Here is a 72,089-nt window from a genome sequence, read left to right on the forward strand (position 1 = left end):
TTACACTACAGTTATAAAACTTTAACATTAACACCCCTCCTTCAGAGCGCAGACACTGTACTTCCCATCTCCAGGACTTAAGTCCGGCCTGCCGGTTTCCCTGAATCCCTTCATAAATGTTACTTTGCTCACACTCCAACAGAACGTCAAGTATTAAAAACCACTTGTCTCCATTCACTCCTATCAAACACGCTCACGCATGCTTGCTGGAAGTCTAAGCCCATCGCAATCAAAACCTCCTTTATCCCCTCCCTCCAACCTTTCCTAAGCTGACCCCTACCCCACCTTCCCTCCTCTGCAGAATTACACTACCGAAGTCATTCTGTTTTGTTCCATTCCCTCTACATGTCCGAACCACCTCAACAACCCCTCCTCAGCCCTCTGGATAATAGTTTTGGTAATCCCGCACCTCCTCCTAATTTCCAAACTACGAATTCTCTGCATTATATTCACACCACACATTGCCCTCAGCCATGACATCTCCACTGTCTCCAGCCTTAACCTCGTTGCAACATTCATCACCTATGCTTCACACCCATATAAGAGTGTTGGTACAACTATACTCTCATTCATTGCCCTCTTTGCATCCACGGACAAAGTTCTTTGTTTCCACAGATTCCTAAGTGCACCACTCACCCTTTTCCCTTCATCAATTCTGTGATTCACCTCATCCTTCATAGACCCCTCTGCTGACACGTCCATTCCAAAATATCTGAATACACTCACTTCCTCCATACTCTCTCCCTCCAATCTGATATCCAACCTTTCGTCACCTAATCTTTCTTGTTATCCTCATCACCTTACTGTTTCCTATATTCACTTTTAATTTTCTACTTTTACATACCCTATCAAATTCATCCACCACGGTGACAATACACATACTTGTCTAAGGCCTACTTTTACTGGGAAATAATCTCCCTCTCTCCTACATACTCTAACCTGAGCCTCACTATCCTTGTAAAAACTCGTCACTGCTTTCAGTAACCTACCTCATATACCATACACCTGCAACATCTGCCACAATGCCCCCCTATCCACCCTGTCATACGCCTCTTTCAAATTCATAAATGCCACAAAAACTTCTTTACCCTTATCCAAATACTGTTCACCTACATGTTTCACTGTAAACACTTGGTCTACACACCCCCTACCTTTCATCTGCTATCCTACTCTCCGTGTTACTCTTAATTCTTTCAATAATAACTCTACCATAAACGTTACCAGGTATACTCACCAGGTATATATATATATATATACATTATATATATATATATATATATATATATATATATATATATATATATATATATATATATATATATATACACACACACACACACATAAGAACATAATACCATAACACAGAAGGAAAACTGCAGCAGGCCTACTGACCCATGCGAAGCAGATCAATGACCCACCTAGTCAGGTCACTTCCACTTAAGGAAGGAGCAAGGCATCAGACCCAGTAGCACAACCCAGTCTGGTCCAACTCACACCCACCCACACCCACTCATGTATTTATCTAACCTATTTTTCAAACTACACAACATTTTAGCATCAATAACTGTACTCGGGAGTTTGTTCCACTCATCCACAACTCTATTACCAAACCAGTGCTTTCCTATATCCTTCCTGAATCTGAATTTTTCCAAATTGAAACCACTGCTGCGAGTCCTGTCTTGGCTGGAAATTTTCAGCACGCTATTTACAGCCCCATTTTTTATTCTTGTTTTCCATTTATACACCCCGATCATATCCTCCCCTAATTTTACGCCTTTCGAGAGAGTGCAGATTCAGGGCCCTCAGTCTATCCTCATAGGGAAGATTTCTGATATATGGAATCAACTTTGTCATCCTCCTTTGCATGTTTTCAGGTGCATTTATATCCATTCTATAATACGGTGACCAGAACTGTGCAGCATAATCTAAATGAGGCCTAACCAAGGATATAAAGAGTTGAAGAACAACCTGAGGACTTCTATTATTTATACTTCTACATATGAAGCCAAAGATTCTGTTAGCTTTATTGTGAACACTAATACACTGTTGTCTTGGTTTTAGATTACTGCTAACCAGAACTCCTAAATCCTTTTCGCAATCAGTAGTATTAATATCTACATTTAGTTTATAAGTGGCCTGGTTATTTTCCTGTCCAACATTTAGAACTTTGCATTTGTCTATATTAAACTGCATCTGCCACTTCTCCGACCATTGCATCAATCTATTCAAATCATCCTGGAGTGCTTTAGTGTCCTCATTAGAATGAACTGGACCACCTATTTTGGTGTCATCAGCAAATTTGCTTATGTCGCTATTTATTCTTTCATTTATGTCGTTTATGTAAATTGTGAACAACAACGGACCCAACGCTGACCCCTGCGGAACACTGCTTGTGACGTATCCCCGTTTTGATTTCTCCCCATTTATGCAAACTCTCTGCTGCCTATTTGTCAACCATGCCTCTACCCAGGAAAAAAATTCTCCTCCTATTCCGTGTGCCTTAAGTTTCCTCAATAGCCTGATGTGGAATTCTATCGAAAGCCTTACTGAAGTCCATATACACAATATCATATTCATTACCATGATCTACCTCCTCGAACACCTTAGTGAAAAAAGTTAGTAAATTCATAAGACAGGAACGCCCCTTTGTAAAACCGTGTTAAGATTCATTAATCAATTTCTGCCTATCAAGATGGCTACAGATTGCTTCGGCAATTATTGATTCCATAAATTTTCCCACTATGGAGTTAAGGCTTACTGGTCTTTAGTTCGAAGCTAAGGACTTGTCACCTGCCTTGTAAATAGATATTACATTTGCCATTTTCCACTTATCAGGTACTATGCCAGTTTGTAGTGATATGTTGAAAAGATTAGCCAAAGGTTTGCGAAGTTCCTCTTTACATTCCTTTAACATCCTTGCAAACAGTTCATCAGGGACTGGGGATTTATTAGGTTTTAATTTCTCTATTTGTCTGAGGACCATGTCACTAGTTACTGCAATCGTGCATAGTTTATTATCGTCCTGTTCTACATAATCTATTTCAAGAATTTCGCTAGTATTTTCCTGGGTACAAACTGAGAGGAAGTTTTGAAAATTTCACACATATCCTTATCACTGTCAATGATGTGACCTGAGTTACTCTTAAGTGGGCCTATCTTTTCCCTAATTTTATTTCTGTATACCTGAAAGAACCCTTTTGGGTTAGTCTTCGAATCCCCTGCAACCTTACCCTCATAATCCCTTTCTGCTTTTCTTATTCCTTTTTTTTCTCTCTTTAAGTGAATATATTGATTTCTTAACCGCCCACCCCCTCTTTTGAAACGCCTATATATGCCTCTCTTTTGACCAGTGAGACGTTTTAATCTATTGCTCATCCATTTGGGATCATTTTTGTTAGATCTATTTTCCCTTCTCCGAACAAAAGTTGTCTGGGCTGCTAGAACTATGCTATGAAAAACGTCATATTGGCAACCAAGATCACCTCCTTCACCCAGTCAGGTCATCTCAATTTGGCCCACCCAGGTAATTTCTTAGTTCCATGAAATCGGCCAAGTAAAAGTCTGGGACATAGATTTTATTGCAGTTATCTGGGTAATTCCATGATATATTGAAACTAAGTGATTTGTGATCACTTTCCCCAAGCTCATCATTAACCTCAAGATTATTAATTAGTGATTCTTTGTTGGCAAGAACCAAGTCAAACAGATTGTTTCCTCTAGTTGGTTCTGTCATAAACTGTTCTAAAAAGCAATCCTGGACCATATCAAGAAAGTCACTAGACCCAAGATTTACTGTCATATTGTTCTAATCAATTTGTCTAAAGTTAAAATCTCCCATTAACACAAGATTTTCATATCTAGATGAGTTATGAATTTTGTCCCATAACAGCTTACTGCACTCCCTATCAAGGTTTGGGGGCCTATAAATCACACAAACAATTAATCTGTCACGACCCTCGAGATACTGTAGCCAAACAGGTTCTGTGTCCAATGTTCCTAATCTTATATCATGTCTAAGACAATTTAAATTATCTCTGAAATACATCGCCACTCTACCACCCTTCCTGTTGACCCTATCAGTGTGGAATAGTTTATAACCCTGTATGTTGCATTCAGAAGGCATTTATTTCTCTATCTTTCAGGTTGAACCAGGTCTCTGTTATACCAATAATATCTATATTACCTGCACTTGCAAGTAATCTTAGCTCTTTTCTTAGACTCCTACTATTTGTATAGTAAACCTTAAGGGAGCTAGTCACCCTTTGCCCTCTACTTTCTCTCTTTGTTGATCAATTGATTTGCATTTACTAACAACCTTATTCTGAATATTGTCTTTCAAACATATCCCTGAGGTATCCCGGTAATATCTGCTGTTTTTAACCCTAATACTGCAGCCTGATTGTTTCCTACAAACACCCATACCTCTATAATCTATCAGTTTAAAGTCCTAGACAAGTCATCAATTACCCACTCAATCAAGTTGGCTAATGCAACCACTCCAGCCCCAGCGAGATGAACCCCATCCCTTTCATACATGTCACGTTTGCCATAGAATTTGTCCCAGTTATCAATGAATGGGATTGCAAGTTCCTTGCAGTACCAGTTTAGCCAGCAATTTACACCAATTGCCCTAGACATCCATTCATTGCCCACTCCCCTTCTAGGCAAGATGCTACATATGACTGGGATCCCTTCCTTAGACCTGACTACTATGGCTGACCTATACTTATCCAGCAGCTCCTGTCTCCTGCCCTTCTCAATATCATTACCCCCAGCACTAAGACAAATAATGGGCTTGTTCCAATTACCTGACATAATATTATCCAACCTCCTGACTATGTCAACAACACCAGCTCCTGGGAGGCACACCCTCTGTCTGATCTTTCTATCTCTGTTACAAAAAGAATTGTCCATATATCTTGCTTGAGACTCTCCCACAATCAGAATATTCTTACCTTGATAAGCAGGGGAGTCAGTGGTACCTTTAATCTCACTAACCACTGAAGTACACTCGTCCTGGAGAACAGAGAATCGATTTCCTACCTTCACATCTTCTCTATTAACTCTCCTTATCTTCCTTCTTCCTGAACTGTGAACCACTTGCCACTTAAAGCAGCTGCCACTCTCACTGCTGGTGACCATTTCCTCCTTACCAGATAAATCCATCTCACACTCACTCCCAAACCCACCTAGGCGAAGCTTCAGCCTCCTATTTTTCTCCTGGAGAAGTAGAACCTCCTTCAACACTTGAACCTGAGATTCTAAAACACTACAACAAGCCATGGTGCTCAGTAACATCCCACGCTAACTCCCAGAGAGCTTAGGCAGGTATGACACACACACATACAAACATGCACAAATAACGAGAAACAGCGTTTTATGTGATGATATTCCCAGTGCATTAATAAACAATGAAAATTAAATTTCTAAATATTATTTTATTATTCACGTAACCCACGTTACAGATATTGTGAAATTCCTCGACCACAACAGCATCACTATTTCATCATTGTGCAATAGTAAACAAACAGCCTTTGATGCCTCCCCATACAGCGTTTGTAATATCACGAGCAGATATCCAGTGGAAACTCCAATAACGCTGCCGTCATAAGTCTGAGCCACAATCCTGTTATATGACAGCAAAACCACAAACTATACCGCGTGTTGACAGCAGAATTCCAGTAGTTAGTGAAGTTAGCTGAATGCTGTTGAATTTGTACCTATGGGTGTTCTTAAGGTTGTGTTTAATGCATATAGAATCCTAAACAATCGTAATTGTATTTTTACGGAGAGGTATACTAAACATCTCTCTCTCTCTACATGTACAATAATTTCACTTTAAACCATGTATTGGGGATTAAAGTAACCATGGTTAGTGATGTGCTAGTGAAAAGTCGCTTTATTGATCAAGTATTCGATAAGATCTAATACTAATAATCATCCTCTTCCTGTTGTAGTACCTCGAAAGACACGACATTTCATGCAGTATTTATTGTTTAATTCGGGTAAAAGCACAATATTTAATTACGATCCAGAATTCATGAGCGTGCTATGAATTACACACACACACGCACACACACACACACACACACACACACACACACACACACACACACACACATACACATACACACGCACACACATACACATACACATACACATACACATACACACGCACACGCACACGCACACGCACACACACACACAAGCAGGGATAACAGGGAAGGCACTACAATGGATCAGGGAATACTTGTCAAGAAGACAGCAGCGAGTCATGGTACGTGGCGAGGTGTCAGAGTGGGCACCTGTGACCAGCGGGGTCCCGCAGGGGTCAGTCCTAGGACCAGCGCTGTTTCTGGTATTTGTGAACGACATGACGGAAGGAATAGACTCTGAGGTGTCCCTGTTTGCAGATGACGTGAAGTTGATGAGAAGAATACACTCGATCGAAGACCAGGCAGAACTACAAAGGGATCTGGACAGGCTGCAGACCTGGTCCAGCAATTGGCTCCTGGAGTTCAATCCCACCAAGTGCAAAGTCATGAAGATTGGGGAAGGGCAAAGAAGGCCGCAGACGGAGTACAGTCTAGGGGGTCAGAGACTACAAACCTCACTCAAGGAAAAAGATCTTGGGGTGAGTATAACACCAGGCACATCTCCTGAAGCGCACATCAACCAAATAACTGCTGCAGCATATGGGCGCCTAGCAAACCTCAGAACAGCATTCCGACATCTTAATAAGGAATCATTCAGGACCCTGTACACCGTATACGTTAGGCCCATATTGGAGTATGCGGCACCAGTTTGGAACCCACACCTAGCCAAGCACGTAAAGAAACTAGAGAAAGTGCAAAGGTTTGCAACAAGACTAGTCCCAGAGCTAAGAGGTATGTCCTACGAGGAGAGGTTAAGGGAAATCAACCTGACGACACTGGAGGACAGGAGAGATAGGGGGGACATGATAACGACATACAAAATACTGAGAGGAATTGACAAGGTGGACAAAGACAGGATGTTCCAGAGATTGGACACAGTAACAAGGGGACACAGTTGGAAGCTGAAGACACAGATGAATCACAGGGATGTTAGGAAGTATTTCTTCAGCCACAGAGTAGTCAGTAAGTGGAATAGTTTGGGAAGCGATGTAGTGGAGGCAGGATCCATACATAGCTTTAAGCAGAGGTATGATAAAGCTCACGGCTCAGGGAGAGTGACCTAGTAGCGATCAGTGAAGAGGCGGGGCCAGGAGCTCGGACTCGAACCCCGCAACCTCAACTAGGTGAGTACAACTAGGTGAGTACACACACACACACACACGAGGCGAGGTGTCAGAGTGGGCACCTGTGACCAGCGGGGTCCCGCAGGGGTGTAGACAGCCTGTACTGTCAGAGCACACAGCCTAGCCGTCTGCTCTGACTAGTTCATATTTCGCAGCATTCAGTGCTGCCCTCTGTAGGCTTACCTAGGTCAGTGGGAAGCACAGCCCACCCTCTCTCACTGCTAAGCCGACCGACTTGACAGACACAAGTGCTCCCCCTCCACGGACTGGCTTGAGGTTACTCCCTCACGCTGCCCGTTGTGTACTCACTCCTATCCAATTAAAGCCAAACTAGTCCACGGCCGCATCATTGCTACCTACGCTACCTTCATCGGCACTAAACCGCTGTTCAGCAGTAAGAACAGCAATAACAGTGGTGGCAGCGGTAGCCTGTATTACGGTCAGGGCAGTGCTGCCCTCTGAGTTACATGTCACACCTTAGGAAATGCTACTGTCAGTCATTGTTTGCAGATGTGAGGGTGCAACAACGTTAGTAGACGAGTGGTCAACTGATGTTCAGCCCTGCGGACAACCTGTATATAGAAGATTTTAGTTCCAGTGCTGACGTCTCCGGGCTCTCTACTCGATGAAACAGCGCGGGCAAACCAGTTTTCTCTTCCCCTGGATGGGAGAGTTTTTTTTTTGCCTGTTGCATTTTTTTGTCCTTTTTTGATTTACTAGTGAGTGAAAGCCAGCCCCTCTCTGGGGTAGCTAGTGTAATTCCTTTATACCTATGGGCCCACCAGTATTGTCGCGTCGGGACGACGCGAGGTGCGTGGGTGAGCAAATGTAGACAGCCTGTACTGTCAGAGCACACAGCCTAGCCGTCTGCTCTGACTAGTTCATATTTCGCAGCATTCAGTGCTGCCCTCTGTAGGCTTACCTAGGTCAGTGGGAAGCACAGCCCACCCTCTCTCACTGCTAGGCCGACCGACTTGACAGACACAAGTGCTCCCCCTCCACGGACTGGCTTGCGGTCACTCCCTCACGCTGCCCGTTGTGTACTCACTCCTACCCAATTAAAGCCAAACTAGTCCACGGCCGTATCATTGCTACCTACGCTACCTTCATCGGCACTAAACCGCTGTTCAGCAGTAAGAACAGCAATAACAGGGGTCAGTCCTAGGACCAGTGCTGTTTCTGGTATTTGTGAACGACATGACGGAAGGAATAGACTCTGAGGTGTCCCTGTTTGCAGATGATGTGAAGTTGATGAGAAGAATTCACTCGATCGAAGACCAGGCAGAACTACAAAGGGATCTGGACAGGCTGCAGACCTGGTCCAGCAATTGTCTCCTGGAGTTCAATCCCACCAAGTGCAAAGTCATGAAGATTGGGGAAGGGCAAAGAAGGCCGCAGACGGAGTACAGTCTAGGGGGTCAGAGACTACAAACCTCACTCAAGGAAAAAGATCTTGGGGTGAGTATAACACCAGGCACATCTCCTGAAGCGCACATCAACCAAATAACTGCTGCAGCATATGGGCGCCTAGCAAACCTCAGAACAGCATTCCGACATCTTAATAAGGAATCATTCAGGACCCTGTACACCGTATACGTTAGGCCCATATTGGAGTATGCGGCACCAGTTTGGAACCCACACCTAGCCAAGCACGTGAAGAAACTAGAGAAAGTGCAAAGGTTTGCAACAAGACTAGTCCCAGAGCTAAGAGGTATGTCCTACGAGGAGAGGTTAAGGGAAATCAACCTGACGACACTGGAGGACAGGAGAGATAGGGGGGACATGATAACGACATACAAAATACTGAGAGGAATTGACAAGGTGGACAAAGACAGGATGTTCCAGAGATTGGACACAGTAACAAGGGGGCACAGTTGGAAGCTGAAGACACAGATGAATCACAGGGATGTTAGGAAGTATTTCTTCAGCCACAGAGTAGTCAGTAAGTGGAATAGTTTGGGAAGCGATGTAGTGGAGGCAGGATCCATACATAGCTTTAAGCAGAGGTATGATAAAGCTCACGGCTCAGGGAGAGTGACCTAGTAGCGATCAGTGAAGAGGCGGGGCCAGGAGCTCGGACTCGACCCCCGCAACCTCAACTAGGTGAGTACAAATAGGTGAGTACATGTTTCAACATCTAAGTAAGGAGTAATTCAAGATACTGTAAACTGTATACATCAGGCCCACATTGGGGTATGCAGCATTATGATGGAGCCCACACCTATTCAAGCACGTTAAGAAATTAGAGAGTAGAGAAGTTTACAGAAAGTCTAGTCCCGGAGTTAAGGGGTATGTCCTACGAGGAGAGGTTAAGTGAAATCAACCTGATGACACTGGACAATGGGAGGGATAGAGGGGACATGATAACGACATATAAAATTCTGAGAGGAACTGACAAGTTGGTTATGGAGAGGATGTTTCAGAGATGGGACACAGCAACAAAGGGTCACAGCTGGAAGATGAGATCTCAGACGAGTCATAGGGATGTTAGGAAGTATTTCTTGTCATAGGGTTGTCAGGAAGTGGAACAATCTGGAGAGTGATGTAGCGGAAGGATCCATACATAGCTTTAAGAAGAGGTACGATGAAGCTCATGGAGCAAGGAGAGTGACCCAGTAAGGACGAGCGAACAGGCAGTGTCAGGAGCTGTAACTCGACCCCTGCAACCGCAAATTGGCGAGTACGCCCAAACATACGTAGGCTGCTCCGTAAACCACACACACTTCAATCACATAACGGGTAAGGTTCAAACCCATGGCACGCGAGTCTTATAACTCACAGGTTAGTGCACTAACCACTCATTCAGGTGGATCTAATAATTTTCATCTAGCTACAGAGGAATCCCACACTAGGGTGGCTGCGACTTGCTCAAGTTCCTTCAAAGCCCCTCCCGTTCTGTCATTTGTCTGCAATCGTGTTATTACGATTTAGCGAGTCAACACATACACACACACAAAGATTACAAAAGTTTAGCTGTGCCCTTCACAAGTAAGACAGATTAAGGCGGAGGCAACGACAAAAACTGTTGACTGATCATAAAACAGATGCAGCTATAAACATGACAACTGCAATTCTTTTTTCAAACATAATTTTGTATATCTCTCTTGTTCTGGGCGATCACCAACGGCCTAAGCTCAGTGTCTCTTGTCCTCCTCAAGCACAGTGTGTCTCATCTTCCCCAGGCACCGTGTCCCATTCTTCCCAAGCTCAAGGTATCGTGGCCTTCCTTAGATCACCGCACCTGTCCTCACCAATATCACAGTACCTTGTGCTCACAAGATCACTGTACCTCATCATTCCGAAGATTAAAGCTCCTCTTCCTCCTCACAACCAACTATCATCGTCTTCCCAAAGTAACCTCACCAGCACCTCCCTCAAATATCTCCTTGCAAACAATACTTGGTGCTTTCTCCAGGATCCTACCAGGTGTTTCTTCATCATCTTACGTCATATTATTCGCCCCCTTTCCCTTACTCTCTTTTTTCTCTGTCGTCCCCTCGCGCTCTTCTCCGTCATCCCTTCACTCTTTCCCCCCATCTTCCCCACACCATTTTCCTTCAGTCTTCCTTCATTGTTCCACCTCCGTCTTCGCCTCACTCGTCCTCTCATTCAGTCTTCACCTATTCTAAAGTTTAATGTTTAATTAACGAGGGATTCCACTATACACAGTCACACGATCACTGCTTCATGCCAGTGTCACAGTCACACAACCGACTGTTTAAAGTCACAGAAATATATTAACTTTGCTTCGAGAGGAAGGTGTGGCTGACAACACCGCCGCTGTAGGTTCAAATACATTTGTATTTTCGTTAATTTATGCTATAAAAGAATAATGATATCCAATATTAAAAAAGCTGAATCACATTTAAAAATCAAAAATCCCAAATATAATAAGATGCAGTTGAAAATAACGGTTTCTAAATGTTCAGCTATGAATTAATGTTATAAATAGATAAGCGTAGCACAATTACAGCTGCTTAATTTCATACTATGTGATATTTGAAGCTGCAGTTTTGTAGAAACCGACATTAAGACCAACAATCGTGACGTTAGTATTATAATTTTCTTACAAATGTTCATTATCAAGTCTTGACTGAAGATATGACTTCTCATCCTCGAAAGAGTTTATTAACAAATGTATGTGCAGCGAAGAACTCGTAATTCACATGCTGCAAACTTCTTTGGGCTTACTAACAAGTTAGGATGGTTGCGTACTTGTCAGACAACAGTTTTAATTTACTTTGCAACCTCTAATTATTATTTATCAAATGATTAGTAACATCAATCAATGAAGCCAAATCCTATATCACTTGAGAGTCTGAAAATTCTTCTTGACCTCTTCCTTCCTTAGTGAGAAAGATGAATTTATATAAAGCAGAGAAAAAACCGTTAATTAGACAATAACATTGTTTAATTTTTCTAATAGGTTCAGAGGTTTTGGCCCCGTCCCGGGGTCCGCGGGTAGGTGACCTTCCAACCAAGATCTGATTTCGGTACGTATCCGAGACAAACATTAACCAGTGCATTACAAACTGCAATAGGAATGATATGTGATTATCCATAAACTGGAACAAATAAGACACTATGACGCAATATAGAAAACTTTACAAATGACAACTTTCTCGTCAAGATCATCTCATTTACTGACCAACTTAGGGATGAGGAAATACTTCTTAACTTCCGTGGCTCATCTGTCTTTAACTTCCAACTTTGTCCTTAAGTACCCGTTTCCCGTCTCTAAAGCATCCCATCCATGCCCCCCTATCCCTTCGCCTAAGTATTTTGAATGTTATGTCTTCCCTGACGTGCCTGACAAATTTACTGACGTTCTTCAATAGATCATTTGAGGCAGTGATAAAGAATATAATATTGTTTATTTGGATTTTAGTAAAGTCTTCGATAGAGAACCTCACAAGAGACTCTTAAGAGAAGTGGCAGCTCATGGTACAGGAAGTAAAGTTCTAGCATGGATAGAGGCATGGTTTACCAACAGAAAGCAGAGAGTTTCCATTAATGGTGTCAAATCTGAATGGGGATTAGTCACTAGTGGCATTCCACAAGGATAAGTTTTGGGCCCTCTCTTGTTCATAATTTACATTAATGACCTTGATGAAGGAATTACAAGTGACATGAGCAAATTTGCTGATGATACAAAGATAGGCAGTACGATTCATTCTGAGGAGGATAGCAATGAACTCCAATAACCCTCGAAGATATAAACTAGGTGAAGTAGAAGTTGATTATACAGAATGTGAAAAAGACTTGGGAGTCATGGCAAGCAGAAATCTACAGCCAAGACAGTAGTGCCTAAGTGTGAGCAACAAGGCTAACAGATTACTAGGATGTATTTCAAGAAGTATAAGTAACAGAAGTCCGAAAGTTATTTTACAGTTCTATACATCACTAGTGAGGCCTCATTTAGATTATGCCGCCCAGTTTGGTCTCCTTACTACAGGATGGATATAGTCTCATTGGAGAACATACAAAGAAGAATGACTAAAATGGTTTACTGTGTAAGGAATCTCCCGTATGAAGACAGACTTAGAGCTTTGAATCTCCACTCTCTGGAGAGACGTAGAATGAGGGGAGATATCATTGAAGTGTATAAGTGGATGATGGGAATAAACAAACGTGATATTAATAAAGTACTGAGGGTGTCGAACCAGGTAAGAACCAGAAATAATGGATTTAAGTTGAATAAATTTATATTTAGAAAAGACATAGGTAAGTACTGGTTTTCTAACAGAGTTGGGGATGCGTAGAACAATCTCCAGAGTAGGGTGATCGAGGCTAGGACCTTGGGTGACTTTAAAAAGAGATTGGACAGATATATGAGTGGGAGGGGCTGGGTTTGATTGGTGTCATTGGGTACGGGAGAATATTCTTGGGAAGCTTTGAGTAGGGGTCATTATGATAAGGACCTGCCTTGTATGGGTCAGTAGGACTTCTGCAGTGTTCCTCCATTCTTATGTTCTAATGTTTTTTTCCATTTTCTATTGTTGCTTGGATTGATTCCATTAGCATTTATTCGTAACTCATACCCTATAACTCTAGAATTAGCCTCGTTACATACCATTACATTTTATCGAGGTTTCTTAAAGTACTTTCTCAAGTGTGAGTTCCATGCTGGTGTTTCATACTTCAAGATGGACCTGACATACAATGTACAAAGTGACCAGTATAATTCTTTGTTTAGATTTCTGAATGCTACTGCTAAATTTGCCAGATGAGCATTAGCTGCATAGGTTAATTGGTTTATTTGAGCCTCCTGTGATATAACACGCTTTATGTTCAGCCCTAAGTCTTTCTCTCTGAATAAGATCTGCAGCCGCTTTCTCTTGAGTCTGTAATCCGTATATGGTCTTCTTGCCCCCTTCCCCAATTTTTATGACCTTGCATTTGCTGGGGTTGAATTCAAGGAACCACTTATTTGACCCGTCCTTCAGTTTGTTCAACTCCATTTAGAACCTTTCTCTGTCCGCATGTTTTTTTTTCTTTTATCATTAGGTTTGCATCAGCAATCAGGGATCCATCTGATTCAGTCCCATTTGGTATGTCATTCACATAAACTAGAAATAGTATTGGTCCTAATATCGATCCCTGTAGCGCTCTGCTTGTTACTCTTCTCTATTCTGACGTCTCTTCCCTGACAATAACTCTTCTTCCTTACACCAAGATATCCTTGAATCCACCAGATTATGTTTCCTGTAGTCCTACCTGAACCTCAAATTCTTATACCCCAGTCTCGTGTAGGATATGAAATGCCTTCTTGTCGTCTAAGAAAATGCAATCCACCCAACTCTCTTTCTCTCCTGTTTTACATCTGATTTTCTGTCATAGAACTTCAACAGGTTGGTAAGACAAGATCTGTCATCTCTGAACCTGTGCTGGTTTTGTTTATGTAACCATTTCTTTCCAAGTGTCTTACAACTACATTCGCGATCATATAGATCTCTGTCAACAGTCTTGTGTCAATTTAGTTCTCATAGGTCCTAGCTAGTGATCTGAATAGAGATTTGCTCCTCGCAGAATCCCTGGCGATATCAATTCACATTCCTGTGGCGTTGATGTATATAGTTTAGGAAGCACTGAAATTTTGGTCCAAGCTGCATTCTTCAGGCATTGTTCCATATATACATCTTAGATTAAGTGCCAAATATGAAGTTAATTGGTTGAGGTTTAGCCTACAGCATTTGCGACTGAAATTTTGGAATATGTCTGTATTACTGAGCAGCGCAGCGCAGTGTTTTATGTACTATATCTATGTAATCTGCAGTATTTACAAACATTAACTAACTTTCTCTCTTTTCAGATACTCTGATTACTTATATACTTTACTACTGAGATGGCTACAATGTCAACGAGGAAAACCACAGAACAAGCATTGTTTGGTTATGCCAGTGTTCTTCCAATGAACGAACTTCCGTCCAAAGGCGATATGCTGGCGATAAAAATGTGATGAAGTAAATTTTACTTATGTTTCAGTGATTATCAAGATAGCAGCTAAGGATTGTTCTGAACTATGGGAGAAATCAATTGGAGGCAGAAAGACTGTTCCTATTCTCAGCCAAAAAAACTATTGAGGAAAGATTGAGAAAATTGTACAAGAGGAACAGAACTTAATATGAACAAAAATGTCTCCAAAAAAGCTACATTTCAGGAAGAAATGAATGAGTTGTTTAATATATGTAGTTATTTCTGTTCTGCTGCCTCCTGTCAAGATGTAGGGTGCAAAATAAAGGAGTGTGACAGATACCACCTGGCCTGTAATTGTGATGTGAAAGTTCCTAAACGTGAGGTACAGTTCCTCCTTGACCAGAGAGGCGATAGGAAGATGAAAATTGGCTGTGTTGACATGACAGTAACGAGGATGTGGGATAGAGTGAAGGTAAAAGAGGAGCAGGATACAGCCAGAGCCGGGAAGAACGAAAGACAGTGAACCGGCAGCAGAAGTTTCTGATTCTGACGATAATTCAAATGATGCCAGGGATAGCCCTTCTGTCGATACTCATGCTATGTCTTGAGTGGTCTGACTGCCAGCAGCTCACAGCACAACAGAACAAGACTCCCCACACTGGCAGCCACATGCGACCGATATTTGATCAGTGATTACGCTGGAGCTGCCGTTGCTACCGCCACCTTAACGGAATATGACGTTATCACCAAGGGCGACAAAAGTCAAGTTATTGGACCACAGAAGTTTTGAGATTCCAGACACAAATACCGAATGGAGAGGCAAGATAATGAGCTAGCAAACTTGGAAAGTATCATATCACTTGGTTTCCTTAACGCGGAATGTTGTGTTTTCCCGAGAAACATTTCCCAACAAATTTATTATTTCATTCTGAATATTTTTCCCACAATAGTAGATGAGTTTCCTTAGCCACAATCGGACGAATATGTTGTTCATTAGCATATCAAATTTACCATGTCTAAACATCTACGAAAGTAATATCACTGTGCAGATTAAATATTGTGTCTGAAGTTCCATTGAAATTCAAAATCTGTTGAGCTAAATACAGTGGTACTCATTAAACGTTCCAAAAACCAATGCTCTTGTTATTTTTTCCACGCATGCATTACATCTCCCTATCAATAGTATTATTAGTTTGTAATCTTAGTGATGCCTTTAACCACTTCTTACGATATTTCATGTGAAGTTAATATATATATAGGGTCAAGGTTCCACTTATTATTCAATATTCTCTTAAAATGATTTATTCGAGAGGCCAAATATTTTCCAACAATATGTCTACTTTCGTGGTGATTTCTGAACAAAAACAAACGCTAACTTTTAATATAATTTTTGCAGTCCTTAATTTTTCTGTATGATTTTCAGCATTTTTTGCAAACCAGTACTGTTTATTAGTACGTGTCTCGTTCATAACGTCATCAGTTGTCATCAGCGATAATTCTCATCATATCAAAGTAGATGATATTTATAATTTGTGAAGTTTATATTTTTCTACTTTTCATTACAATGACATGATTATCCAAGATATCAACAGTAAAACAGTAATCGTGATGTTTGGATTCACGAGTGCTCTCGTTTTTTCTCGGGTTCAGAAGGTACAATACCTGAATTTGGCTTGACTTCACAAACACAAGATAACAGATATGAAAAAAGAACTGTAGTTACTAAAGATTAACTTGTACTGTTCCCGCAGCTAGATACGGGAAAGGCAAAAATTTATAGTTTAATGTTTCTTGGCCACTGCTTCTCATAGAATTTTTTTGTCAGGCCTAGTAGGTTTTTTTAAAAAATTGCAGTGTAGGAAAAGGGGTGAAAAACAATCATAAATATGCGGATATGTAGATATTTATGGATGAATCTTTTAATGAAAGATGACTGAATATTAGTGAGAGAAGGTAGCCAGGATCTAAAGATACATGAATAGGTTTAGCAAGGAATGCATTATTAATGGTAGGAAAGGGCTAAAAGTGGACCAAACTTACTCCTGCGAGATTATGTACACATTTCTTTATTTTCAGTTGTAGTTTTCTTTAAAGGTGTCGTGTATGGACAGAGAGGGAACTGAGGCATATATTTAATTCCTGATGCGGCACCAAAATTATGTTGGGTACGGAGTTTTTTATGCACAGAATGCTGGGGATAGACGATTGTGTACAATTTTATTATCAATCATTAATAAAGAATACTAAAAGGTGTTAACAATAATTTATCCCATTATCAAAACAAAAGAAAGATGATAACTAACATTCCTGAAAATTTGACTCCATATAGGGGTAATTTCTGGCATCATTCCTATTTAATTGTACTACATACATTAATTTTCTCATTGTTTCTTTCGCATTTTCTAAGACGGCAAACACGATGTGGCTCCCTGGACAACTGCCCGAGTTGCCGGTACCTGGAGCCGGCAGTGAACGCACTCTGGGAATTGGTATATCAACAAATGCAGAATTAGCGAGTTTAAATAGTTAGTTTTTAGTTTAATATCTTTATTATGCACCCCATACCCATCCTGTGGGCGGTAGTCAAAAGATTACAGAGGTACATAATTGATCCAGGGACTGGACTCCAAAGTTTTGATAGCTGAGCAAGTTACAGAGGTAATGAACTCACAATTTACAAAGGTAATGAACTCCAGGTAGGTCTGGTCACAATCATGACAAGTTACAAAAGTATTTACAGATTACAGAGGTACGTAATGGGTCCAGGGACTGGGCCCCCAAAGTTTTGATAGCTGAACTAGGTACAAAGGTAATGAATCCTGTAAGAATGGTTACTTACGTTTATACATGGCTACAATCATGAACAAATTGTAGAGTAATGAGCAATTCACACTTCCACACCCGGCCACAACTGTAATGAGTTATTGGTGCAAATATTGATTGTTGAGTCACACACACACACAGTGTTGGAGATAGTGTAGTGGGTCATAAGCGCCAGGCTCCGGGAATCTTAGTGCTTTTAGGGCGTGTTTTAGCAGCTAGAAGCAACCAGTGTTAGTGATAACGTCAGTGAACAACCCTACAAGTGATAACCAATGTATTAGCAAAAATAAATAAAGTAAAGGCGAGAGAAAGCCTGAAATTATACAACAAAATTTCAAAGTGCCAGTTCGTTGAGGCCTAGTTGGCACTTGTTGCCACACTGTTACAAATATACAAAGTACAAAGCGAGTGACTAAAGAGAAAATATCAAACAGAATTAAGAGAGGTTGGCTAACGAGAAACTGTGATGTAGCACACAGCCAACGTGAACAAGCTAGCCAGAAAGGGGATATATATACATACATATACATAAATATATATAAGCAGAGGTGGTGGCAGCAGTAGGCCTGAGGAAGTAGGCCGCCATAACAGGTTGGGTGTCATCACAAATAAGAAGTGTACTTACCAAAAGTGAAGTGTAAATTATAAAAGTAGCAGTATACAAGTGATAAGTGTGGTAAATGAGGACTCAAAAGGGCAACGAGAAAAGAATAGCTGAAGGTGAAGGGCGAGGTGCACGAGTCATCGTACAGCGAGCATCGTACAGCGAGCATCGTGCATCAGGCATCTGGATGGACGTCCCCTCTGAGGAGTAATGTACAAATCACCTGTTTGTGGTTGGCGGGAGGTTTTTGAGTGGTAGAGCCGGCCCTACGGTCACTGGTAGCTCGCTATCTAAACCCTGCTCCAGAGCGATTATCACACACACAACACCTAGCAGTAGTAGGAAGATAAAATTTGTAGGAGCAAGGAATAGGCAGGAGGATTAAGTCGGGGCTAATGGGACTACAGCCTTGACAACAGTTTCGAGAGCTAATGCTTTAGGACACAAAAACAGTACAATCTGAGAAGCAAGTATTGGGTACACATGTAGTAAAAGGTAGTACATAACTGGGTGAAATAAAGACTCGTTAACACACGCTAGTATTATAATTATTAGAATTACTGTCAGTGTTAATGGTATCTTATTAGTATTACGGATACACAGAGGTGAATTGTATTTCTGGGACATATAAACAACTGACGTGCTCACACACACACGCACGCGCACACATACACACTCGGGGCCAGGAGCTGAGTCTCGACCCCTGAAACCACAACTAGGTGAGTACACACACCCACTCATTCACACAGCTGATCCTTGGAATTTGACCGCGTCCCCTCACCCCCCCACACACCTTTCCCTCCCCCACAGACCTTTCCCCTCCCCCGCTCTTGCCTTCACTCCCTCCTATCTTTCTCTCCCCCCCCTCCATCGCGTTTCTTTCTCTCATAGCCTTTATCCCTCCCCTTCCCCCTACTCTCTCCCCCTCTCTCCCCCTCTCTCTCCCTCTCTCTCCCTCTCTCCCCCTCTCTATCTCTCCCTCCCTCCCTCTCTCTCTCTATATATATATATATATAGGCTTCTCTCTCCTCCCTTTTTCCATATTTCTACCCCTCCCTCGCATTTCTCTCTCTCATAGCCTTTTCCCTCACCCTCCTTTCTCTGTCTCTGTCTCTCTCTCTCTCTCTCCCTCTCTTTCTCCCTCTCTCTACCCTTTCTCTCCCCCCCTCACATTTCTCTCTCTTTCTTTCTCTCTCTCTCACTCTCCCTCTCTCTCTCTCTCTCTCTCTCTCTATAGGCTTCTCTCTCCATCTCCCTTTTTCTATATTTCTACCCCTCCCTCGCATTTCTCTCTCTCATAGCCTTTTCCCTCACCCTCCTTTCTCTGTCTCTCTCTCTCTCTCTCTCTCTCTCTCTATAGGCTTCTCTCTCTCTCTCTATAGGCTTCTCTCTCCATCTCCCTTTTTCTATATTTCTACCCCTCCCTCGCATTTCTCTCTCTCATAGCCTTTTCCCTCACCCTCCTTTCTCTGTCTCTCTGTCTCTCTCTCTCTCTCTCTCTCTCTCTCTCTCTCTCTCTCTCTCTCTCTATCTATCTCTCTCTCCCTCTCTCTACCCTTTCTCTCCCCCCTCACATTTCTCTCACCCTTGGTCTTATCCCTCACCCCCATACTCTCTCCTCTCTCTCCCTCTTTCTACCCTTTCCCTCTCCTCTCTCTCCCTCTTTCTACCCTTTCTCTCTCCCCCTCGCACCCTCTCCCTCCTCTAGCCTTCTGTCTGTGGTAAAAAAAAAAAAAAAAAAAAAAAAATGGGTGGCTCTAGAGGACGGAAAACCAGAGATCTGGTAGACGAACCAGGGAGGAAAGACTGGGAGTTAGAGCTCCAAAAAAGGGAGGAAGAGTGGGGAAGGAAGATAGTAGAGCTTGGTAAGAAAATGGAGGAGCGGATAGCTGAGGAGTGCAGGAAGTGGGAAGTACAGGTCTTAGCAGCAGAAGCTAGGATACAGTGCTTAGAAGAGAAACTGCAAAGCCTGAAACAGATTAGAGAGACAAATGACAATTCAGATGTGACATCAGGAAATTCAAAGTGACAAGGGGACGGTAAGCAACAACGGAGACATGCCGTACGCGAAGGCCTTATCAGACCCACGTGGGGCCAGGGAAAAGACGAGGAGTACACTAAGATCAAATGACAGGTCCGAAGACAATGAAGGTATGCTATATGCAGAGATTCTAACAGCCAACTGCAGTAGCAAGGGACAGCTGGTCATGAAAGACAGTTCACTGAGAATAGAAGTTTCAGATATGACAGGGACTGAAGGCAAGAACATGTCAATGGAAGGAAATAAAATGCCTCAGAGGAAGCAGATGGAGACTCAGTGGGAGGAGGAAAGGGCGAGGTCAGTTTTTGTGTACGGGCTCCAAGAAGCCAAGGGGGACAACTTTGAAGAAATAAAACAGGAGGAGAAAAAAATGATTGAAGGCATCATGAAAACAATAGGTGAGGGCGATATGACCCAGGTGACAAATTTTCAGAGAATTGGGTGGTTTGCGAGTGGAAGGATACGGCCTGTCAAAGTAATTTTCAAGGAAGAATCAGTTCGAACCAGGATTCTGCAAGAGAAAGCAAGACTGAGGGACAAACAGGGGTACCAGAGAGTATACCTCGACCGCGACAGAACACAAGACGAAAGGACTACACTGAAAGAGAGGGTACAGAGACGCAAGGAGGAACGAGAGGCAATGACGAAGATGAGCAGGACCCAGACACAGGAGGAAGGGCAAACACACCCCACAGAATCTCCCACCAAAAGACTCCAACCACGACATTCCCAACGCAACTGAGCAACCTATACTACAACCCACTCACTGTTCCCTCTGCCACCAACCCCCATATCACAAACCTCACCCCAACAGCTGTCCCTTATGGGCATTCTGACCCCACCCCCATCATCACAAACCCCACCTACACCACAGCCCCATATAGGCCCCCACCAAGGCTCTCGCTCCCCCAACCCCAATATTCTTGCATGACCACAATGATAGAAAAGAAACTGAAAGTTTGGTACACAAACGCGGATGGAATAACGAATAAACATGAGGAGTGGAACGAAAGAATCAGTGAAAAATCCCCAGACATCATAGCAGTCACAGAAACAAAACTCGCTGAGACAATAACAGACACAATCTTCCCAATGGGATATCAGATCCTGAGGAAAGATAGAAGGAGTAGAGGGGGAGGAGGGGTTGCACTGCTCATAAAACACCGATGGGGATTTGAGGAAATGGAAGGCATGGACATGATTGGAGAAAGAGACTACATTGTAGGTACAATTCAGTCCGGAGAACATAAAGTAGTCATTGGAGTGATGTATAACCCACCACAGAACTGCAGGAGGCCAAGAGAGGAGTACGAAGAAAACAACAGGGTGATGGTGGACACACTGGCTGAGGTGGCAAGAAGAGCTCACTCGAGCAGAGCAAAGTTACTGGTAATGGGCGATTTCAACCACAGGGAGATCGACTGGGAAAACCTGGAGCCACATGGGGGTCCCGAAACATGGAGAGCCAAGATGATGGATGTGGTACTTGAAAACCTCATGCATCAACATGTCAGGGACACAACCAGAGAGAGAGGGGAGGATGAGCCAGCAAGACTGGATCTTGTGTTCACCCTGAGCAGTTCAGACATTGAGGACATCACTTACGAGAGGCCCCTTGGAGCTAGCGATCATGTGGTTCTGAGTTTTGATTATATAGTAGAGTTACAAGTGGAGAAGGTAACAGGAACTGAAGGGGTCAGGCCAAACTATAAAAGGGGGGACTACACAGGTATGAGAAACTTCCTGCAGGAGGTTCAGTGGGACAGAGAAATGGTAGGAAAATCAGTAAACGAGATGATGGAATATGTGGCAACAAAGTGCAAGGAGGCAGAGGAAAGTTTTGTTCCCAAGGGAAACAGAAATAATAGGAAGACCAAAACGAGTCCTTGGTTTACCCGAAGGTGTAGGGAGGCAAAAACTAAGTGCAACAGAGAATGGAAAAGGTACAGGAGGCATAGGACCCAGGAAAACAAGGAGATTAGTAGAAGAGCCAGAAACGAGTATGCACAGATAAGGAGGGAGGCCCAGCGACAGTATGAAAACGACATAGCATCGAAAGTCAAATCTGACCCGAAACTGCTGTATAGCCACATTAGGAGGAAGACAACAGTCAAGGACCAGGTGATAAGGCTGAGGAAAGAAGGTGGAGAACTCACAAGAAACGATCAAGAGGTATGTGAGGAGCTCAACACGAGATTTAAGGAAGTATTTACAGTAGAGACAGGAAGGACTCTGGGGGGACAGACCAGATGGGGACACCAGCAAGGAATACACCAACAAGTGTTGGACGACATACATACAGATGAGGAGGAGGTGAAGAAACTGCTAAGGGACATCGATACCTCAAAGGCAATGGGACCGGACAACATCTCCCCATGGGTCCTTAGAGAGGGAGCAGATATGTTGTGCGTGCCACTTACCACAATCTTCAACACGTCCCTGGAAACTGGGCAACTACCTGAGGTATGGAAGACGGCAAATGTAGTTCCCATTTTTAAAAAAGGAGACAGAAAAGAGGCACTAAACTATAGACCTGTGTCATTGACGTGTATAGTATGCAAAATTATGGAGAAGATTATCAGGAGGAGAGTGGTGGAGCACCTGGAACGGAACAAGAGTATAAATGCCAACCAGCACGGATTCATGGAAGGCAAATCCTGTGTCACAAACCTTCTGGAGTTTTATGATAAAATAACAGAAGTAAGACACGAGAGAGAGGGGTGGGTTGATTGCATCTTCTTGGACTGCAAGAAGGCCTTTGACACAGTTCCTCACAAGAGATTAGTGCAGAAGCTAGAGCATCAGGCGCATATAACAGGAAGGGCACTGCAATGGATCAGAGAATACCTGACAGGGAGACAACAACGAGTCATGGTACGTAATGATGTATCACAGTGGGCACCTGTGACGAGCGGGGTCCCACAGGGGTCGGTCCTAGGACCAGTGCTATTTTTGGTATATGTGAACGACATGATGGAAGGGTTAGACTCAGAAGTGTCCCTGTTTGCAGATGATGTGAAGTTAATGAGGAGAATTAAATCTGATGAGGACCAGGCAGGACTTCAAAGAGACCTGGACAGACTGGACACCTGGTCCAGCAAATGGCTTCTCGAATTTAATCCTGCCAAATGCAAAGTCATGAAGATAGGGGAAGGGCACAGAAGACCACAGACCGAGTATAGGCTAGGTGGCCAAAGACTGCAAACCTCACTCAAGGAGAAAGATCTTGGGGTGAGTATAACACCGAGCATGTCTCCGGAAGCACACATCAACCAGATAACTGCTGCAGCATATGGGCGCCTGGCAAACCTGAGAACAGCATTCCGATACCTTAGTAAGGAATCGTTCAAGACACTGTACACCGTGTATGTCAGGCCCATACTGGAGTATGCAGCACCTGTTTGGAACCCGCACTTGATAAAGCACGTCAAGAAACTAGAGAAAGTACAAAGGTTTGCGACAAGGTTAGTTCCAGAGCTAAGGGGAATGTCCTATGAAGAAAGATTAAGGGAAATCGGCCTGACGACACTGGAGGACAGGAGGGTCAGGGGAGACATGATAACGACATATAAAATACTGCGTGGAATAGACAAGGTGGACAAAGACAGGATGTTCCAGGGAGGGGACACAGAAACAAGAGGCCACAATTGGAAGTTGAAGACACAAATGAGTCAGAGAGATATTAGGAAGTATTTCTTCAGTCATAGAGTTGTAAGGCAGTGGAATAGCCTAGAAAATGACGTAGTGGAGGCAGGAACCATACACAGTTTTAAGACGAGGTTTGATAAAGCTCATGGAGCGGGGAGAGAGAGGGCCCAGTAGCAACCGGTGAAGAGGCGGGGCCAGGAGCTAAGACTCGACCCCTGCAACCACAAATAGGTGAGTACAAATAGGTGAGTACACACACACACACATACACACACACACACACACACACACACACACACACACACACACACACACACACACACACACACACACACACACACACACACGTGAAGCAGTATCGCTAAATAGTGCTCCCAGGATTTAGCGTTCTAGTGGCTGTCCTAAGATATTATTAGCGGTCATCGTACGTGAGTGAATCAGTGAACATACCTACAAGAGTGTAATAGCTTTCAAGAGTGCGAATAATGTGATAGGATCAAGAATTTTACAATTTAAATTTGAATGAAATTTGAGTGAGGGAGGGTAGCAGTCAGCTGATCAGGCTACTGGCCGCAGTGTTGACACAAAATATCCAAACAGTTAATTGGGTTAACGGTGTGATCTGAAATATTAACAAATACATATGTTGGTTGATTATAGCAGCAGTGTAGTGATAAGGTCATAAAAGAGTGATTAAGTAAATACTGAAAGTAAGAAAAATTAGTCAATCCCCAGCTGTTGGTGTTGTGAATGTAGCTAACATCATCAGACTTGTTATGACCATAATACTGTACTAAAGAAAAAAGAGGGAATACCAAGTCTTAAAAGAAAAAGAAAATAAAAACTTGAATGCATGATAAAGTTCCTGAAGGAGTTACAAAATTGAAGGAGTTGATAGACGACCAGCAGGAACCTCCATTGTTGTGCAGACGACATCACTTGCCTATTTGTGGTTAATTTTGGTTAGTGTCTAAAGTCTCAAGTGTCTCGCCCTGCTGGTTGTATGCTATACCATCTCTCTCTCCCTATTTCAGTACCAGGAGATAGATAGTGGTTAGTAAATTATCTAAATATCGCCAGGTAAACTCCAGAAGAGTTGTGTAGCCTAGTTAACCCCCCCCCCCCCCCCGTTTTTCTGAGGGACAAGCTAGTAAACAAGTACGCACATACAAACACACGTGTGCACCCGTAATTATTGTTATAATAAACATTAGTATATAATAATAAGGAATTGAGTGAGAAAAAATAATCCTATAATCTTCAAAAAGTAAAGTAGCGTAGTGTGCGGAGATCTGGGCCGGGAGAGTACTGGTGAAACAACAACAATAACAAATAGTGTTAACGTGACCCCCTCCCCTCTTTTTCAAAGAACGACAAGCTAGTAAACACACACACACACAAACACAAGTGTACGCAATTAATATTATATAGTATATATTAGTGCATATAATAAGGAATTGATTGTGAAATTTTTTTTTATAATCTTCAAAAGAGTAGCGTAGCCTAGTGTGCGCACGCACACCCACACACCCACACACACACACACACCCACACACACCCACACACACCCACACACACCCACCCACACACCCACACACACCCACACACACCCACACACACACATACACACACACACACACACACCACACACACCCACACACCCACCCACACCCCCACACACACCCCCACACACACCCACACACACCACACACACACCCCCACACCACCCACACACACCCACACACACCACACCACCCACACACACCCACCCACACACACCCACACCACCCACACACCCACCCACACACCCACCCACACACCCACCCACACACACCCACACACCCCACACACCCCCCACCCACCCACACACACACACACCCACACACCCACACACACACCCACACACACACCCACACACCCACCCACACACCCACACACACACCACCCACACACCCACACACACACACACACACACACCCACACACACCCACACACACACCCACCCACCCCACACACCCACCCACACACCCACCCACACACCCCCCACCCCTCCCCACACACCACACACGCACACACACACACACAACACACACACACACACACACACACATATTGCCAGACTCACACATACACTCCCCCCCTCCCCCACCGACATCTCACTCCTTCACCTGATCCCTCCCCTCCCTCTTTCACCCTCCCCCTCCCCACCTCTCCCTCACCCACTTACCCACTTGCTTCACTCTCCTTCCCACTCCCCCTCCCCACTACTCTCCCATATAGCCACAGTTCCTCCTCTACCTCCCCCCCCCACACTCTGACATATACAATACTAACCTAACATACAGAATTACATAGGTTTCCCACTCTGAGGCAATCAGGATAAAACAAAAATGGGTTGCCAGAGAGCAACAAGAAAACCCAAGGGACAGGAGGAGGAAACTGCAAAGGAAGATTGGGCAGCAGAGCTCACAAAAAGGGAACAAGAATGGGAAAAGAAACTAGAAGAACTTAGCATGAGAATGGAAGAGAGGATAGACATGGAAAGCAGGAAGTGGGAGGTGAAAGTCAAAGCAGCAGAGGCCAGGATACAGAGTTTAGAAGAGGAACTGGAAAATCTGAAACAGCCTAAAGAACTAAAGAACATTATGGGATTGACAACAGAGACCGCTACCTCAGCCACAAATAAGGGGACTGTAGGGAAAGGAGGAGCAAAACTGCATGTAGAAGCTCTATCAGTGGAGACTGTAGTAAATGAAAGAGCTAAGCTATATGTGGAGGCCCTAAAAGACCACAACAGAGCCCAGGGAAAGCCGAGAAGGGAAAATGACAGGCCACTGAGCCCATGTACAGTAGCTAGTGAAACTGAAGAAAGGAAAGCTGCAATGGAGGAAATCAAATTGAATGAGGGGATACACAGGGATATGCAGTGGGAGAATGAAAGGGTGAGGTCAGTCTTTGTGTATGGGCTACAGGAAGTTGAAGGGGAAACATATGAAGCAAGAAAACAAGGGGAAAAAAAAGCAATTGAAAGCATCATGAAAGTAATCGGAGAAGACGACATGACCCAGCTGGAAAATTTTCGGAGAATAGGGGGGTTTGTAAAAAAAAGAACCCGGCCAGTGAAAGTGACCTTCAAGGCAGAATCGACTCGGAACAGGATACTGCAGGAAAAAGCACGATTAAGGGACATGCCGGGATACAGGAAGGTGTATCTCGACCGCGACAGAACACAAGACGAAAGGCGGAAACTGAGAGAGATGGTACAAAGGCGAAAGGAGGAAAGAGAGGGGATGGAGAAGACAGACAGGAGATCCCAGACACAGGAAGAAGATCAAATACAACCTCCCTCACAGCTTCCTATAGAAGCCTCCCAACCAGGTCAACCCCAGTGCAGCCAAACACTCTAAACCAAAACACCCATGCCATATCCAATGCCCCCACCCACTACATTACAAACTCCACCCCCACAGCAACCACCCATAGTTCCTTATCAGGTCTCCCACTTCCCCAACCCCAATACACCTCCCAGACCACAGTCTTAGAAAAGAAGTTGAAGGTATGGTATACAAATGCAGATGGAATAACAAATAAGTATGAGGAGTGGCACGAAAGAATCAAGGAGACATCCCCAGACATAATAGCACTCACAGAAACAAAACTCACCAGAATAATAACAGATTCAATCTTTCCACCCGGATATCAAATCTTCAGGAAAGACAGAGGGAGGAGAGGGGGAGGAGGAGTTGCACTGCTCATTAAAAGCCAGTGGGGTTTTGAGAAAATGGAAGGAATGGATGGCACGGGTGAAAGGGACTACTTAGTAGGAACAATCCAGTCTGAGGGACATAAGGTGATAATTGCAGTAATGTACAACCCACCACAGAACTGCAGGAGACCAAGAGAAGAATACGATGAGAGCAACAGAGCCATGGTCGACACACTAGCCGAGGTGGCCAGGAGAGCACACGTGGGGGGAGCAAAGTTACTAGTTATGGGTGATTTCAATCACAAGGAGATTGACTGGGAAAACCTGGAGCCCCATGGGGGTTCCGAAACATGGAGAGCCAAGATGATGGATGTAGTACTGGAAAACCTCATGCATCAACATGTTAGAGACACTACCAGAGAGAGAGGAGAAGATGAACCAGCAAGACTGGACCTTGTATTCACCTTGAGTAGTTCAGACATCGAGGATATCTTGTATGAAAGGCCCCTGGGAGCTAGTGATCATGTGGTTCTGTGCTTCGACTACATAGTTGAGCTCCAAGTGGAGAGAGTAGCAGGAATAGGATGGGAAAAACCAAACTACAAAAGGGGGAACTACTCAGGCATGAGGAACTTCCTTCAAAACATTCAGTGGGAGAGGGAACTGACAGGAAAACCAGTACAAGAAATGATGGACTATGTGGCAACAAAATGCAAGGAGGCAGAGGAGAGGTTTGTTCCCAAGGGAAACAGAAATAATGGGAAGAACAGAACGAGTCCTTGGTTCACCCAAAGGTGTAGGGAGGCAAAAACTAGGTGTACTAGAGAATGGAAAAGGTACAGAAGACAGAGAACTCAGGAAAATAAAGAGATTAGCCGAAGAGCCAGAAATGAATATGCACAGATAAGAAGGGAGGCTCAGCGACAATATGAAAATGACATAGCATCGAAAGTCAAGACTGACCCGAAGCTGTTGTACAGCCACATCAGGAGGAAAACAACAGTCAAGGACCAGGTAATCAGACTGAGGAAGGGTGATGGGGAATTCACAAGCAACGACCGAGAGGTATGTCAGGAGCTCAACACGAGATTTAAAGAAGTATTTACAGTGGAAACCAGTAGGACTCCAGGAAATCAGAACAGGGGGGTACACCAGCAAGTGCTGGATGAGGTACATATAACCAAGGAGGAAGTGAAGAAGCTGCTATGCGAACTTGACACCTCAAAGGCGGTGGGACCAGACAACATCTCTCCGTGGGTCCTTAAAGAGGGAGCAGAGATATTGTGTGTGCCATTAACAAAGATCTTCAACACATCATTTGAAACTGGGCAACTCCCTGAGGTATGGAAGATGGCAAATGTAGTCCCAATTTTTAAAAAGGGAGACAGACATGAGGCACTAAACTACAGACCTGTATCACTAACGTGTATAGTATGCAAGGTCATGGAGAAGATCATCAGGAGGAGAGTGGTGGAGCACCTGGAAAGAAACAAGTGTATAATTGACAACCAGCATGGTTTCAGGGAAGGAAAATCCTGTGTCACAAACCTACTAGAGTTTTATGACAAGGTGACAGAAGTAAGACAAGAGAGAGAGGGGTGGATCGACTGCATTTTTTTGGACTGCAAAAAGGCCTTCGACACAGTTCCTCACAAGAGGTTACTGAAAAAGCTAGAAGATCAGGCACACATAACAGGAAAGGCACTGCAATGGATCAGAGAATACCTGACAGGGAGGCAACAACGAGTCATGGTACGTGACGAGGTGTCAGAGTGGGCGCTTGTGACAAGCGGGGTTCCACAGGGGTCAGTCCTAGGACCTGTGCTGTTCTTGGTATATGTGAACGACATAACGGAAGGGATAGACTCAGAAGTGTCCTTGTTTGCAGATGATGTGAAGTTAATGAGAAGAATCAAATCGGATGAGGATCAGGCAGGACTACAAAGAGACCTGGACAGGCTGCAAGCCTGGTCCAGCAACTGGCTCCTTGAGTTTAACCCTGCCAAATGCAAAGTCATGAAGATTGGGGAAGGGCAAAGAAGACCGCAGACACAATATAGTTTAGATGGCCAAAGACTGCAAACCTCACTCAAGGAAAAAGATCTGGGGGTGAGTATAACACCGAGCATATCTCCTGAGGCGCACATAAATCAGATAACTGCTGCAGCATACGGGCGCCTGGCAAACCTACGGATAGCGTTCCGATACCTCAGTAAGGAGTCGTTCAAGACCCTGTATACCATTTACGTCAGGCCCATACTGGAGTATGCAGCACCAGTTTGGAATCCACACCTAGTCAAGCACGTCAAGAAATTAGAGAAAGTGCAAAGGTTTGCAACAAGACTAGTCCCAGAGCTACGGGGATTGTCCTACGAAGAAAGGTTGAGGGAAATCGGCCTGACGACACTGGAGGCCAGGAGGGTCAGGGGAGACATGATAACGACATATAAAATACTGCGCGGAATAGACAAGGTGGACAAAGACAGGATGTTCCAGAGATGGGACACAGACACAAGAGGTCACAATTGGAAGTTGAAGACTCAGATGAATCGAAGGGATGTTAGGAAGTATTTCTTCAGTCATAGAGTAGTCAAGTCATGGAATAGTCTAGAAAGTGAAGTAGTGGAGGCGGGAACCATACATAGTTTTAAGGCGAGGTATGATAAAGCTCATGTAGCAGGGAGAGAGAGGACCTAGTAGCAATCAGTGAAGAGGCGGGGCCAGGAGCTATGACTCGACCCCTGCAACCACAAATAGGTGAGTACAAATAGGTGAGTACACACAACAAGACTAGTCCCAGAGCTAAGAGGTATGTCCTACGAGGAGAGGTTAAGGGAAATCAACCTGACGACACTGGAGGACAGGAGAGATAGGGGGGACATGATAACGACATACAAAATACTGAGAGGAATTGACAAGGCGGACAAAGACAGGATGTTCCAGAGATTGAACACAGTAACAAGGGGACACAGTTGGAAGCTGAAGACACAGATGAATCACAGGGATGTTAGGAAGTATTTCTTCAGCCACAGAGTAGTCAGTAAGTGGAATAGTTTGGGAAGCGATGTAGTGGAGGCAGGATCCATACATAGCTTTAAGCAGAGGTATGATAAAGCTCACGGCTCAGGGAGAGTGACCTAGTAGCGATCAGTGAAGAGGCGGGGCCAGGAGCTCGGACTCGACCCCCGCAACCTCAACTAGGTGAGTACAACTAGGTGAGTACACACACATGTCACTCATCAACCCGGGAATTAAGTGCACATCCCGCCAGCCTCTGGTCACTCATCAACCCGGGAATTAAGTGCACATCCCGCCAGCCTCTGGTCACTCATCAACCCGGGAATTAAGTGCACATCCCGCCAGCCTCTGGTCACTCATCAACCCGGGAATTAAGTGCACATCCCGCCAGCCTCTGGTCACTCATCAAACCGGGAATTAAGTGCACATCCCGCCAGCCTCTGGTCACTCATCAACCCGGGAATTAAGTGCACATCTCGCCAGCCTCTGGTCACTCATCAACCCGGGAATTAAGTGCACATCCCGTCAGCCTCTGGTCACTCATCAACCCGGGAATTAAGTGCACATCCCGTCAGCCTCTGGTCACTCATCAACCCGGGAATTAAGTGCACATCTCGCCAGCCTCTGGTCACTCATCAACCCATCAATTTTATGAGAATGTCGGGGTATTGTAAGGCAATACAGCATGTGCCAGGAAGTTGGTGTTCACACCTGGGGTTACAATGCGAGAACATAATCCCCTGTATGACACTGTAGTATAACTTTATCTTATTGTTTGAAGGAGTTAACATTAATTTATGTAAACGTAACCTAACTACCTTTCCTAAGATAACATACATTAGTAATAAAGAAAATTTTGCCTTTTTGACAGTTTGCTCATTTTCGTGTCCGTGGGAACATACCTACATTCCGTGTGTGTGTGTGTGTGTGTGTGTGTGTGTGTGTGTGTGTGTGTGTGTGTGTGTGTGTGTGTGTGTGTGTGTGTGTGTATGCGTGTGAAAATGTGTGTGTGTGTGTGTGTGTATGCGTGTGAAAATGTGTGTGTGTGTGTGTGTGTGTATGCGTGTGAAAATGTGTGTGTGTGTGTATGCGTGTGAAAATGTGTGTGTGTATGCGTGTGAAAATGTGTGTGTGTGTGTGTGTACTCACCTATTTGTGGTTGCAGGGGTCGATTCATAGCTCCTGGCCCCGCCTCTTCACTGATCGCTACTGGGTCCTCTCTCTCCCTGCTCCATGAGCTTTATCATACCTCGTCTTAAAACTATGTATGGTTCCTGCCTCCACTACGTCACTCGCCAGACTATTTCACTTCCTAACATCTCATCTGAGTCCTCAACTTTCAATTGTAGCCCCTCATTTCTGTGTCTCATCTCTGGAACATCCTGCTTTCTCCACCTAGTCAATTCCTCACAGTATTTTCTATGTCGTTATCATGTCTCCCGTAACCTTCCTGTCCTCCTGTGTCGTCAGGCCGATTTTCCTTAACCTTTCTTCATAGGGCATTTCCCTTAGCTCTGGAACTAGTCTTGTTGCAAACCTTTGCACTTTCTCTAATTTCTTGACGTACTTGACCAGGTGTGGATTCCAAACTGGTGCTGCATACTCCAGCATGGGCCTGACGTACACGGTGTACAGTCTTGAACGATTCTTTACTGAAGTATCTGAACGCCATTCTCAGGTATGCCAGGTGCCCCTATGCTACAGCAATTATCTGGTTGAAGTCTGCCTCAGGAGATGTGCTCGGTATTATATTCACCACAAGATCCCTTTCCTTGAGTGAGGTTTTCAGTCTTTGGCCACCTAGCCTGTACTCTGTTTGCGGTCTTCTTTACCCTTCTCCGATCTTCATGACTTTGCAATTGGCGGGGTTAAATTCAAGAAGCCAGTTGCTGGACCAGGCTTGCAGCCTGTCTCTTTGTAGCCCTCCCTGATCTTCATCGATTCAATTCTCATTAACTTCACATCTGTAAACAAGGACACTTTTGAGTTAATCCCCACAGTCATGTCATTCACATATACCACTGGTCTTAGGACTGATCCCTGTGGAACCCTGCTCGTCACAGGCGCCCAATCTGACACCTCGTCACGTACCATGACTCGTTGTTGCCTCCCTGTCAGGTATTCCCTCATCCATTGCAGTGCCCTTCCTGTTATGAGAGCCTGGTCCTCCAGCTTTTGCACTAATCTCTTGTGAGGGACTGTGTGGAAGGCTTTCTTGCAGTCGAAAACAATGCAATCTACCCACCACTCTCTCTCGTGTCATACTTCCGTTATCTTGTCGTAAAACTCTAGTAAGTTCGTGACACAAACTTTTCCTTCCCTGAATCCGTGCTTGTTTTCGTTTATAAGCTTGTTCCGTTCTAGGTGCTCCATCACTTTCCTCCTGATAATCTTCTCCATGACTCTGCATACTATACACGTTAGTGACACTATAGTTTAGTACCTCATTTCTGTCTCCTTTCTTAAATATGCGGACTACATTTGCCGTCTTCCATACCTCAGGTAGTTGCCCAGTTTCAATGGATGTGTTGAAAATTGCTAGTGCCACACACAGCGTCTCTGCTCCCTCTCTAAGGACCCACGGACAGATGTTGTCTGGTCCCACCGCGTTTGAGGTATCAAGTTCACTTAGCAGCTTCTTCACTTCCTCCTAGGTTGTGTATATTTCATCCAGCACTTGTTGGTGTACCCCCTCTCTTCTGATTTCCCGGAGTTCTTTCTGTCTCCACTGTGTGTGTGTATTTACATATTTGTGATTTAAGAGGTTAAGTCATTGCTCCTGGCCCCGCCTCTTCATTGGTTGCTACTAGGTCCTCTCCCTGCTGCATGAGATTTATCGTATCTCTTGTTAAAGCTAACTATGCATGGATACTGCCTCAACTACATAACTCTTCAGATTATTTCACTTCTATGGCTGAGGAAAAACGTCCTAACATCCTTGTTACTCATCTGAGTCTTCAACTTCCAGCTGTGACCACTTGCTGCTGTGTCCAATCTCCGAAACATTTTGTCCCTATCCACCTTGTCAATTCCTTTCATTATTTTGAATGTCGTTGTCATGTCTTTCCTGTCTCCTCTCCTCCAGTGACGTCAGCTTTATTTCCCTTAACCTCTACTCGTAGGACATACCCCTTAGCTCCGGGACTAGTCCCGTTGCAAACCTTTGCACTTTCTCTAATTTCTTGACGTGTTTGACGAGATATGGGTTCCATACTGGTGCTGCACACTCCAATATGGACCTGACGTATACGGTGTACAGAGTCTTAATCGATTCCTTTCTAAGGTGCAGAAACGCTACTTTTAGGTTTACCAGGAGCCCATATGCTACAGCAGTTATTTCATTGATGTGCACCAACAGGTGTGCTTGCTATTATACTCACTCCATGATCCTTTTCCTTGAGTGAGGTTTACAGTCTTAGGTCCTCTAGCCTGTACTGTCTGCAGCCTTCTCTGACCTTCCCCAAACCTCATAACTTTGCACTAGGTATGGTTAAACTCCTGAAGCAAGTTGTTGGACCAGGCTTGCAGCCTGTCCAGATGCCTTTGTAGTTCTACCTGAGCCTCATCCACTTGAATTCTCTGCATTAGCTTCACGTCATCTACAAAGAGGGACACCTCTGAATCTATCCTTTCCGTCATGTCATTTACATTTACCAGAAACAGCGCAGGCCTTAGGACTGACCTTTGCGGAACTCCGCTCGTCACATTCGCGGACTCTGATACCTCCTCACATACCATCACTCGTCGTTTCTTCCTGTCAGGCATTCTCTGATCTATTGCATTTCCTTTCCTCTTATTCCTGTCTACTCCTCTAGTTTTTGCACTTATCTCTTATATGGAACTGTGTCGAAAGCCTTCCACCTACCTCTCTTTCTCTCTCCTGCCTTACTTCTGTCACCTTGTCCTAAAATTTCAGTAGGTTTGTGACACACGATTTTCCCTCCGTGGTTATCGTGGATAAGTTCATTCCTTTCTAGGTGCTCCACCACTCTTCTGACAATCTCCATTACTTTGCTTACTATGTCAGTGGCACTGGTCTGTAGTTTAATACTACCTGCCTGCGGGGCTACATTTACAGATGCCCTGTTTTGTTAGATGTGTTGAAAACTGTTAGTGGTACACACCGAGCCGCTGCTCCCTCTCTCAGGATGTACAGAGAGATGTCCGGCCCTACAGCCTTTGACGTATCTAACTCACTTAGCAGCCTCTTCACCTTCTCCTCGGTTGTGTGTAGTGTGTTTAAGACTTTCTGGTGTACCGTACCATCCCGGTCTACTGTAGTCCAGTTTGTCTCCACTGAAAACACTTCATTAAATATCGTGTTTAGCTCTTCACATACTTCTTTGTCGTTTCTTGTGATCTCCCCTCCTTCCTTCCTCACCCTAATTACCTGGTCCTTGACCGCTGTTTTTCTCCTGATGTGGCTGTACAACAGCTTTGGGTCAGATTTGGTTTTTGATGCTATGGATAACATGCCCACTCAGCACCTGGACCAGATTCATGGAATGCCCTATTTATAAAGAAGTGCAAAGTGCCACTAGCACGACCCCTCAGAATTCTTTGGAGAAAGAGCTTAAAGCAAGGTGAAATACCAGAGGCCTTAAAGAGTGCAGACATTTGTATAAGGGAGGTATCAGAGCACTAGTTAAAAATTACAGGCCAGTAATTCTAACTTCTCACATGATAAAAATCTTCAAAGAAGTGGTGAGACGGCAGATTACAAATTTCGTGAACCAGCACAACCAGCATAACCCGAACCAACATGGTTTTTAGAGCAGGACGATCATACCTGTCACAACTGAACTATTATGACAGAATTACGGAGGCGCTGGAAGACTACCAAAACAGAGAGATGTGATTTACACAGATTTTGCAAAGGCGTTTGACAAATACGGTCACACAAAAATTAGTAGTAAACAAAGCAAGATCCAGCATCAGCTGGATCTGTTTCTCATCCTCATAGTAGTCATAGATAAAAACGCCCATCACACTTTTGTATCATCATCTGCAGATGACACTAAAATAAGCATGAAAGTCACTACGGTAGAGGACACTGAAAAATTACAGGAAGACATAAGCAGGGTTTTCCAGTGGGCAGTGGAGAACAACATGACGTTCAATGGTGGTAAGTTCCAGCTGCTTAGGTATGGAAAGAATAAAGAACTCAAAAGGAACACTATATACAGAACTCAAGAGGGTCACCAAATAGAAAGAAAGGAACGCGTAAAAGACCTGGGAATAATTATGTCAGCTGACCTTTCTTTTAAAGACCATAGCAAGACAAAGATCACGACAGCCAGTAAGATGACGGGGTGGGTATTGAGATCTTTCAAAACAAGGGAAATAATACCGATTGTGACACTCTTGAAATCGCTAGTGCTCCCTCATTTAAAACACTGCTCAGTGCTGATGGCCCCGTTCAAAGCAGGAGAAATATCAGAGCCAGAACAAATACAGAGATCGTTTACGGCTCAAATTGAGCCAGTAAAGCACCTAAATTACTGGAAACGCCTTCAAGTCTTGAACATGTGCTCACTAGAGCGGAGGAAAGAGATACATGATAATATATATCTGGAAAGTACTCGAAGGTCTGGTCCCAAATCTGCACACTGCCATAACAACATACTGGAGCGAGAGATACGGGAGGAAGTGCAATATAACCCCAATGAGGAGCAGGGGTGCGGTGGGGACAATAAGGGAACACTGTATCAACATCCGGGGTCCCAGACTATTCAACCTCTTACCAGAAGTTATCAGAAACACTGCTGGAACAAGTGTAGAAGCCTTCAAGAGGAAACTGGACAAGTATCTTCACCAGGTGCCAGATCAACCAGGCTGTGATGAATATGTGGGGCAGCAGGCCTCCAGCAGCAAGAGCCTGGTTGACCAGGCAAGCACCAGACGAGCCTGGCTCCGAGAGTAGTGAAACTCTCGAAACTCTTCAAAGGTATATCAAAGGTAAATGTACATCGTATTGCCGCTGGGCCTCCCTCCTTATCCATGGATATTCATTTCTGGCTTTCAGCTAATCTCCTTATTTTCCTAGTTCCCTTGTCTTCTACTTCCATTCTCTAGCACACACCTTTGAGTGAACCAAGGGCTCGTTCTGGTCATACCATTGATTCTTTTGCCCTTGGGTACGAACCTTTTGTCGTCTTGTATTCCATCATTGTATTCACTGTTTTTCCGACCAGTTCTCTTTGTCACTGTACCTCATGCAGGAAATTCCTCATACCTGTATAGATCCCTCTTTTAGAGACTGGCTTCTCATATGCTACTTGTGCTGCTTCCCTCTCTACTTTTAGTTCAACAATGTATTCGAAGCTTAGAACCTGTGATCACTAGCTCCGAGGGGCCTTTCATATATGATCTCTCCAATGTCTGAACTGCTCACGGTGAATATGAGGTCTGTCCTCTCTTCTCTCTGGTAGTGTCCCTAACATATTGATGCATGAGGTTTATCAGTGGCACCATCATCTTGGCTCTCTACGTTTCTGGGCCCCCCGTGTGACTCCAGGTTTTCCCAGTCAATCTCCTTGTGATTGAAATCACCCACAACTAGTAACTTTGCCCTGCCCATGAAGGTCTTTCTGGCAACCTCAGCTAGTGTATTAACCATTGTGCCACTGCTCTCATCATGCTCTTGTTTTGGCCTCCTGCTGTTCAGTGATGGGTTGTACATCACTGTAATCACCACCTTAAGACCCCCCCGGTCTAAAATGTTCCTGTGTAATCCCTTGCTTTCCTTTTGTCCATTCCTCAAAACTCCACTGGTTTTTGATTAGCAGGGCAATTCCTCCATCTCCTCTGTTCCCTCTATCCTTCCTGATGATCTGATATTCGGTTGAAAAGATCGTGTGTTATCATTCCTGTAAGCTTGGTTTCTGCGAGTGCTATGACGTCTGGGGATGCCACCATGATTTTTTCGTGCCACTCACATTTATTCATTTTTCCATCTGCGTTGGTGTACCATACCTTCAGCTTCTCTTCCATGATTGTATTCTTGGGGGTTTGTGTAGGCTGGAGGAGTAGAAAACCTAGCATAACAAAGTGGGAGACTGCAGTGTAGTTGGGGTTTGTGCTAAGGGTGGGAGGGGTGTCTGAGAGCAGAGTGTGGTTTGAACTGAGTTAAATTGCTTGGTTGAGGTGTTCTGTGGGTGGTTCTCTGGATGAATGTGCTAGCTTGTCCTCCTGACTCTGGGTGCCCATGCCTTCTCTAGCCTTCTCTCTCTTATTTGATCCTTGCATTTTTGTATCCTCTCTAAGTTTCTGCTTTTCTGTATGCATTCTGTCGTGGTCGAGGAATACCCGCTTATTTCACACCATTTTTGTTTCGAGTATCCCCGAATTCTATGAAAATTTATCAGTTCTATCATATCAAACAATAAGATCACAGTAAACAGGTGATATCAGAATATGCAAAACAACAACTGTGAAAGAATAGTTTAATTCCAAGCGCATTCGTGTCTTCTCACTTCTCGCATTTAAACCATCCAATTGATTCTGAAAAGGCTGAAAAATTTATATCAGGCAAGTCCATGGACAACAGGAATATAATTGAATCATGTTTCATAAAAAGCAGTTTTGAAAATAATATGAATAATAAAAATAATATGAATTTAATGATGCATTAAACAAGTAATAAATCTTAATTTAGGGGTAGAGTATTTGGGGTGTTTCACAGAGCTGGGTGTCGTCGCGCGTGTGTGTGTGTGTGTGTGTGTGTGTATATATATATATATATATATATATATATATATATATATATATATATATATATATATATATATATATATATATATGTATATATATATATATATATATATATATATATATATATATATATATATATATATATATATATATATATATATATATATATATTTTATTAGCACACTGGCCGATTCCCACCAAGGCAGGGTGGCCCTAAAAAGAAAAACTTTCACCATCATTCACTCCATCACTGTCTTGCCAGAAGGGTGCTTTACACTACAGTTTTTAAACTGCAACATTAACACCCCTCCTTCAGAGTGCAGGCACTGTACTTCCCATCTCCAGGACTCAAGTCCGGCCTGCCGGTTTCCCTGAACCCCTTCATAAATGTTACTTTGCTCACATTCCAACAGCACGTCAAGTATTAAAAACCATTCGTCTCCATTCACTCCTATCAAACACGCTCACGCACGCCTGCTGGAAGTCCAAGCCCCTCGCACACAAAACCTTCTTTATCCCCTCCCTCCATCCTTTCCTAGGCCGACCCCTACCCCGCCTTCCTTCCACTACAGACTGATACACTCTTGAAGTCATTCTGTTTCGCTCCATTCTCTCTACATGTCCGAACCACCTCAACAACCCTTCCTCAGCCCTCTGGACAACAGTTTTGGTAATCCCGCACCTCCTCCTAACTTCCAAACTACGAATTCTCTGCATTATATTCACACCACACATTGCCCTCAGACATGACATCTCCACTGCCTCCAGCCTTCTCCTCGCTGCAACATTCATCACCCATGCTTCACACCCATATAAGAGCGTTGGTAAAACTATACTCTCATACATTCCCCTCTTTGCCTCCAAGGACAAAGTTCTTTGTCTCCACAGACTCCTAAGTGCACCGCTCACCCTTTTCCCCTCATCAATTCTATGATTCACCTCATCCTTCATAGACCCATCCGCTGACACGTCCACTCCCAAATATCTGAATACATTCACCTCCTCCATACTCTCTCCCTCCAATCTGATATCCAATCTTTCATCACCTAATATTTTTGTTATCCTCATAACCTTACTCTATCCTGTATTCACTTTTAATTTTCTTCTTTTGCACACCCTACCAAATTCATCCACCAATCTCTGCAACTTCTCTTCAGAATCTCCCAAGAGCACAGTGTCATCAGCAAAGAGCAACTGTGACAACTCCCACTTTATGTGTGATTCTTTATCTTTTAACTCCACGCCTCTTGTCAAGACCCTCGCATTTATTTCTCTTACAACCCCATCTATAAATATATTAAACAACCACGGTGACATCACACATCCTTGTCTAAGGCCTACTTTTACTGGGAAATAATTTCCCTCTTTCCTATGTACTCTAACTTTAGCCTCACTATCCTCGTAAAAACTCTTCACTGCTTTCAGTAACCTACCTCCTACACCATACGCCTGCAACATCTGCCACATTGCCCCCCTATCCACCCTGTCATACGCCTTTTCCAAATCCATAAATGCCACAAAGACCTCTTTAGCCTTATCTAAATACTGTTCACTTATATGTTTCACTGTAAACACCTGGTCCCCACACCCCCTACCTTTCCTAAAGCCTCCTTGTTCATCTGCTATCCTATTCTCAGTCTTACTTTTAATTCTTTCAATAATAACTCTACCATACACTTTACTAGGTATACTCAACAGACTTATCCCCCTATAATTTTTGCACTCTCTTTTGTCCCCTTTGCCTTTATACAAAGGAACTATGCATGCTCTCTGCCAATCCCTAGGTACCTTACCCTCTTCCATACATTTATTAAATAATTGCACCAACCACTCCAAAACTACATCCCCACCTGCTTTTAACATTTCTATCTTTATCCCATCAATCCCGGCTGCCTTACCCCCTTTCATTTTACCTACTGCCTCACGAACTTCCCCCACACTCACAACTGGTCTTCCTCACTCCTACAAGATGTTATTCCTCCTTGCCCTATACACGAAATCACAGCTTCCCTATCTTCATCAACATTTAACAATTCCTCAAAATATTCCTTCCATCTTCCCAATACCTCTAACTCTCCATTTAATAACTCTCCTCTCCTATTTTTAACTGACAAATCCATTTGTTCTCTAGGCTTCCTTAACTTGTTAATCTCACTCCAAAACTTTTTCTTATTTTCAACAAAATTTGTTGATAACATCTCACCCACTCTCTCATTTGCTCTCTTTTTACATTGCTTCACCACTCTCTTAAACTCTCTCTTTTTCTCCATATACTCTTCCCTCCTTGCATCACTTCTACTTTGTAAAAACTTCTCATATGCTAACTTTTTCTCCCTTACTACTCTCTTTACATCATCATTCCACCAATCGCTCCTCTTCCCTCCCGCACCCACTTTCCTGTAACCACAAACTTCTGCTGAACACTCTAACACTACATTTTTAAACCTACCCCATACCTCTTCGACCCCATTGCCTATGCTCTCATTAGCCCATCTATCCTCCAATAGCTGTTTATATCTTTCCCTAACTGCCTGCTCTTTTAGTTTATAAACCTTCACCTCTCTCTTCCCTGATGCTTCTATTCTCCTTGTATCCCATCTACCTTTTACTCTCAGTGTAGCTACAACTAGAAAGTGATCTGATATATATGTGGCCCCTCTATAAACGTGTACATCCTGAAGTCTACTCAACAGTCTTTTATCTACCAATACATAATCCAACAAACTACTGTCATTTCGCCCTACATCATATCTTGTATACTTATTTATCCTCTTTTTCTTAAAATATGTATTACCTATAACTAAACCCCTTTCTATACAAAGTTCAATCAAAGGGCCCCCATTATCATTTACACCTGGCACCCCAAACTTAACTACCACACCCTCTCTAAAAGTTTCTCCTACTTTAGCATTCAGGTCCCCTACCACAATTACTCTCTCACTTGGTTCAAAGGCTCCTATACATTCACTTAAAATCTCCCAAAATCTCTCTCTCTCCTCTGCATTCCTCTCTTCTCCAGGTGCATACAAGCTTATTATGACCCACTTCTCGCATCCAACCTTTACTTTAATCCACATAATTCTTGCATTTACACATTCATATTCTCTTTTCTCCTTCCATAACTGATCATTCAACATTACTGCTACCCCTTCCTTTGCTCTAACTCTCTCAGATACTCCAGATTTAATCCCATTTATTTCCCCCCACCGAAACTCCCCTACCCCCTTCAGCTTTGTTTCGCTTAGGGCCAGGACATCCAACTTCATTTCATTCATAACATCAGCAATCATCTGTTTCTTGTCATCTGCACTACATCCACGCACATTCAAGCATCCCAGTTTTATAAAGTTTTTCTTCTTCTCATTTTTAGTATATATATACATGTATATATATATATATATATATATATATATATATATATATATATATATATATATATATATATATATATATATATACATGTATATATATAATGTATATATATATATATATATATATATATATATATATATATATATATATATATGTATGTATATATATATATATATATATATATATATATATATATATATATATATATATATATATATAATGTATTTATATAATACATATATATATATTTTTTTTTTATTATCACACTGGCCGATTCCCACCAAGGCAGGGTGGCCCGAAAAAGAAAAACTTTCACCATCATTCACTCCATCACTGTCTTGCCAGAAGGGTGCTTTACACTACAGTTTTTAAACTGCAACATTAACACCCCTCCTTCAGAGTGCAGGGACTGTACTTCCCATCTCCAGGACTCAAGTCCGGCCTGCCGGTTTCCCTGAATCCCTTCATAAATGTTACTTTGCTCACACTCCAACAGCACGTCAAGTATTAAAAACCATTTGTCTCCATTCACTCCTATCAAACACGCTCACGCATGCCTGCTGGAAGTCCAAGCCCCTCGCACACAAAACCTCCTTTACCCCCTCCCTCCAACCTTTCCTAGGCCGACCCCTACCCCGCCTTCCTTCCACTACAGACTGATACACTCTTGAAGTCATTCTGTTTCGCTCTACATGTCCGAACCACCTCAACAACCCTTCCTCAGCCCTGTGGACAACAGGGTGGGTAATCCCGCACCTCCTCCTAACTTCCAAACTACGAATTCTCTGCATTATATTCACACCACACATTGCCCTCAGACATGACATCTCCACTGCCTCCAGCCTTCTCCTCGCTGCAACATTCATCACCCATGCTTCACACCCATATAAGAGCGTTGGTAAAACTATACTCTCATACATTCCCCTCTTTGCCTCCAAGGACAAAGTTCTTTGTCTCCACAGACTCCTAAGTGCACCACTCACTCTTTTTCCCTCATCAATTCTATGATTCACCTCATCTTTCATAGACCCATCTGCTGACACGTCCACTCCCAAATATCTGAATACGTTCACCTCCTCCATACTCTCTCCCTCCAATCTGATATTCAATCTTTCATCACCTAATCTTTTTGTTATCCTCATAACCTTACTCTTTCCTGTATTCACCTTTAATTTTCTTCTTTTGCAGACCCTACCAAATTCATCCACCAATCTCTGCAACTTCTCTTCAGAATCTCCCAAGAGCACAGTGTCATCAGCAAAGAGCAGCTGTGACAACTCCCACTTTGTGTGTGATTCTTTATCTTTTAACTCCACGCCTCTTGCCAAGACCCTCGCATTTACTTCTCTTGCAACCCCATCTATAAATACATTAAACAACCACGGTGACATCACACATCCTTGTCTAAGGCCTACTTTTACTGGGAAAAAATTTCCCTCTTTCCTACATACTCTAACTTGAGCCTCACTATCCTCGTAAAAACTCTTCACTGCTTTCAGTAACCTACCTCCTACACCATACACTTGCAACATCTGCCACATTGCCCCCCTATCCACCCTGTCATACGCCTTTTCCAAATCCATAAATGCCACAAAGACCTCTTTAGCCTTATCTAAATACTGTTCACTTATATGTATCACTGTAAACACCTGGTCCACACACCCCCTACCATTCCTAAAGCCTCCTTGTTCATCTGCTATCCTATTTTCCGTCTTACTCTTAATTCTTTCAATTATAACTCTACCATACACTTTACCAGGTATACTCAACAGACTTATCCCCCTATAATTTTTGCACTCTCTTTTATCCCCTTTGCCTTTATACAAAGGAACTATGCATGCTCTCTGCCAATCCCTAGGTACCTTACCCTCTTCCATACATTTATTAAATAATTGCACCAACCACTCCAAAACTATATCCCCACCTGCTTTTAACATTTCTATCTTTATCCCATCAATCCCAGCTGCCTTACCCCCTTTCATTTTACCTACTGCCTCACGAACTTCCCCCACACTCACAACTGGCTCTTCCTCACTCCTACAAGATGTTATTCCTCCTTGCCCTATACACGAAATCACAGCTTTCCTATCTTCATCAACATTTAACAATTCCTCAAAATATTCCCTCCATCTTCCCAATACCTCTAACTCTCCATTTAATAACTCTCCTCTCCTATTTTTAACTGACAAATCCATTTGTTCTCTAGGCTTTCTTAACTTGTTAATCTCACTCCAAAACTTTTTCTTATTTTCAACAAAATTTGTTGATAACATCTCACCCACTCTCTCATTTGCTCTCTTTTTACACACACACACACACACACATATATATATATATATATATATATATATATATATATATATATATATATATATATATATATTATATATATATATATATATATATATATATATATATATATATATATGTATATATATATATATATATATATATATATATATATATATATATATATATATATATACACATGTATATATATAGTGTTTTTATTGATCAATACCACTCGTTCGTGGTTACAATAATATATATTACTGTAACCACGAACGAGTGGTATTGATCAATAGCAACAATGCGCTAGCCAAAGATTCGAACCCATGTTGTACTGACCTGCCATAGACATCAAGTGGTTCTCGTTCACAATGGCGGGCCAGTACAACATGGGTTCGAATCCTTGGCTAGCGCAGTGTTGTTATTGATCAATACCACTCGTTCGTGGTTACAGTAATATATATTATTGTAACCACGAACGAGTGGTATCGATCAATAACAACAATGCTTGCCATATATATATATATATATATATATATATATATATATATATATATATATATATATATATATATATATATATATATAATATGTACAAGCATTTTCGTTATTTCTCACATTATTAAAGAGCTATAAAAATACTAAGACAGCAGAAGAATTACAAGGTTGAGATATGACCCCAGCATACTGAGCGTGGGAGTGTTGTGAGGATTTGGTCAGATCACATGTTAATTAATATTTACGAGTGAGTTGTCATGCATAACTTATAAATTATATTACTTATAAATCAATCTAATTTATATAACCCTAAACTAATAATGATATTAAAATCAATACTATTTCTACGAGACTTGATTCGATTACATACAATTTTCTTGGCATTTTCGAAGTCAATTTGGTGCTTAAAAATCTGTCACATGAATAAACAGAGCATTAGAATCTTGTCCAGTTCTAAAGTTATATTTATGTTGTTATCTTAGTTCAAGTCTTTTAGTTCACATACATGACGTTAACATTCACGCACAGTTCGTTAATATAATTTTTAAAACTCGAGGAGTTTATCGAATTTTATTTGGAAAACAATATTTTCACGTTTGTACTTTACAAAATATTTATTCAGGTAAAATTTTAAAAATGTATTGTGGACGGTAGGTGCCTGACAACCAGAATGGTATGAAAGCTATGAGTTTGAAGAGGCACTACTCACACCGTTTTTTTTTTTATGAAAAAAAAAAAATTCTACGACATTCGGAACTGTGCTATTGTAGCAAAGCTTAACCATAAGGAAAGTTCCGTCTCCTTTGTGGAGCTGGAACAACTTCCTACTACGTCCTTTAAAATCCACGAATGGAGAACGCAACAATTAAACTTGCTTGGAAATTCTTCGTAAAGAACATGCTCATGGAAAAAAATATGTCATAATTTTTAATTTTGCAAATGCATACTGGGGAAAAGACAGAATAAAAGCAATTGTTGCTGGATATTGTTCGCTCAACATTACCAGCACAATTCAGCATTACAACAATAATCAATCTGATAACCCATCGCGATATTATGGAGAACCACAAGACTGATTTGGGTCAGGCCCAAAGACTAGGAGTCATTTTCCTATGAGAAATAAGGAATATATAATCATAACGTACATTATACTCCAAAGACTGAATAAGATAGACATAGACAAACTGCGCAGATGGAAGTTATAAATGCAAACGAAATACAGAGTCATCTGTATTTCTTAAGTCACTGTGATATCAGGAAGTACTTCCTCAGTTATTGGGATATCAGGAAGTACCTCTTCGACTACTAGGATGTCAGGAAATACTTGTTCAGTGGGATATGAGATAATATTTCTTCACTCACTGGGTTCTCTGCAAGTACTTAGTCACTGAGATATCACGAAGTGCTTCCTCAGTCACTGAGACGTCAATGTCAAGTACTTCCTCAGCCATTGGGAAGTTGGGAGGTGTTTTCTCAGTCACTGGAATATCAAGTATTTCTTCAGTGACTGAGAAGTCAGGAATTACGTCTTCAGTCAGCTTCAGTCGGTGAAAAGACAAAGTGAGAGGACTGGATAGGGAGACAAAGTGAGGGGGAAAGGCAGTGAGAGAGCTGAAGCCTATGACAGGCTGATGGGAATTAGACAGGAAAATTAAGTGTATAATACATATTCCGAGACAGCATGAAGATTATCATCACAGTATAACACAGAAGAGTGCGACAAACTGGAGACCAAGGCTTCATTATCTAATAGAATACTTGCATGGATTAAGAAATACCACTGATAAACAAAGTCACTGAGAGACATGACAGGGAGGTTTAGTGAAACTAACTGAATACCTCAAATGTCAGACTCCATACTATATATAAAAAATAAATATGCCAGTTGGACTAAAGTCCTGAAAATATATTTTACGAGGAAGATGTCATAATTGTGAATAGCATGCAGATAGCAAGATTTATGAAAGAAGAGGTCAATTGAATTTCTCGCAAACTAGTATTAAGGTGATCAAACTGGTCGACAGGAAAGAGAAAAAATTGCATGACCTGGTAAGTAGCTCATGGAATCAAAGGGACTGCGTCTCATTCTATGTTCTGCAGATGTCCACAATGTGTGAACAATTAGCACAACACAGTGATGTCTTTCAAAAAATATTAACAAAGATTCCTTTTCGTCTAATATGTACAACCAGTTCTCGAGCATATAATAATAATGGGCAAGCCATACTAATTAAAAAAAAAATACTCGAAAAACAGGGAACGCACTGGTCTGGAGAATTCAAAGCAAGGATTATGAGAAAAGAATGCAATACTTAGATTTCAGGTCGTTGAGTAGAGAAAAATCACAAAAGTGACAATAGAATAAGATTGGGGCATGAGTAAGATGGACTAAGACTAACATGGAGGATCAAGGGTGAGGACATATAAATGAAAGCTATAGACAAATGTGACATACAACTAGTAATAAACAAGTTTGGTTACAATATAACAAAAACTGATTCAGGTTGGCTGTTAATGGTACCGACAAGTATGGCAGAGACAGTATAAAAAGCATGTCATACTTCTTGTAACGAATCGTTCAGTGTTGAACCTTACCAAAGGTTGACTCAGTACATGGATTTAAAAGTAAGACTTACTCAGATCAAACCATTCTACTGAAACCTAAGAAATGCGTCCAAAAGCTGGAGTCATGTTAAAAAGAAATACCTGTATTTCTTGGAGTGTTCTAAGATATTAGTCTATACTGGAGAAGAGGATAAAATTCCGGTTTAAGTTTGTTGAAGTTGCTAAGCTTATAAGCCGGGAACAAAACAGATGAGCAGCAAGATAAAAATGCATGAGCATTCAGAGACGCTTCCTGGCAGAGTCGGATGAGAAAAAAAGTGAGACGAATAAGGGCGAAGAGAAGAGCGAATAATTCGTCATAAGGTAAGGAAGTGGAAGGGTAGGGGAGGAAGTGGAAGGGTAGGGGAGGAAGTGGAAGGAGAGGGGAGGAAGTGGAAGGGGAGGAAGTGGAAGGAGAGGGGAGGAAGTGGAAGGGTGGAAGCAGAGGGGAGGAAGTGAAATACAGGAAGTGGAAAGGGAGGGAGAGAAAGAAAATGCGAATCGTAAAGAGAAAAAAAACAGCATTGGGGTAAGGTGGTGAGTAAAATACTTGGAAGGAAGATGATGCACTCTACTTGGTAACACCAGGACTTGGCATAAAATACTTACAATGACATGGGATAATAACCTTAAAGACATACTTGGGAAGACAAGCCTTTGGAAGGACGAGAAATCATAGTTTTCTTGCGGAGGGGAACAATGTTAAGGAAGACTTCCTGGGCCACTAACAGCAACCATAACAATGCTGCTGGTAGCCTTGATGGAGACGAGAAACTGTGGTCTTGAGATAAAAGAGGAAGATTTTTGGTACAAGACTCAACTAGATCGCATAAACTGACTCTTCACTCACTCACTCTCTGAATAGGCACTGTACAATACATACACACACACACACACACACACACACACACAAACTATGACTCGACCCCTACAACCATAATTTGGCGAGTACACACGCAGAATAAGCTTTTCACAATGCTCAAGAAACTACAAACAGTTTAATTATAAATATCTATAGTCATGTCGCCGCTTTCTCTATCTATAACTTGAAATAAACTAATTTCACATTTAAAAACTCTGAGAATATGAACTGTTTTGCCTAAAATATTGCAAATAAACATGGCGATCAGAACACCTCCAAATCATGGAGTTTTCAACATCATTCCATTACACTGTGACCTTCACATCCACCAACACATTACCTACCTCGCTCTCAAGGAATACTGCACAAGTTTTATTTTCGTCTTCCTGTGTAATGTATATAGGTTGAAGTGGTGGAGAAAAAGTGATGGAGAGTGACACATGCAGTATAATGCGATCCTTTATTGACAACGTTTCGCCTACACAGTGCGTATTACCAAGTCATAAACAAATCTACCTAGAGAGAGACCGAGACTATATACATCAGGAGCGTGGGGAAGTGACGAGTCAGGTTAGGCGTGTTGAAGCTTTAATCTCTGACAAATATATGACTGTAGACCAGTAGGCCTACTGCACTGCTCCTCCATACTTATGAACTATTGAGTGAGATACTGATCTAGAGATTTCTTGGGCTATAGGCTCAGCTGTGTCACAGCAGTCGTGGTTCTGGTTGAAATTGTTGGATATTCTGAGATCACCGACTCACTCCAGCATGGACAAATTAGTCGTTGCTGCTTATGTCCTTGGATATCGTTTTGCGGCACTCTTGCCATTTTATGACAAAGAGCCGTGTCAGATGATTTTTCCCGAGCAGTTAACCAACAACTTTTCCTTTGCAAGATTGGATAAACTATATACTTAAGTGAAACGTTGTACAATAATGATTCAACTTGCTAATTTCCTGTTTCATCTCATTTGTCGGTAATTTGACTCTCATTCCTCATGAATTATTTGCATATAATTTGATGCAAAATGTTCTTATTTTAATTATTAACTCACCAAAGTATTTGTTTAATACATTTTCATAAAAATAGTTTATGTACACATACAGGTGCGTACAAACATTAAGGCCAATTTACAATTGTTTAAAATACTGATGTTATCCCACCAACATGCGCCTTCAGTACTGAAATCTGGTATATTTTTTCTTCCTAATTTGGAATCTGAATTTATTTATTTTAAGTACAGGTAGGACAACCATCTCAAGACATCAACAAATTATGTTTTGGGCTTTACTAACGGCTTCGTCGCTCGCACCAGTTCATGCGAGCAAGCGTGCATATTTACTCACCTATGTGTGGTTGCAGGGGCCAACTCTTAGCTCCTGGCGGAGCTAGGAGCTAAGAGCAGCTTGCTCTAGTCAACCTTTCCTAGCTTCCTAAGCCCTATCATACCAGTTCTATACTTTAAGAACTGCCTCCACTACTACTATATTGAGGTCATTTAACTTCCTGACTACGCTGATCCTGAGTAGTTCCTGACATCCCTGTGGCTCATCTGTGTCAGTAACGTCCATCTATGTCCCCAAGTATCTGTTTCCGCGCCACACGAAATGGATTTTCTTCCCTATCTTATTGTTACGACTTTGAAGTCGTAACTTAAATAAAATGTTCCTGGCTCCTAAAGGCTGCTCACACTGCTGTCTAGGGGTTATAAAATTACACTGAAAAACACAGCGAACCTTAGGCCAGCATGCACTCGTATATTAAACAATATTAATTATCCTTAGGAAGGACAAAAACTCACCTATATAATATAAAAATTATATATATATATATATATATATATATATATATATATATATATATATATATATATATATATATATACTAATATAATAATAGTAACTTACATACAACTTACAATTTACTCCGAAAAACCACCACACTCCAGTTCCCATTAGCTCACTAGCACGCTGCTACTAATGAGTTAAACAAAATAAATGAACATTTATGAACAAGGAGGCTCCATAACACCCCCCTTTTCTGCAGAAACATTAAAGTACTCTCCATAACACAAGCCTCTGCATACTACGGCTTTACAAATAAACATGAGAACACTTAAACACAAACACCTATAGTATACACTAAAAAACTTACCAAAATTACTTACTCAAACTACCGCCCCAACATGATGACTTCACCCCGTGACAACCCGTCTGGTACTGAACTAAACACACCTCTCATCTGCTCCTGTCCTGGCCACTGCCTGACTGATAGGAATAAAACGCGTTCGCTTTCAGGGAATACTACACGTCCACTTTCAGTGAACTACACGGAAAATGACATGATATATGGAGCGTTATTTTATATAAATATTGTTTTTTTTACAGTACCCCGTAATACTTATCAACTCCTCTGGGTATTTATGTTATCATGTCTTTCCTGGTTCATCCTCCTACGTCAAGCATAGTTCCTGGCATATCGCATGAGGCTCATAACAACCGAAGATTTACAGGTAATGTTCATCTGGAAAATCTAAGAGTAGCCTTCATGAATCTCAACAAAGAGTAATATCGGCCTTATTAAACAACCTATATTTAGCCCTAAGCCCATCTTGGATAATGCGTTGCCAGAAAGCACGGTAAAAACCTGAATAAAGTAAAAATAACTGCAACGAGGCTAGTTCCAGAGCTAACGAGTATGAGCTAATATGTGCTAGAAGGAAAGGCTTGAGATTCGAAATTTCTATTTCCCAAGTCTGTACACCTTATCCGGTCTTCTTGCCCCTCCACCAGTCTTCATAATCTTACATTTCGCGGGAACGAATTCACGCAACCACTTATCTGACCAGTCAGTCTTGCAGTTTATAATGTTCCATTTACAGAGTTTTCTAATTCTCATTCGTAATCATCAATATCACATCATTAGCAAACGAGGATACAGTTGACCCAATCTCCATCTGGTATGTCATTCACAAAAACCAGAAATAGCATTGGTTCTAATCCCGATCCTAGTTTAACTTCGTTAGTAATTTTTCCTTGATCTGACATCTCTAACTGGACCTTCGCTCTTAGCTTCCTTTCCTTAAAGTACTTTTTGATCTCCAGTTGCACGTTCCTTAATATTCCTGCCTGCACCTCAAGTCTCTTGTGGGGTACGGTGCCAGATGCCTTCTACCAGTCTAAGTAAAATGGAATCCACCCATGCTCCTCCTCCTTCTATTGGCTCACTTGGTTTGCTCTCATAGAATTTACACGGACTGGAATAAAAAAATAATCTGTAGGCCCATGCTGGTTATAGCTGAAGGAACCACTTCTCTCCAAGTGTTGTACCAATCCCCTCCTGATTATTTTCATTACCTTGCATGTTATACATGTCAGTAATACTGGGCTACAGAACACTTCCTATGTGTGTGTGTGTGTGTGTGTGTACTCTCTTAGTTGTGATTGCAGGGATCGATTCACAGCTCCTGGCCCCGCCTCTTCACTGGCCGCTACTGAGTCACTCTTCCTGCTCCATGATCTTTATCATACCTCTTCTTAAAGCTATGTATGGTTCCTGCCTCAACTACATAACTTTCCTGACTATTCTACTTACAACTCTATGACTCAAGTAGCACTTCCTAACATCCCTGTGACTCATCTGAGTCTTTTATCTTCTAACTTGACCCCTTGTTGCTGTGTCCCATCTCTGGAACATCCTGTCTCTGTCCACCTTGTCAATTCCTCTCAGTATTTTATATGTCGTTATCATATTCCCCCTATCTCTCCTGCCTTTCAGTGTCGTCAGATCGATTTCCCTTAACCTCTCTTCGTTCTACATGCCCCTTAGCTCCGGGACTAGTCTTGTTGCAAAACTTTGCACTTTCTCTAATTTCCTGACGTGCTTGGCCAGGTGTGGGTTCCTAACTGGTGCTGCATACTCCAATATGGGCATGACGTACACTGTGTACAGAGTCCTAAACGATTCCTTACTGAGATGTTAAAAAGCTATTCTTAGGTTTGCTAGGCAGACCTCAGGAGATGTGCTCGGTATTATACACACTCCGAAATCCTTTTTCCTGTGTGAGGTTTGTAGTCTTTGGCCCCCTGGATTGTACTCTGTCTGCGGTCTTGTTTGACCTTCACCAATCTACATGACTTGGCACTTGGTGGGGTTGAACTCCAGGAGCCAGTTTCTGGACCAGGCCTGCAGCCTTTCCAGATCCCAATGTAGCCCTACCTGGTCCTCCTCCGATTGAATTCTTCTCATTAACTTCACATCGTCTGCACACACGGACACTTCTGTATCTATTCCTTCCGTCATGTCATTCACATACACCAGAAACAGCACCGGTCCTAGGACTGACTCCTGTGGAACCCCGCTCGTCACAGGCGCCCACTCTGACACCTAGTCACATACCATGGCTCGCTGATACCTTCCGTTAGGTATTTTTTGATCCACTGCACTGCCTTCCCTGTTATACCTATCTGGTCCTTCTGCTTTTGCATTAATCTCTTGTGTGGAACTGTGTCAAAAGCCTTCTTACAGTCCAAGAAAATGCAATCTACCCACCCTTCCCTTTCTTGTTTTACTGTCATCACCCTGTCACAGGACTCCAGGTCTGTGACACAGGATTCCCCGTCATTAAATCCGTGCTGGTTTTTGTTAATAAGCTCATTCCTTTCTAAGTGCTCCACCACTCTTCTCCTGACAATCTTCTCTATGACTTTCAATACCAAACATGTCAGTGACACTGGTCTGTAGTTTAATGCTGCGTGCCTGTCTCCTTTTTTAAAAATTGGGACTACATTTGCTGTCTTCCATACCTCAGGCAGGCGCTCTATTTCGAAACATGTGTTGAAGATTGTTGTTAGTGGTACACTGAGCGCATTTGCTCCCTCTCTTAGCACCCATGGGGAGATGTCCGGCCTCATCGCCGTTGAGGTATCTAGTTCACTTAGCAGCCTTTTCACCTCCACCTCGGTTGTATGTATTGTGGCCAGCACTTGATGGTGTACCCAACTACTCCATCTTTCTGGAGTCCTTTCTATCTCCTCTGTGAATACCACTCTGAACCTGATGTTGAGCTCCTAACATACTTCTCCGCCGTTTCCTGTGATCTTTTCTCCTTCCTTCCTCAGCTTGATTACCTGGTCTTTGACTGTCGTTTCCTCCTGATGTGACTGTACAACAGCTTCGGGTCGGACTTGGCTTTCGCAGGTATGTCATTTTTGTATTGTCTTTACCTGAGCATATTCATTTCTGGCTCTTCGACTATTCTCCTTATTCTATGAGAGCTATTATGTCTGGTGATGCCTGTGTGATTCTTTCATGCCACTCTTCCCACTTGCTCGTTATTCCATCAGCCTTGGTGTACCATACCTTCAGTTTCTTCTGCAACACTATATTCAGGGGGGTTTGTGGGGGCTTGGGGAGTGAGGGACCTGGTAGGGTGCTATGGGATTCTACAGCGTAAAGTTCCGCATTTATCTCTTGTGCGGAACTGTGTCGAAAGCCTTCTTGCAGTCCAAGAAAATGCAATCTACCCCTCTCTCTCTCTTTGTCTTACTTCCGTTACCGTGTGTGTGTGTGTGTGTGTGTGTGTGTGTGTGTGTGTGTGTGTGTGTGTGTGTGTGTGTGTGTGTGTGTGTGTGTTTGGTATCTCTGACCATGATGCTGGGGATGATGTTGGTGATGCTAGTTATGGTGACGATGGTTGTGGTGTTAATGCAAGTTAACAACTGTGCTAGTTATGATTGTGATAACGATGATGGAGATAATTTTAATTATGTTTAAAATAACTTTCAGTAACTTCAAGCAAGAGAAAGTGCATTCCTTCCTAGCCTCAGTTTATCCCCAGAAAACAATAATACCCTCCCCTTAAGCCTATTTGTGCAATCTGTCGTCCAGCTTAAAGAGCACACCTGATACCAGTGCTATATTTTACGAGTCAGGACACGGATGTGAACAACCAATATTTTTTGATACTTAGTTGCTATCGATTAGTTACACGTAAAAAGAGGTAAATGTACGTTAATCCAAGGGGAGTTCCAGAACAGGGCAACGAATGCCGAACACCGTACCAACTCCACATCTCTTAATGTTTGGTTGTCACAGCTATCCTATCCTCTGAACTCACGTCTGCCAATCTAAACTGAATCCGACCTACTAGTCAAGAGTTATGACCATAACTTATTTCTTTCTTAAAACAATTTCGTTAATAATCATCATATACATATTATTATACACATTTGTACTCAACAGAGTACATGGATTAAAATGAAGTTTTATTTATCAGAAAATTAATGATTGCCCTCTTGACCTCTAGACGTTACTGTACGACCTCAGGGGTATCATCAGACACAAATGTTTAACTAAAAACAAGGGCAGTAAAAATTGTGTACACATGCTTCTGTTACAGTAAGGTCTCAAACAATATCCATATATTATTTGCTTGGTTTATATTCCTGGGTTTACACCTACCATCATCATCCGAAGTTGCGGCATGCTGCTTTGGAAGACTAGGAGGAAAATAAAGTTCTTACGTGCAAGGACTTAATGGATTATACGTCGTCTGCATTGTCACATTAATAACATTAATGTTATACAATACTGAAAAACGGATGAATAAGACACATGTACAACACCTGGGTGTCTTTATTGATGAATAAGACACATGTACAACACCTGGGTGTCTTTATTCTCAAGACCCAATGCCAATCAGTGGCTTTATCAATTCAATACAAGAGTACACAAATAACCCGCACATAAAAGAGAGAAGCTTACGACGACGTTTCGGTCCGACTTGGACCATTGTCAATGGTCAAAGTCGGACCGAAACGTCGTCGTAAGCTTCTCTCTTTTATGTGCCGGTTATTTGTGTATCGTTCCAGTCACGGTATTGTGCCTTTTTTGTTATTAATACAAGAGTTATTAAAGGGTGTTAAAACCAGACAGTAGAAGACTAGGTAATCAGTCCCTGTAAAGGTTCGCGCAGCCCTATCAGACCCTCCTCCTTATGGAAATAAAAATGGAAAAATCAATAATAACAAACAATTTTATTAATTTAGCAAAGAACATAAAACACTTAAACATGAAATTAATCCTACCTTAAGCAAAAATGACAAATGAAATATATAAATAATTCAAATATATAAATGATTCAAAGCTATTATGTACACAATGGCACAGTGGAGAATGGTGCAGTGCCCATGTTCTGGGCACGTAGTTCTGAACCGTGGTTGGGGAGGGGGGTCACAGGTGGACGTGACTGTTGAAACAGAAGACAAGTGTCCCCAACACTAGTAAAGATTCTGACGAACAGAGGTTGACTGTGATCCTCTGTGCACCACAACACTTGTGAAGCAGTCTAGTCGCCAGCCAAGAACTACCATAAAACGCTGGTGGAGTTATAACTGGGAGAAGGCTGCTTGAATGGTGTGTAGCTGACTGGGTGGTCAGCTATGTGTGAAAGGGGGACCAGTGTAGGTAGAGATGTCAAAGTGACGTCTCTGATCTTTTACATAAGAACATAAGAAAGAAGGAACACTGCAACAGGCCTACTGACCCATGCGGAGCAGGTCCATGACCCCCCCCGGATAAGCCCAATGACCCCCCCCTGAAAAGCCCAATGACCCACCCAGTTTGGTCACCTCCACTCAAGGATGGAGCATGGCACCAGACCCAGCAGCACAAGCTAGTCAGGTCCGACTCACACTCACCCACACCCATTCATGTATTTATCTAACCTACTTTTAAAACTACACAACGTTTTAGCCTCAATAACTGTACTCGGGAGTTTGTTCCACTCATCTACAACTCTATTACCAAACCAGTGCTTTCCTATATCCTTCTTGAATCTGAATTTTTCCAACTTGAAACCATTGCTGAGAGTCCTGTCTTGACTGGAAATTTTCAGCGCGCTATTTACATCCCCTTTACTTATTCCTGTTTTCCATTTATACACCTCGATCATATCCCCTCTAATTCTACGCCTTTCGATAGAGTGCAGATTCAGGGCCCTCAGTCTATCCTCATAAGGAAGATTTCTGATACATGGGATCATCTTTGTCATCCTTCTCTGTACGTTTTCCAAAGCATTTATATCCATTCTGTAATACGGTGACCAGAACTGAGCAGCATAGTATAAATGAGGCCTAACCAAGGATATATAGAGTTGAAGAACAACCTGAGGACTTCTATTATTTATACTTCTAGATATGAAGCCAAGAATTCTCTTAGCTTTATTGCGAACACTAATGCACTGTTGTCTTGGTTTTAGATTACTGCTAACCAGAACTCCTAAATCCTTTTCGCAATCAGTAGTATTAAGATCTACATTATTTAGTTTATATGTGGCATGGTTATTTAACTGTCCAACATTTAGAACTTTGCATCTGTCAATATTAAACTGCATCTGCCACTTCTCCGACCATTGCATCAGTCTATTCAAATCATCCTGGAGTGCTCTAGTGTCCTCATCAGAATGAATTGGATGGCCTATTTTGGTGTCATCAGCAAATTTGCTTATGTCGCTATTTATTCCCTCATCAATGTCAATGCTGCCCTTCTATATCTCACCTCTGTCTAATGACCCGAGTCGACAGTCAAAACTAAAAGAAAACACAAAGTTACACACCAATCTAGAAATCACTCACACGATAGGCGTACAGTTTTTAAAAGAAATGGTGAGGATTAAAAGATGACATAAAACACTACATAAGTCAAATCAACGCAGGAATAAACTGGAATCTAAAATCCTAAACAAGAGTGAAGCTCTTATTGAAACCAACTTAATCTAAAACATACAATAATTTAGACAGGAATAGAACGAATACTTACAGATTTGATGGGAGCCACAAGTCAAGTGACGGACCACCGGTCGGAGACAAACTCATCACCTCCCACAGGGTACAGACTGTGGGATAGCGGGAACTATGCACCCACCCTAACTGAACAAGCATACTGCCCACTAAACTACCACCACAGTTCATTCATACTTCCACCACTCCTATCTAAGGTACTTTTCCCTCACAATCCCTCAGCAAACGATATTGTTCGCTGGACGCTTACATAGCACCCAGATGAGATGCAAAAGATAAGGTGTCGTTTGCTGTGTTCAAAATAACTATTTCATAACAGGATATTTAAAAGGTTGTCGAAATGAAGGTATTCGAACATTTCTTGAATTACTAAACCGTGTGAAGGTATATCTGGAGTCTTCTTGGAGTCGATTTCGAGGGTTATCAAGGCTGGAGGCCTTGTCTGATGCGGTATTAGCCACATGAAGTTCAACAAGTGCACTACAGCCCGGCTGATCAGGAAATGACTTTAAAAACTTACCAAGTTCCCTCTTGAAGATTGCCATAGGTTTGTTAGCAATTCCGCTTTCACACGAAAAGTGGGATGTTGACGAATCTTGGTTCCCAAGTTCTCACCTAGCGCACTCTTCGTGCCACTGCTATCCATTGGAGGTATTTTGCACCGTCTACAAAGAATCTTACTTTCAGATGTAGTGATTTCAGTGGGCAGGTTTGGGACCAATCCCACCAAAATTTTCCCAGGAGTCCAAATGTTAGAATTTATGCGAGTAGTGAAGGTTCTCTGTATATTTTATAGTTCTGCAAATTCTCCTGCTTTTAAGGAAGGCAGTCATTACACAGCAATATTCAGCCTATAGAGAAAAAGTGACTTAAAAAGAGCATCTTTAGTGGTTCGGCATCGCTTGTCTTTAATGTTTTAGTTATCTAGCCTATCATTGTATCTGCGCCCGTGATAACATTATGATCCTTGAATGAGATTCTCTGACACTGGATGACATTACCAAAAGCCGACAAGTGGGAATTAAGACACTGACAGCAGAGGATCCTTTAAACATAACGCATCGCATAAGGCTGGTTGGGTGAAACGTTTCCCCTGCGCAGCAGGCTTCTTCAGTCAAATACAGAGATGATTAATGAACAATACTACAGACAGTAGAAGTGGAGAGGTAATTTTGAGGCGATCATTGCCTCAGCGAAGTGCGACGTATGAGCAAAACTGATGAGACCTACAACTCCTGTTACCAAGCGGTAAATTTAAAACATGGAGTTATTCGACTGCTGTGGGTGGTATCGTTGGTGGGCAAGATCTAAAAGGACTATAAATAACCACACTGCTTGGTTGACCCTCGGTTAAAGCCGCCTTTTACAGAAGACACAAAATAAAAGTAAATATTCCTTTAAAACGTCAGCAAGAGCAACATTGTCATCTAACAGTGTAAACTCAAGACTTGTTCCTTAATGCTTCTTGTACGGGAGGCTGGCACTGCTACCCTGGATGAGTGGAAGGCTGGCACTGCTACCCTGGATGAGTGGAAGTGTGGGGGCCTGGCACTGCTATCCAAGATGAGTGGGAATATGGGAGGTTGCCACTGTCACTTAGGATTACCGGGAGTATGACTATTTGGAGTTCAAAAGGTTGGCTGTTGGTGTCAAATGCAGGTGGTAAATGGTGGTGGTAGGAGATGCTGGTAGTGGGAGATGGTGTTACCAGACGCTGCTGGGAGTGGGAGATGATGGTGGGAGTGGGAGATGCTGGTTCGAGTGTAAGATACTGGTGGGAAGGGGGGATATTGCTGAGAAAGGGAGATGCTGCAGGGAGTGGGGGATGCTGCATCTGAGAATGGAAAATGCTGGGAGCAGATGCTGCTGGGAGTGGGAGATACTGAAAGTGGGAGATGCCGATAGGAGTGGGAGATGCTGATGGGGGGAGGTTCTTGAATTGGGAGGTGCCGGTGACAGGAGGTGCCAGTGGTGGGAGGTGCCGAGGGCTGGTGAAGCTGGGGAGTGACGTCCGAGAGAATGGGTGCTGGAGTCCGGGAAGTGCTGGGGTACTGAGAGGTACTTCATGCACGGTCTTGATCCACCCTGGTACACTCATAGCTCTCTGCCCTGTGCATTCATTAACTTCCCTCAGTTACTCCTTTTACCGGATATTTTAAATTAATTAGTGATGTAATAACTAGCCTTCTTAAAGTTATAAAAAAATTTCAAAAAATAAAAAAAATAAAGATTAGTCGGAAAAAAAGGATCTATTAAAGATAAAATCTTCTCTGGTCCACCTCGCCAATGCCTTTGATACTCAAAATTCCCCGATTGTTCTCCAGATTTTGGTAATCGTGTTAAACTAATACCCATAAGATTTTACTCTAAAAAAATCTGGTTTTATTTTCAAAATACAACCAGCATATGTTGGGAAAAAACAGTGCGTGTTGGCAGTTGTGAGACAAAGACATACAGGACTTCACCATCTGCCTCTTAACCAGAAGTAAAATACGCCAAACTGCATAAAACTCAAGAGGAAATGGTCGTTTAATTTTTTCCCTTAAGGATCGAGCAGATAATTGACGGTCATGTAGCTAAGAGCTCCTCCGGAACACTGCGAGAGAGAACGAAAGCACTAAAAGCGAGGGAGAGAAGGAAGGGAACTGATAAGAGAAAGAGAGAGAGAAGGTTAGCAAAATACGAGTCATGGAGGAGGGAGGTACAGTGCCTGTATCGTGAATAAGGGGTGGAGAGGTTATAGTTCGGAGGGGTATTTGAACTGAGATGGCCGCACACATCTAGTAAAACAGATATTGAATGAATAATAGTGACTGTGATTATGTATGTGTACACACACGTGTGCAAGACAAGCCACGGGGGATGGACTTCAGCTCAAGATCTCTCACGACTCCGTGCATCACCAGGAGCTATGCAAGAGTAGCAACAGGTGGAATATATATGTATATATATATATATATATATATATATATATATATATATATATATATATATATATATATATGTGTGTGTGTATATATGTGTGTGTGTGTGTGTGTGTGTGTGTGTGTGTGTGTGTGTGTGTGTGTGTGTGTGTGTGTGTGACGAATAAAAAGAGTCAGAATTTATGACCGCAATAAATACACGAAAATCAATATGAACACAGCTAAAATAAATGGGCTTGGATCCATGAGGCTAAGTAGACTGGAAGAAACAGGACAAAGAGAAAGATGGAAAGGGATGAAGAAATGGAGGGACGAGCAAGAGATGGAGAGAAGGGAATTGAGAGAACACGGACACCAAAACAGAGAGACTAAAGAATGAGAAGCAGGGCTGACTGGAAAAGGGAGGGAGATCCATAAGTTATCAAAGACGTAGGGAGAGAGAGAGAGAGAGAGAGAGAGAGAGAGAGAGAGAGAGAGAGAGAGAGAGAGAGAGAGAGAGATAGAGTGAGATACGTGTGCATTACGCCATGTTTCAAAAGTGCCACTGACGAGTCAGGTCCCAGCAGCATATACTGCTGCCAAACTAACATGTTCATTCTAAAACATAAGTTGTGTAAAATATGAAAATGATCTGTACAGAATCTAAGATAATCGTCTTTACTTGACGCTTCTCTCCTAAAGTAAAATACATGAAATAAGTTCGTGTCGGTAACTTAATTTCAATCATTCATTATGACTTATCATGTTAAAGTTACATAAATAGAGTATATAAGGAATAGACAGTACTGTATATGCAAGGCCTGTATTTGGTTCCCATCATTTAGTGCCTTATCATTTTATGGTATACAGTATCGGCAACATGAGTAAGACGCTCAACAGTTGGTATTTTCACTGTTGAAACGCTTAGCTCGCTCAGCAGACTTCAGTATAAAGGGCTAAGTGACTAACCATCTAAAATTATCTCAAGACTGAGGGACTGGTCTCCTCAAATTGATCTCTCCATTGATCCTGCTCTCTCCATTTTTTAAGTCGGTTCTGTATTCGACTGAAGAACCCTGCTGAGCGGGCGAAGCGTCTTAATGTACTTCTACATTAAGCAGCTTAGAATATAACTTTTCGTTAAGTTGAACGCCTTAGAGGATAAGATACAAGGACAAATGCTGTGAGTGCTTCTTCAATCTAACAAAGAATTTTTTTATTTATTATTATCACTCTGGCCGATTCCCACCAAGGCAGGGTGGCCCGAAAAAGAAAAACTTTCACCATCATTCACTCCATCACTGTCTTACCAGAAGAGTGCTTTACACTACAGTTTTTAAACTGCAACATTAACACCCCTCCTTCAGAGTGCAGGCACTGTACTTCCCATCTCCAGGACTCAAGTCCGGCCTGCCGGTTTCCCTGAACCCCTTCATAAATGTTACTTTGCTTACACTCCAACAGCACGTCAAGTATTAAAAACCATTCGTCTCCATTCACTCCTATCAAACACGCTCACGCACGCCTGCTGGAAGTCCAAGCCCCTCGCACACAAAACCTCCTTTACCCCCTCCCTCCAACCTTTCCTAGGCCGACCCCTACCCCGCCTTCCTTCCACTACAGACTGATACACTCTTGAAGTCATTCTGTTTCGCTCCATTCTCTCTACATGTCCGAACCACCTCAACAACCCTTCCTCAGCCCTCTGGACAACAGTTTTGGTAATCCCGCACCTCCTCCTAACTTCCAAACTACGAATTCTCTGCATTATATTCACACCACACATTGCCCTCAGACATGACATCTCCACTGCCTCCAGCCTTCTCCTCGCTGCAACATTCATCACCCATGCTTCACACCCATATAAGAGTGTTGGTAAAACTATACTCTCATACATTCCCCTCTTTGCCTCCAAGGACAAAGTTCTTTGTCTCCACAGACTCCTAAGTGCACCACTCACCCTTTTCCCCTCATCAATTCTATGATTCACCTCATCCTTCATAGACCCATCCGCTGACACGTCCACTCCCAAATATCTGAATACATTCACCTCCTCCATACTCTCTCCCTCCAATCTGATATCCAATCTTTCATCACCTACTATTTTTGTTATCCTCATAACCTTACTCTTTCCTGTATTCACTTTTAATTTTCTTCTTTTGCACACCCTACCAAATTCATCCACCAATCTCTGCAACTTCTCTTCAGAATCTCTCAAGAGCACAGTGTCATCAGCAAAGAGCAACTGTGACAACTCCCACTTTATGTGTGATTCTTTATCTTTTAACTCCACGCCTCTTGTCAAGACCCTCGCATTTACTTCTCTTACAACCCCATCTATAAATATATTAAACAACCACGGTGACATCACACATCCTTGTCTAAGGCCTACTTTTACTGGGAAATAATTTCCCTCTTTCCTACATACTCTAACTTGAGCCTCACTATCCTCGTAAAAACTCTTCACTGCTTTCAGTAACCTACCTCCTACACCATACACCTGCAAAATCTGCCACATTGCCCCCCTATTCTCCTGTCATACGCCTCATTAGCATTATCTAAATACTGTTCACTTATATGTTTCACTGTAAACACCTGGTCCACACACCCCCTACCTTTCCTAAAGCCTCCTTGTTCATCTGCTATCCTGTTCTCCGTCTTACTTTTAATTCTTTCAATAATAACTCTACCATACACTTTACCAGGTATACTCAACAGACTTATCCCCCTATAATTTTTGCACTCTCTTTTGTCCCCTTTGCCTTTATACAAAGGAACTATGCATGCTCTCTGCCAATCCCTAGGTACCTTACCCTCTTCCATACATTTATTAAATAATTGCACCAACCACTCCAAAACTATATCCCCACCTGCTTTTAACATTTCTATCTTTATCCCATCAATCGCGGCTGCCTTACCCCCTTTCATTTTACCTACTGCCTCACGAACTTCCCGCACACTCACAACTGGCTCTTCCTCACTCCTACAAGATGTTATTCCTCCTTGCCCTATACACGAAATCACAGCTTCCCTATCTTCATCAACATTTAACAATTCCTCAAAATATTCCCTCCATCTTCCCAATACCTCTAACTCTCCATTTAATAACTCTCCTCTCCTATTTTTAATTGACAAATCCATTTATTCTCTAGGCTTCCTTAACTTGTTAATCTCACTCCAAAACTTTTTCTTATTTTCAACAAAATTTGTTGATAACATCTCACCCACTCTCTCATTTGCTCTCCTTTTACATTGCTTCACCACTCTCTTAACCTCTCTCTTTTTCTCCATATACTCTTCCCTCCTTGCATCACTTCTACTTTGTAAAAACTTCTCATATGCTAACTTTTTCTCCCTTACTACTCTCTTTACATCATCATTCCACCAATCGCTCCTCTTCCCTCCCGCACCCACTTTCCTGTAACCACAAACTTCTGCTGAACACTCTAACACTACATTTTTAAACCTACCCCATACCTCTTCGACCCCATTGCCTATGCTCTCATTAGCCCATCTATCCTCCAATAGCTGTTTATATCTTTCCCTAACTGCCTCCTCTTTTAGTTTATAAACCTTCACCTCTCTCTTCCCTGATGCTTCTATTCTCCTTGTATCCCATCTACCTTTTACTCTCAGTGTAGCTACAACTAGAAAGTGATCTGATATATCTGTGGCCCCTCTATAAACATGTACATCCTGAAGTCTACTCAACAGTCTTTTATCTACCAATACATAATCCAACAAACTACTGTCATTTCGCCCTACATCATATCTTGTGTACTTATTTATCCTCTTTTTCTTAAAATATGTATTACCTATAACTAAACCCCTTTCTATACAAAGTTCAATCAAAGGGCTCCCATTATCATTTACACCTGGCACCCCAAACTTACCTACCACACCCCTCTCTAAAAGTTTCTCCTACTTTAGCATTCAGGTCCCCTACCACAATTACTCTCTCACTTGGTTCAAAGGCTCCTATACATTCACTTAACATCTCCCAAAATCTCTCTCTCTCTCCTCTGCATTCCTCTCTTCTCCAGGTGCATACACGCTTATTATGACCCACTTCTCGCATCCAACCTTTACTTTAATCCACATAATTCTTGCATTTACACATTCATATTCTCTTTTCTCCTTCCATAACTGATTATTCAACATTACTGCTACCCATTCCTTTGCTCTAGCTCTCTCAGATACTCCAGATTTAATCCCATTTATTTCCTCCCACCGAAACTCCCCTACCCCCTTCAGCTTTGTTTCGCTTAGGGCCAGGACATCCAACTTCTTTTCATTCATAACATCAGCAATCATCTGTTTCTTGTCATCTGCACTACATCCACGCACATTCAAGCATCCCAGTTTTATAAAGTTTTTCTTCATCTCTTTTTTAGTAAATGTCTACAGGAGAAGGGGTTACTAGCCCATTGCTCCCGGCATTTTAGTCGCCTCATACGACACGCATGGCTTACGGAGGAAAGATTCTTTTCCACTTCTCCATGGACAATAGAAGAAATAAAGAAGAACAAGAGCTATGTAGAAAAAGGAGAAAAACCTAGATGTATGTATATATATATATATGCATGTGCATGTCTGTGAAGTGTGACCAAAGTGTAAGTTGGAGTAGCAAGATATCCCTGTTATCTAGCGTGTTTATGAGACAGAAAAAGACACCAGCAATCCTACCATCATGCAAAACAGTTACAGGTTTCTGTTTCACATTCATCTGGCAGGACGGTAGTACTTCCCTGGGTGGTTGCTGTCTACCAACCTACTACCTATCTAACAACCTATCTAACAAAGAAGCCACTATTCTGGTTGAAGTTGTCGGATATAGAAATAAGTGATGATTCCAGGATTCTTCGGTATTGAGTGTTGTCTTCTGTGGCGATAAGTCTTGAGTTTCTGTAGTTTATCAAGTGGTTGTGTGAATTACGGTGTTGTACGCAGGCATTCCTTGTGTCGTCAGACCTGCTTGCGTATTGGTGTTCTGAAATACGTGTTTGGAGGTCCCTTGATGTTTCACCCACGTATAACTTGTTGCAGTCATTACAAGGGATTATGTATACCCCTGCAGAGGATGGAGGCTTGTCCTGCCTACTACTGGTGATGTCCTTGATGGTCGTGGTTGTGGAGGTAGATACTTGGAATGATGTTTTGGCAAAGATGTTGGAAACACGTTTGGCAATGGAGTTGGTGGGAAGGACTATGTATCTCTTCTCGGCAGTGTCTTCTCTGGGTGTGTTGAAGATGTTTAGTGCTCGCCGTCTGCAGTCTCTGATGAAGTGACGAGGATAGTGGAGTTTGGAAAATTGACGATTCACTTGATCTTCCCATTCCAGCCAGCGATTTCATCGACCTAGTTGAACTATGTGTTGGCTTTACGTGTTTCTCTTTTGAAAATCACCTCTTTCAGCAGACTTTTGGACTACCCATGGGTTCGCCACTCAGTGCAGTCCTGGCGAACCTATACATGGAACATCTAGAAGCCGAACGTTTCTCCACCATTATTCCTTCGTCTGTCACCTGGCTCCGTTATGTTGACGACATTCTCCTCATAACTCCTAAACGCTTCAACGTTCAAGCTCTCCAAGACAAGCTCAACCAGGTCGAGCCTTCAATCCAGTTCACACTTGAAGAAGAGGTCGACAACACTCTTCCTTTCCTTGATGTTCTACTCTGCAAAGCTGACCACGAACTTCGTTTTAAAGTCTATCGAAAACCCACCAACCAAAACGATCTTCTCCACTTCTACTCTCACCACGACACCAAAACCAAACGTGGTGTAATTATAGGCTTCTTCCTGCGTGCACTCAGAATCTGCAGCAACGAGTTCCTTGAGGAAGAATGCACTATAATTGAACAAGTATTTTCCAAACTCCACTATCCTCGTCACTTCATCAGAGACTGCAGACGGCGAGCACTAAACATCTTCAACACACCCAGAGAAGACACTGCCGAGAAGAGATACATAGTCCTTCCCACCAACTCCATTGCCAAACGTGTTTCCAACATCTTTGCCAAAACATCATTCCAAGTATCTACCTCCACAACCACGACCATCAAGGACATCACCAGTAGTAGGCAGGACAAGCCTCCATCCTCTGCAGGAGTATACATAATCCCTTGTAATGACTGCAACAAGTTATACGTGGGTGAAACATCAAGGGACCTCCAAACACGTATTTCAGAACACCAATACGCAAGCAGGTCTGACGACACAAGGAATGCCTGCGTACAACACCGTAATTCACACAACCACTTGATAAACTACAGAAACTCAAGACTTATCGCCACAGAAGACAACACTCAATACCGAAGAATCCTGGAATCATCACTTATTTCTATATCCGACAACTTCAACCAGAATAGTGGCTTCTATAACATAGCTGAACCACTTGCCAAGAAACTTCTTCATCGCTATCCCACATAAGAACACTGTAGAAGGTCTGCTCACAAACTTGTCCAGTCTCCTTTCCAAGCTACCCAAGTTTTTAGACTCTACAACCCAACTCGGTACATTATCAGATGCAGCATTCTTCACCTGACCTCAGCCGGACTATAAATACTCGCGTTCCTTCCACCCCAGGTAGTTCTGTTTGTGACTTGAAAAAGCCCACTGTGTGGGCGAAACGTAGTCAATAAAGGATCACATTATACTGCATTTGTGTTTATATTGCCAACAAAGATAACTAACAATATTGGGTAACGTCTAATAATATTCAGCCAAATGTACTAATTAACAGTCCAGTTACATTTTCGGCGATTAATTTCCTCACAATATTGAGGTGACATCCTCAAGCCTCTGACCATCTCGTAATCTTGATTAACCTAAGTACATCCATATGTCTTGCACATTAATTAATAAAGAGCCTATTGAAACTAATATATTGCAATACTGCTGTGAAGATTTGAACGTCTGCTAATTACAATTCAACTGTGTTTACCTTAGGCCTACTTAAGAGGAATTATTAGAGGTCCAAAAATAGTTGCCGTCAACAGAGTTATTAAACTCTGTTGACGGCAACTATCCCCATCACATCAATCACCTTCCTTAACTCCTCGTCCACCAAGTTACTCCCACAAATGGAGCACCTACGGATAGATTCAAGACATGAAGGTCATCCAGTTATGTCCTTGAATTTGTATTGATAAAGCCACTTGTTGGCGAAACGTCTACAATAAAGATACTCAGATGTTGCACGTGTCTAATTTCCATTTTGATTACAGTGATGAATGATGATTTCTTCGTTTGGTAACTGCTAGATAAAAATGGTGTTCCATTATGAATAAGATAAAAATAAATGAATTTATGAAGAAGTTACTTTCCCGTGGAAAAAAAAAACATACTGTAGCTGTATGATAAAGCTTTGCTCTAATTAGCATGGCCATGTATAATTAGAAAAATCAATATATTTAATAAGACGCACCATAAAGCGTGAAAATAGTTTATATACAAACTTCAGATGATTAAGGAGGATACTCAGCTTGTTTATCAGAGAGTCCATCACTTACTCAGTGTTTATTTTGACAGGATATTATCTACAACAATTGAATGTTGTTTGAAATACTTGAGTGTTATGCCTGCAAGAGAACACAACGAGTAAATGATTTCACTATATTATTTTTTTTGCGTATATGTATGTTTATGCTCAGCGATTTTTCAGGGATCAAGTACCGGCTCCTGACCCCACCTTTTTAAGTATATCGCATGCTTTAGTGATTCCTTTTTTTTCCTGTACTTCGTTATACTTGAAACTGTGAATGGAATTTGCCTCTATCATTTCATTTGTTTATCTAGTTCATTCCACTCCCTTACTTTCATTTCGCTTCCCTACCATTTTAAGTTTCAATTCATAACCCCCTGTATTTTGTGCTCGTATTACATAGTATATAGCATGCCGTAATCATATTTTCCTCAGCCCTTATCTTTTCCAAGGTTGTTAGTTTAAATTCCTTAAATGCCTGCTAGTAGTGCACTCCTCTCAGTTTCTGAATAAATCTGGTTAAAAATCCTGGGCCTTTTCGATCGTCCCAACATATATTTTAAGAGTGGACTCCGTGCCCGTGACCGTACAGTATGATGATAAAAATTTGCGTCTCGTAAAACATTACATTAAGATCTTAGGACCCCTGTAAGCAGTTCTGTAGCTTGTCTACCACGTACACTCTACCGACGCTTCTCAGTTTGTGAATGTATTTGGCTCGGAATTATATTCTCTCCCAGAACCTGTCTGGGACCGTATTGCATTGGCGGTGACCCCGAAATTGGCTCCAGCGTTTTTCAAATATCTTGCCCAACAATGTCCTCTCTCTCCGGTGTTCCTTTCGTTTCATTTATTTGCATAACCTTGTACTTATCGAAATAAATTCATTCATATATTCCACCATATCTGCAACGTGTCTAAGTTATCGTCGTATTACTCCTCGTCAGTAACTGTTCTTATTTTCTCACTAGTGTTACTTCTGCAAACAGTGACGCATAGTACGGTTAATACTACCTGTTCTTCCAGTCTGTCCATTTGTCTATGGAAGGGGATTGCGTCAGATGCCGTTTTGCATTCAGGAATATGCAGTCTCGTGTCTCGTGTGTGGAAAGCTATTGAAGATCCTCGCAAGAGGCTCAGGCAACTGCTGTCCTTCAATTCGGTATCCATGAAAAAAATGCTGTCAGGTCTTTACTGCTGTGGTGGTGCCCAGCCCCTGAAATATCTTTGTTCCGACCTTTGTCGTTCTTTCCTCTCCTGCCTGATGTTCCGTTTCTCCTCTATTCTGTTATCTCCCTCTACTCTGCCCAAAAAAAAAAAAATCCCTGAATCTTCTGTTGAATTACTCAAATTCTTCTGTCATCGTTCGTGCTTCAACAATCACAGTTATTTTTATTTTATGAGGCTATAAAACAATTTCGTTGTGCAACTTTATCCTTTGATGTTATATCATTCCTAAATTGTCTCCCAGTTTCCTTCCTCATTCGTGCATAGTCATATTACTTTTTTCTGCAGTCTTTATTTCCTAATTCTTCCATGTTGAGCCAGAGGCGTTCTCTGTATTTACTGTTTCCTTTCTTCAAGTATGCCATATATTTATTTACGACGTCCTGACACTTCATATTCAGGCTTTACATCACTTAGACGAGTCAGAGTTCACCTCTACAGTCATATTATAGAGATGATCTGTTCATCAGGCTGAGGGACTAAGCACCTCAAGATCACCTACAAGGTTGATGAACTGATCATATCATCTTTGCCTCCCCACTACTGCTGTCTCCATATTTATTCTTCTTTGTATTTGACTAAAGAAGGCTACCATGTAGGAAAAACGTTTCAACAATGTCTTGTTCCACTTGTCGGAACTGTATAGCATTTTCCTTCTTATACATGCAACGCTTCTTGTGGTGCCTTACTTTCCAAACACCTTCCCTCTCTTTTGAAGTCTACTTAAGTTTCCCGTTATTTTCTCATCGCTCCACCTTCAATTCTACCACGTAATTAAAGCTTAGTAAGGAATGACTGCTGCTTCTAGTGAACCTAATATATTCGCTTTTTCGTATATCTGGCTCATGTAGGGAAAATAAAAGGTTTAATCCCGCAGGCTCATCACTTGTCACTTGTTTCTGGACATGCCTTGTTTTCATTCTCCCACGCAGATCCCATTTTACATTTTATCTCCATGTGGAGATTATCGTGTAGGATTGTGTTGTGTGTGCACCTTTTGTAGTTAGTTTCAGAATGTGATATTGCATTATTTATACTTGTACTCCATCCATGACTGTCATTTTTTTAGTAACGGGTTTGTACATCACTTGTACAGTTACTGCATGTTTAGCCGTCGTAACTGTGCTTGATATATAATCACTGAATTCCCCAGTGATTAGAATCTACATTTCTTTGAAACACTTATAATTCCTTATCATTAGTGCTAGATATCCTTTGTTTTTTCATTTTTTATCACTCTGATTACCACCATTAAATTCGCGCTTGTTTTTATGCCAATAAACCCTGTCTGTTCGGGGATGTGTGGGGGAAGGAGTATGATGTTTGGCTGCTCCTCGGCTATTCTTTTATTTGTTAATTTTAAAAATCAGACTAGTTTCTGTACAGTAACTTAAGGAAGCCTAATCTTACCGTCTTTAAACCTTAATTAAACTCTAGTGTATTATACTAACGTGAAAAAGTTTTATCGGTCGTGTAGGCGCTAATTTGCTTTTCCGAGGGGCTTCAGATTTATAGTGCTGGAGAATTAAGGATATTTGGTCTCTGTGAGATAACTAGAGAATGCCTCTTCTGATTGGCTTTAAACTTAAAGTAGGTCTATGGAAGATTCGAATTGGTTTTGATATGTGTAGATACCATTTTGTGAATGCACTGTGTATCTTCAAAGCTCCTGTTAACTACATTAAAAGCATATATTGCACTCTGTCACACTGTGAAGTAGAGGAGCCTAGGATTCATACTCATCTGTTTACCAAATTTTTAATTTTGTATCTTTAACTATAACCCCGCTTTCGTCTTATTAATACGGAGGGGAGTGGTCAGGAAGAGGAAGATGTGAGAGGAGAGAGTGGAACAGTCTACCTAGTTGGGTTATTGAGGCTAGGACTTTGGGTAGTTTAAAATTTAGGTTGGATAAGTACATGAGTGGGAGGGGTTGGATTTGAGAGGGACTTGCACATCGGAGCTTGTTTCTTGGGTGGCATTGAAAATTGGGTTGGTCAAATGTTTGTTAGTGGGATAAATTGTAAAGGACCTGCCTAGTATGGGCCAACAGGCCTGCTGCAGTGTTCCTCCTTTCTTATGTTCTTATGTTCTTATATGGAACATTAGTGTAACGACGGGGGACTTATTCTTCTAGCTTACTTCTCTTGGTTATTACCCTTTTCGTTATTTCTTTCATTTGAAATAATTCTTACTTTTTAGTTAATTGCAATTATCTTAATCTTATAATTACATGAAAATCTTTAGTTTACTTTTTTTTACCGATTCTTCCATTATTTTACTTTATAGTTCATTGTATCACCTCACTCTTCTTCTGATTAAATTACTTTGCTTTAAATGTAGTCATAGCACTTCATCAGTTTGTGTACCTGCCCCGTGTTCGTACCTGTGTTCATCTGCTGTTTTCATTAGCTTCAAAAAAGTTCTTGGAGAGCGAAATGTCGAAATATAATGTAATATTAATTGCACATGTGTCCCTTTACCCAACATGTTTACCCAAACACTGACTAGCCCTGTGGACACCACTAAGACTTATCAGAGTTTGTAGTTCAACCTAAAAACCTCTGACCATTGCTGCTTATACTTATAATTACATCATTACCGCCCACCGGAAAACCGCTATTTAAAATCTTTCATTTATCGGTTCATTCAATTTCTTTAGCCCCATTTATGAATACTTTTTGATATCTCTCAATGTTTGTATATGTGTGTGTGCGTTTACTCACCTATTTGTACTCACCTATTTGTGGTTACTGCTGCTTATACTTATAATTACATCATTACCGCCCACCGGAAAACCGCTATTTAAAATCTTTCATTTATCGGTTCATTCAATTTCTTTAGCCCCATTTATGAATACTTTTTGATATCTCTCAATGTGTGTATATGTGTGTGTGCGTTTACTCACCTATTTGTACTCACCTATTTGTGGTTGCAGGGGTCGATTCACAGATCCTGGTCTCGCCTCTTCGCTGGTCGCTACTAAGCGACCAGTGTGTGTGTGTGTGTGTGTGTGTGTGTGTGTGTGTGTGTGTGTGTGTGTGTGTGTGTGTGTGTGTGTGCGCGCGCGTGCGTGTACGTACAGTAAAGTAGCGGAAATACAACATCACTAGCTGTCAATAGTGAATGGCATAACCAAGAGTACTTTCGACACATTTATGCACACATCCACATTCTCATCATCACACAGACGCACACAACACACACACACACACACACACACACACACACACACACACACACACACACACACACACACACACACACACACACACACACACACACAGGGTAGTGCGAGAATGGAGATGGTAATGCCAGAGGACAACTTTTAAGAGATCGTGATTAGCTGCTGCAAAGGTGAGTTAAGGGAGAATAGGACTACAGATAAAAGCAGTGTCATGAAAGATTTGCTAATTGGATGTAGTGAATCGTGTTCGCTGCGACAGCTTCTTGAAAACACCTTTCAGTTCCTTTTCCTTATTTGATTTCAAATATAGTTAACCAATATAGTTGAACAAATATCCCAGTTACCATAATTTTTTAAGAAAATATGTATTCGGAAGCTTGTGTGCTAAAACGTATTCACAGCTCAGAATGACAAGTTATAAACTAACATTACTTTTAGGTATTCCTCGAAACGGGATACTAATTGAAGTTGTAGGAATATCTGTTCTGATTGGGCTCAAACTTTTAGTACAGGTCCATTGTACTTAAAGGAAGGGCCGATTTCATACTGGATCGTGTAGATGACAATTTTCCAAATATATATTAAAACGCTTATATTACTTTCCATC

Source organism: Cherax quadricarinatus, chromosome 5 (assembly GCF_038502225.1).
Source record: "Cherax quadricarinatus isolate ZL_2023a chromosome 5, ASM3850222v1, whole genome shotgun sequence".
In the NCBI taxonomy this organism is placed as follows: Eukaryota; Metazoa; Arthropoda; class Malacostraca; order Decapoda; family Parastacidae; genus Cherax; species Cherax quadricarinatus.